General features: G+C 45.6%; 3 protein-coding genes and 1 pseudogene across 4 annotated transcripts; all 4 read left to right on the top strand.

Moving 5' to 3' along the window:
- Nucleotides 1-23,295: 23,295 nt before the first annotated feature.
- On the top strand, nt 23,296-26,284 carry LOC127781643 (putative disease resistance protein RGA1). 2 transcript variants are annotated; one of them, XM_052308643.1, is made up of 2 exons: nt 23,296-23,570; nt 23,657-26,284. In XM_052308643.1, the coding sequence occupies exon 2, from the start codon at nt 23,673-23,675 to the stop codon at nt 26,259-26,261; it is 2,589 nt and encodes an 862-aa protein (XP_052164603.1). In that variant the 5' UTR covers nt 23,296-23,570; nt 23,657-23,672; the 3' UTR covers nt 26,262-26,284. The 2 variants fall into 2 exon arrangements, with proteins under 2 accessions (XP_052164603.1, XP_052164602.1); XM_052308642.1 differs by having other exon boundaries at nt 23,652-26,284.
- A 19,782-nt stretch (nt 26,285-46,066) lies between these two features.
- On the top strand, nt 46,067-50,540 carry LOC127783045 (F-box/LRR-repeat protein 13-like). The gene is made up of 2 exons (XM_052310324.1): nt 46,067-47,614; nt 50,517-50,540. The coding sequence occupies exons 1-2, from the start codon at nt 46,067-46,069 to the stop codon at nt 50,538-50,540; spliced, it is 1,572 nt and encodes a 523-aa protein (XP_052166284.1).
- A 3,306-nt stretch (nt 50,541-53,846) lies between these two features.
- LOC127783283 (uncharacterized) lies at nt 53,847-55,488 on the top strand. The gene is made up of 5 exons (XM_052310525.1): nt 53,847-54,342; nt 54,496-54,615; nt 54,704-54,760; nt 54,851-54,904; nt 55,245-55,488. Exons 1-4 carry the CDS (start codon nt 53,847-53,849, stop codon nt 54,892-54,894), a joined length of 717 nt encoding a protein of 238 aa, XP_052166485.1. The 3' UTR covers nt 54,895-54,904; nt 55,245-55,488.
- Nucleotides 55,489-62,939: 7,451 nt separating this feature from the next.
- Nucleotides 62,940-65,505, top strand: LOC127783044 (uncharacterized; annotated as a pseudogene).
- The last annotated feature ends 6,584 nt before the right edge of the window (nt 65,506-72,089 follow it).

The raw sequence follows: 72,089 nt of genomic DNA, 5'->3' as shown, positions 1-72,089 counted from the left end.
AAATCAGTCGTTGGACTTTTTGAACAAGACCATCTTCTTTGTGCTTAACAACCAGGACCGTGCTCACGACCTGAGAAAGTCGCCGATACGTATGACAACAGTGGCTCTTGTGGGTGCGGTGAAGCTAAGACCGGTGGAGTGGTGAGAAGTTTCTTGAAGTCGTCAAAAGCTTTTTGCGCTTCGAGTCCCCACTGGAAGTTGTCGGTTTTCTTCAATAGCTTGAAAAAGGGCATCCCCCGCTCGCCGAATCGTGAGACAAATCGACTGAGCGCTGCCATGCACCCAGTTAGCTTTTGGACGTCTTTCTGGAAACTCGGCGGTTTCATGTTGAGGATGGCATTGATCTTATCCGGGTTGGCTTGTATGCCCCTATGGAATACCATAAAGCCAAGCAGCTTCCTTGACGGTACTCCGAAGATGCATTTTTCAGGATTCAACTTCATCCTGAATGCGCGGATGCTTGCAAAGGTTTCTTCTAGATCCGTAATCAAATCATCCTTCTGCTTAGTTTTAACGACTACATCATCAACATAAACTTCAACGTTGCGACCAATTTGACTTGAAAAGCATCTCTGGATCATGTGTTGATAAGTCGCTCCTGCGTTCTTTAATCCGAAAGGCATGGTGATGTAGCAGTAGGCCCCAAAGGGTGTGATGAATGAAGTCTTCAGGCAGTCGGACTCCTTTAGTCGGATCTGATGATATCCCGAGTAGCAATCCAAAAAGCTGAGTAACTCGCAGCCAGCTGTTGAATCAACCACCTGGTCAATGCGAGGTAATCCGAAGGGGTCTTTGGGACATGATTTGTTGAGGTCGATATAATCAACACACATACGCCATTGTCCCGTCTTCTTCCGAACCAGGACATGGTTTGCCAACCAGTCGGGATGTAGGACTTCCTTGATGAAACCTGCTGCTAACAGCTTGGTCAATTCCTCCTTGATTGCATCCTTCCTATCTTGTGCGAAACAGCGGAGTCGTTGCTTAATGGGTTTAGCGTCTTCCTTAACATGCAAAGAGTGCTCAATCACCTCTCTGGGAATACCAGGCATATCAGATGGTTTCCACGCAAAGATATCTTTATTACTTTTAAGAAAGGTGATGAGCGCGCTTTCCTATTTACAATCTAACTCAGCGCCTATTACAGCAGTCTTAGTAGGATCAGAGGGATCTAGAGGAATCTTCTTGGTTTTGGCGTCGCTTTCTCTGGCATCTTGGTTGCAGGCACTTCTCCTTCGGTCACAGTTGACGTGGCCAGTCGGATTTCTTCTCGAGCAAGCGTGATCTCACGGCTCTGGGCCATCTCGCAACTTTCCTTGTCGTAGGTAACGGCTTGCTTGATATCGCTCCGCAGGGATATAACTCCTCGAGGACCTGGCATCTTCATCATCATGTAGGTGTAATGTGGGCCAACCATGAACTTGGCTAACGCGGGGCGTTCGAGTATGGTGTGGTACGCTGTCTCGAAATCTGTGACTTCAAAGCAAATGTTCTCTGTGCGATAGTTCTTCCAAGTGCCCAAGGTGACTGACAGAGTGATCTGACCGAATGGAGTAGCAGATAGCCCGGGGAAGACTCCGTGAAAGGGCGCACTACTCGGCTTCAGCTCCGTCCGAGGAATCTGAATGTCATCCAGAGTCTTGGCGAAAAGGATGTTGAGTGCGCTGCCGCCATCGATGAGAGATCGTCGGAGCTTGACGTTGCGAACCACTGGGTCTAGTACTAGGGGGTACCGCCCCGGGTGGACCACTCGGTCAGGGTGATCCGAGCGGTCAAACTTAATAGCTATCTCTGACCACCGAAGGTACTAGGGCGTATCAGGCTGAATGGCATTGATCTCTCGTTCGGTGAGTTTTTGCTTCCGCTTGGATTCGTAAGCTAGAGGTCCGCCAAGGATGTGGTTGAGTGTCATGCCCGGAAATTCACTAGTAATTTCCGAACTTATTTGTGCATTAAATCCTCGTCCAGGAATCAGCCGAGGTACACAAACTGACAATTTAATATACAGATTCATCATAATAATAACGTAAATACTTACAAAAAAAAAGAAAAAAAAAACAGCAGCAGAATAACGGTCTAGCGAAGCTCCGGCTCCACTCCCACAGGCAGCTCAACTGGGGTATAAGCCAAATGTCTTCTCCTTCTAGATCCCTTTTCTTTCACTGAGGTTTGATTGATTATTGCAAGGTGAGCATATGACATACTCAGCAAGCCACACAGCAAATATGCAAGTGCACAAGGATACCAAAGGATGACATAATATAGGGTTCATTTCCGAAAGCAGCATTTAGCAAACATTTAGGAATTGTAAAACAGTAGAGTAATTAATCATCAATATTAATCAACAATGAACAGCACACCCATGCTGCACAGGCCCAACCATCCTGAACAACCATACCCGGCTGTACAGATCTATCTCCAAACCAGGAATGTACCATTCCAAACCAGGAAATAATCAAATTATTACCAGTTATAGCATTATTTATTATGGTGAGAAGTGTGAGACTAATCACGAAAGACATTGTTAGACCCGCCCATGACCGCGGGCATGGCTATTCGAATAGTTTTACTCTAGCAAGAGGTGTACCACTGTACCCACAAGACACAGCTCCACAACATGTCACCATGCGCCTCGATACCACCACGGTACCTCGGAAAGGAACTATGACAGTACCCCTCGCACAACACAACTCAAAGTAGTGCACCGTTCCTGGATCATAATCACCCCCTTATAAACAAGGCATGGACTCCCCAGCGACCCCCGTGGGCTTATCTCTGCCACTTCTCAGTCTGGTACCCCGCAATGAACCATGCTATACAAAAGGTAAAGTCGTTGCCCATGCTGTCTTGTGGTTGGCACGATTAATGTTTCACAACCGAAACTCGTTAACCGGTCCTTAATTGTCATGAGCACGACCATCAAAACCATGTGCTCACAACCCACCATTATCAAGTTTTAATTGGCAAGTAATTAATTAACCAATCACGATTGACCATTGTGAGCTTCCATTAAATATCCATAAGTGATAGTGAAGCATGATTTGTCCCATTAGTGAGCTATTGTTTCTAAGCATGGCTAAGCATCTATTATAAGCATCTAGCTGAACCAAACCAATATATAAGGTTCCAGCTAATCAAATTATAACCCATAGGAAAATAAAGTCATCTTTGGCCATAATTAAATGGGAAAGGTTCACCACCAGGTGACATTCGAAAATAAATGCATAGTTGAAATAAATAGAGAATTTAAATATAGGATCAACATGCTCAAAGGAATTGTGTTTAGGATCTGTGTGACTTGCCTTACAATAATCGGTCTTCAATTAATCTTCTTGAATCCTTCGGTAAACTCTTCCCAAGTGATTGGTTGTCCTTCTGCTCTGTTCATCTGGAAGTGATCCAACCATTTTGAAGCAGGTCCATGCAACTGATGTGAAGCGAAAGCAACTTTCTCCTGACCTATGCACTGGAGCAATTCCAACCTCTTCTCAATAGTGTGCAGCCAATCACCTGCTTCCACTAGGTTGGTGGTGCCAGAAAAACTAGGCAGCCTCACACGAAGAAAATTAGCTAACTTGTTCTGTAGTGTTGGAGGATTGTCGTTCCCTTGGTTGAGCTGGTTCTGCATCTGCTACATCATCATGTTCATTAACTGAGTTTGTTGAGCTATAACTTGAGCAAGAGTTGGGTTCTCATCATTGTTATTGTTTCCACTTCCACTAGCGCAAGTGTTCACCATCTGCTACAGGTTTGGAGAAGATAGAAGGAGAGGGGTGACACTAAAAACAGACCTTAACTAGGTTACCACTGATATGGTGTGTGTAGACCATTATATTGTTCAAGTTGATTAAGCAAGCAACCTAGTATAGTTACACGCTCATCATTGAAACACACCAATGACGGAAATGCAACCATACCTACGCACAAGCAAGCAACACACGTTCTACCCTACTAACTATTCTTCAAAGACACTTTGGCGGCATAGGTTCTAAGGTAGGATCCAAACTTCACTCCATCTTGACAACTTATCACTTCAGTTCGACCATCGTCTTCTTATTCCTCGATCCACTTGACTTGGCCTCCATAAGTAGACCACATCGATGTCTTCGAGTTTCTCAAACAAGTTTAACAACTACTCAAGTTGAAAGAGGGAGGGGAAAGAACGACAAAACGATTTGCAAAGAATTCTGGAGAAGGAAGAAAGGAAAAATTTTCACAAATCATGTTTTCGGAAAATCAGTCCTTAAGGTTTTCCCATTTGGCTTATCCTACAGTCGAGATGGCTCTAATACCAACTTAACGAGTCAATTCTACGTGACACGGGATCACCCAAATGATCAACCGAAACCGGCGAACGGAACCGGCGGCTCTGAACAGCTCTAAACTAAAGGACGACTCCACACGGACGAACGAACGAAGCACGGGGAACACCTCGTTCGAACGAACGAGCGAACGACTCAACAACGGCTGCGGCTAAACCGGTGGGCTAGAAACAATTCACAGTAAAGCCCCGGTACGGCAAACGATAGGCCGGTAGCAATTAAGAGATGCACCTTAGGCTTTGCAACTCGGCTACCGGGCAACGGCAGCGAACAAACCACAACAACGACAACGCGGGATAGCGGCGGCTAGGTTTAAGCGACGCACGGCTACGACACGGTATAGCAGCAACGGCACGGCACGGCACAGCACGGCACGACGGCCAGTGGCTCGGTGGTTGCAGTAGTGGGACGGCAACAACTTGGCACACACGAACAGCGGCCAAACAGCAGCTAGCGGCAAGCGGTAACGCACAGCAGGAGCAACATGACTGTGGCAGGGAGGGGCACAACGGTGGCTAGGCGACTAGCGCAGCAGCGACGACAAGCAACAACGGCACAACCGGTAGCGACGGTGCACGGGCTAGGGCAGCAGCGCGGCGAACAACAACACAATAGGCATGGCTGCGGCTGCGACGAAGCGGCTTGGCAAGCGCGGCCGATGGGTTGAAATCTAAACCAAGGAGACACGGATAGACGTCTCACCGATCCAAAACGATCGGAGAGGGAGGGATGATGAATACGCTGGGGCCAAACAACGGATTAGATTAGATTGGATTAAGACCTTAGGAAAAAATCTACATCGGTGAACGGCAGGGGAGCGGTGGTTGCCGGCGAACCACGGCACAATAATGCAAACGGAGGGCACCGGGAGGAAGAGCACGAGACGACAGTACTTACCAACACTTACGCGACGACAGACGGCGACGGAAGATGGCCGACGACGAGCTTCGAAGGGCGATGAGGTACTGTCCATGGCGGCGACGGTGTTTCAGTGACGGAAGACGACAACCGAGGGGTGGATGGGGTTCTCCTCGCAGCTGCGATGCCGAGGGAGGATGCGGCGAAGCTTGGCGATGACGGGAGGAGCAGCAGGGCTTCGCCGGAGATCAAAACGTGACGGTGAGCTTCGGGTTGACGGCGACGATGGAGCTCCGGTAGATTTTGGTGGCGACGAAGGGGTAGACGGGGACGGCGACGACCTCGCGACGGCGCACGGCGGCTGGAGTGGCGGCCGGAGGTGGAGAGAGAAGGAGCTCGCGGAGAGAGCGATTCCGGCGACGACGGAAGACGGGACTTGAGGGGATAGGTAGAGGACGACTAGGGGGTCCTTTATATAGGCACGGGAGCTCAGGATCAAGCCCACATCAATGGGAAAAAGTAAGGAAAGTCTAGGGTTCTCGGCGGAGTAAGGAAAGATTGAACCGCGAAATTGGAAAGGATTTCCATAGAAACTTTTGGGGATTTATTGGGAAATTGTAGAGGAGATTGAGAGGATTCCATTCCCGCAACTAATTTGGGAAAAAGAGCAACGAGGAGGCCGGATTTGGAAGGAGGAGGCGGCGGCAACAGTGCACGGCTCGGCTGGCTCGGCTCTGCCTGAGCTGGACGATGAACAGTGGCACAGGGAGGTAACACAGACTTTCAGCCGGGTTGAGAGGAAGGGAGGGAATGGGCTTAATTTGGCCCAAGACTAGGAAGGATGATTTTATTGCTTTTCCAAATAAATTAACCTATGAGATGATCCTTCACGGAGTTTGCAGATGGGAAGTGTCATACTCGGACGAAACTGGGTCATCAATGTATCGTGTAGGGTCCGATGTCTCCGAGTTCTACTTGGAGACCGCCTAACCTACGATATAAAAGGGACCCCCTAGGAGGACCTGAGGCATCGAATCTCATAGTCTACGAAGTCGGAGCCTGCAGGAGCCAAATCGCCGGAGATCTAGTCGAACCAACTCGATTACGATCTCGCCGGTTTAATTGAGTTCCATCTTTCCCTTTGTAACCTGTGTTTTCCATCATATAATCCCATATCAACTAGATTAGGGCTATTACCTATCAATGGGCCTGAACCAGTATAATCTTCATTTTCTGTTTGCTTGATGTCGTATTACGTAGATCCTTGTACCAACGTACCCCAATACCCTCTATATCCGGTCTACAGGTGTCACCCGTCGACAGTGGCGTGCCAGGTAGGGGAACTTGGTGCTCAAGGTTCTACTATTATGTCATCCAGCTTCGTCGACAACAGCATCAACACCAACCTCGACCAGGGAGTTCCTGCTTCAACAATGCTGGCGTGGACTCAAGTCGGCGAAATCGTCTTCCCGGTTTACACCACGATGCCGATCTCAACCGGTCCATCAATGACCGGAAACGAGAACGCAGTGGCTACAACCCAGGACGACTCCATGTCGAAGGATCCTCCCGCCGAAGCGGAGAACAGAACATCGACGACGTCCGAGCTCGAGAAGGATTCTAATGCAGCTAAACCTTGTCGTTCTGACAACAACCACGAGCCGACGAGAATAACTTCCGAAGCGACAAGGTCCTGGTGTCCTATCCACAAAACCAGGAAACACACTTTGCAAGCCTGCTGGGTTCTTCTCAACGTCCGCGCCGAAATTCACGCCTGCAAAGAGCGTGGAATTCAGCGTAATTCTCCAACCCGTGATGTCTACTGTCCTATTCACAAGACAAAGAATCACGACCTCTCAAGCTACAGGGTCTTTCTCAGCGCTACGAAGATGTCATCTCCTAAGGTCCAACAGTCAGGCATATCCCTTAGAGATGAAGACAAGGAACAAGGAACGACACTGGTCTCAGATCGACTCATTGGTGTTATCGACATTGATTCCCACAAACCATTAGTTCTGCATCTACTCGAGGACTATGGCTCATCTCCAACGAGTACGCCACGCGAGGTATTAGCTATTGACGGGACCAGCACGTCAGCACATGCTAATGCGGAAGCGGAAAATCAAGTGGCTACACCGGCCCAGCACATCAGGACCCTCAACGCAATACTGAGGGAGACCCCTTACGATCCCGTTCTGAACGATGATCTCGCACAGTGGACAGAACGGCTACGGGAGTCACTAACCATCCTCAGCAATGCGTTCGAAGAGGCCGCTGCTGCATTGTACCCGGAACAGCCACCAACTGGCGGTGTCAATGGCAAAAATCCCGAACAGCGGGAGTCACCCCATCAAGCTACCCGTCCACCTCGCGGCACCGGCGATCTCCGCGACCACCTCAATGGCCGCCGAGAGGCACGACGCACACGAGACAACGGGAATCGCTCCCAGCATCGCATCTCTTCACGACATCGCGATAATGAAGAACGAGAGGGCCGCTCGAACGAAGACCGAGACCGTGCTAATCGCCACGATCATGATGATCGCGAGAGGCGAACGCAGAGCGATACTGGTCGAGGACACTGCCATAATGACGAGGACGACAGAGATCGGCGCCGGGACAACAACGGAGGGCAACGACAGGATTCTCGAGAACCCGGCCGGCGTCCTCGTAATCCTACACCGGAACCAAGCGACCCATCGTCATCGTCGTCTTCTTCTTCATCCTCATCGTCAAAAAGACATCCACGAAGGACACACGATCGTTGACAGCCCACCGCCCCAAGCGCTGCGTGTAGAGCTTTCAGTCGTTCCCTACGTGATGTCTGATGGCCTGAGAGATTCCGACCAGGAGCAATAGAGAAGTACGATGGGAGTACTGACCCCGAAGAATTTCTTCAAGTCTACTCCAGAGTACTCTACGTTGCCGGAGCGGACGACAACGCGTTAGCGAATTACTTACCAACCGCGTTGAAAGGCTCTGCACGTTCGTGGCTGATGCATCTCCCGCTCTACTCGATTTCCTCATGGGCAGACCTGTGGCAGCAGTTCATCGCCAGCTTCCAAGGAACTTACAAGCACCACGCAATCGAAGACGACCTACATGCGTTGACACAGAACTCGGGTGAATCCTTGAGGGAATATGTTTGGCGCTTTAACGAGTGCAGAAATACAATCCCCGAAATCACCGACGCTTCTGTAATTCGCGCCTTCAAGTCCAGTGTCAGAGATCGCTATACTACCCAAGAGTTGGCGACAAGACGCATCACAACTACTCGAAGGTTATTCGAGATTGTTGAGCGATGCGCCTGTCGCGTCCCAAATCGACCCTAAAATACATCCTCTAAATTATGCCTAGAATAATTAAAATGCTTGTGAAAGCCTTCAAAAATTAAAATGTGCAAAGTTAAAAGTCAAATAGGGCTTGGAGGATTTTTGTATATTTCCTAAAAGCCTAAAATGTGTAAATAAATTTTAGTGGAATTTTCAGAGCACAAATAATAATTATTAAGAAATAAACAAAGTTAAAAAGGTTTTATAAAAAGAAAACCCTAAAAATCACCCTCTCCCCTCTAATGGGCCGAATTCGGCCCATCTCCCTCCCCCTCTCTCCTCTCCCCGCGGCCCACTCGGCCCTCCCCGCGTGCGCGCCGCTGACGGGCGGGCCCGCCCGCCACCCTCGCTGACGGGTGGGGCCCACCCGTCATCCCCTTCCTCCCGCAGCTCCCACCGCCTCCCCCGCGCCCTAGCGCCGCCGCCGCCGCGAATCCCGCCGCCTCCCGCCGTCCCCGCATGCAATAAAGTGGGGGGAATCACTCCCCGTGATCCCCTCTCCCTTTCCCCCCATTTTTCCCTCTCTCTCTCGCGTTCAAACGGGCGGATTTGCCCCCGCAAATCTCGCCGGCGCCATTGATGGCGGCCGGACCTCCCGCGCCCGTTTCCCCCTCCTCCGGCCGCCCTCTCTCACTCCCAACCCTATATAAACCCTCCCCGAGCTCCCCACCACCGTTTCCGCCACTCACCGCCCTCTCTCCTCGCCGGAATCGAGCTCGCGCCGTCGCTCTCTCTCTCCGCCGTCGCCGCCGAGCTCCGGTCCGCCGCCGTCGTCGCCCCGGACCACCTCCCACCTCAGCGCCGCCTCCTTCGGCTTCGCCGCATCCTCGCCGACCTCGTCCACCCCTCCGTTTCGCTCGCCGACCGCCGGAGCGCCGTCGACCCCGTCCACCCGAGCCGCGCCGCCGCCTTCCTCCGCTCCGGTCGCCGTTTCCGTCGTCGCCGTCGACCCAGGGTGAGCCATGGACCGCCGCTTCGTTTCCCCCTTTCCCTCCCCTCTCCCGGCCGCCGCTCCGCCGTGCCTATGGCCGCCGCCGGCGACCATAGGGGCGTGGGCGCGCCGCCTCCCGCCGGCCGCGCCGACGTGGCCGCCTCCGGGCGCGCCTAGCGGCTGCCGCGTGGGGCCCAGCCGTCAGCCGCCCGCGCCCTCGGGTGCGGCTGACGCATGGGGCCCACGGCATCGGCCGGTGTGAGCCGGGTGCACCCGGTCCACCGTGGACCGTGAGGCTGCCGCGTGGGTCCCACTCCCGTGGACCCGGTCCGCGCGCCCTCTCTCCCGGCTGACGCAATAAATATATTTTTAAATTAAAATTTAAATGAAGAAATTCGTAAATATTCATTTAAAGAGCATATAAACTTCAAATGGCCATAACTTGGCCATTTGAACTCGGAATTGGACCGTTCAAGTCTCTAATTTTTCCTTAAGAAGTCAAGAACCCATTTTTGTACTTTGTTCCTGCTTGTTATATGGAGTTTATTAGAGTAAAAGCCCTTTTATTTTCCGTTGGTCGTGTAGACGCTGCAGCTTCGGAAGATCCGCTCTTCGTGGAGGTTGAAGCCGACGTTTGGGAAAGCGAGCAAGGCAAGTCACATCATCCTTGAACATATTGAATCCCAGTTTATAAAGTTATTTTGATTTAAATTATTGCATTACCGCTTTATTTAAAATTCCCGCGTTATCACTGTTTTATTTAGCCATGCCTATTTACCTTTGTTATGACCTTATTATTGTTGTTATTGTTATTATTACCTTGTTCACCCTAGAATAAACAAAACCCCAACTAGTGGGCACTCTATTCATGGTTCCACTAGTAAGAATTTAGGTAGATGCTTCGCTGATTAATTAGGCAACATTAGGTGGTTTTATAACTCTAGACTTTGGGAATATTCATATCACCTGGACATATTGGAATGGTTGGATTATTGTGGAATTGGATGCACACCTCCCCCTCTATTCAAAACCCCCAAAATGGTTTTAGGCTGGGCTCGGGGTGCATGGTTTTGATAGTAGCACCTCGGCCACATAAGGACCGGTCTTCGGGCCTCTGTTGCAAAGCACTACCGTACTTCCACATGTCTAATGGGTAAGGCTTAGTTTGTGGCTCAGTCTGGTTATAAACAAAAGTACACGGATGGAGATGGACGAAGTCGGGGGTCGATGGACATCTCTAGGACAAATGAAGGCTACACGGGCTGCGGCCCGGTAGTCGAGATGTCATAGCACAGGGCTGGTGTCCTGCTGCTAGGGGCTCAATTCTGCCTGCCTGTCCGGGGGTTCCGGCCGTAGGTGGGTTGGGTCGGTACTCTTGTCTATGGCTAGGATGGGTTGGAAACTATGTCATGTCTTCCGTCCATATGCCGTGGTGGTATGTGGCACGTGGTTGCACGTGAGGAAGACGTGTCTTGTGGGTAAAGATGTACACCTCTGATCAGAGTATAATCTATTCGAATAGCCGCGCCCTCGGTTATGGGCAAGCCTAGCAATGTACCCAAGTTAGTGTTTTTAATTCTTAAAACTTGCTTAACAACTAAAATGTGGAATGGTTGGCCTGGGTTGGCTTGGGACGAGCTGGGACCCAGGGTCGGGTTGCCAGTTCGGTCTGAATCATCGTAGGCCTTGGTTTAAGGCAGGTTCGTGTGGGTTCACGGCCTTGTTTAATAATATTAAATAGTTCTAGGATCGTGTTTTAAATTTAGCTTTGAGCAACTAAGGGTCTTTTAAATGCTGTTTATTGCAAAACCTAACCCCTATACTATAACTCCATTGTACTCCTTTGCACTTATGCTGCACTTGTGGGTGTGTCTTGTTGAGTACGGTGGTTGTACTCAGTCTTGCTCAATTTTTCCCAAACCCAGAAGAGGAGCCCCTGGATGATGAAGGCTTTGGTGTCTAGCTCGTGCCTGCCGTCAAGCGCTTGTGGTCGTCGCATTAGTCTTCCGCTGTTTTTCGTTGTCTTTGAGTGTGCTGGGCCGTCGCTGCCCATGTAATAATTAACTATTTACGCTTCCGCTTATTAAACTCTGAATTGTATCAACTTCTGGTGTACCTTGCCTCCTGGGACAAGGAATAATACACGCACATAAGGAACGCCGGTTGGGTTATTCCCGATCGTGACAGCGCCCACGTAGACGAAGCGCTGAGACGCAAAAACGACAAGCCGAAGACCAGGCGAGAGAAGAAACCAGCCACGGACGCACCTGAGTCAAGCAAGAAGAAAAATCGCAAGAGTAGGAAATGGAAAGCTCAAGCGGAAGTTCTCGCAGCAGAATACGCGAACCCACCGAAGCGCCCAGACCCACAAGGTAGCGACGCGAAGAAAGAATGGTGCCCTATACACAAGACGGACAGACATTCTTTAGAAGATTGCCTTGTTTTCAAAAAGTCGCTCGAGAAGCACATGGCATTGGAAAAAGGCAAACGAGTACGCGTGATCGAGAAGGATGCGGAGGCGGCTGCTCAGGAATCGGACTCAGCGTATCCAGACTCTGACCTCCACATTTCATACATTTTCGGAGGCTCCACAGCGTACTCCTCAAAGCGAGAATACAAGAAAGTGGAACGTGAAGTCTGTTCGACATGGCAAGGGGCTGCACCCAAGATGAAGTGGTCTGAACAGAAGATAGAATTTTCGGAAGAAGACCATCCCAAGACTGCCGTCATCCCAGGACGCTATCCGATCGTGGTCGAACCCACTATTTGGAACATCAAGGTCGCGCGGGTTCTCATCGACGGTGGCAGCTCAATCAACCTTCTTTTCGCCAGCACCTTGGACGCAATGGGAATCCCACGAAGCGAGTTGACACCCACCAATCAACCCTTCCATGGAATTACTCCCCAGTCCTCGTCCAAACCATTGGGCAAAATTACGTTGCCTGTGACTTTCGGCCAAGCAAACAACTTCCGAACGGAGCAGATCACCTTTGATGTCGCTGAATTCGATACAGTGTATAACGCCATCATCGGGGGAACTGCACTTGCGAAGTTCATGGCCGTATCTCACTACGCGTATCAAGTGCTCAAGATGCCGGGGCCGAAGGGAACAATCACTATTCAAGGGAACGCCAAGCTAGCGGTACAATACGACAAGCGGAGCCTCGTCATGGTCGAGCAAACGCCCAGCCCACCCGCCACAACTGAGCCTCCCAAGAAAGTGAGCAAGACAAACAAGACGCCGAAACCGGATGACGCGATCAAGATCGTTCCACTCTCTAGTGCCAACCCCGACAAGACCGTCAAGATCAGGGCATCACTAAGCAAGAAATAGGAACTCGCGCTCATCACCTTCCTCCGCGACAATGCTGACGTGTTCGCTTGGCAGCCGTCCGACATGCCGGGGGTCCCCAGGGAGGTGATTGAGCACAAACTCATGGTGCGACCCGATGCCAAGCCAGTAAAACAAAAACTGTGGAGATTTGCACCAGACCGAAAACAAGTCATACGAGAAGAGCTCGACAAACTTCTCAAAGCTGGCTTTATCAGAGAGGTACTTCATCCAGAGTGGCTAGCCAATCCAGTCATGATGCGGAAGGCCAACGGGGAATGGAGAATGTGCGTCGATTTCACCGACCTCAACAAGGCGTGTCCTAAGGATCACTTCCCTCTTCCTCGAATAGATCAACTGGTGGACTCAACAGCCGGCTATGAGCTGTTGAGCTTCCTCGACGCTTACTCTGGCTACCACCAAATCAGCATGGCGAAAGAGGACGAAGAGAAGACAGCATTCATCATGCCGTTCGGGGTACAGAGTACACGAGTACAGAAGTATTCCGACGAGGATCAGGAGGATCAGCGAAACGGCGATGTGAATCTACTCGAGGAACATCGCGAACGAGTTGCCGTCCGAGCAGCCAGTTACCAACAGGCCCTCCGCCGTTACCACGAGAAGCGCATTCGATGCCTCCTGCGCGACACCCTCTTTCAGCGAGGCCGCCGCCTGGTGGTCCACGAGCGGTCCGATGACGTCGGCCAGAGGGAGAACCTGCACCGCATGAAGTCACTATCTGATCCCAGAGCAAAAATAAAGGGGTCACCGAATACACTCACGTTGATCGCGGCTTCGCGCTCGGTTGTTTCCTTCTCACAGAGGCGAACGGGGATGTCACCTACCGTTGTCGGGCCACTGATCATCAGTTGGCCGACGCGGCGCTCCACCGTTTCGCTGTTCAAGCCTGCAAGTCAAGAACCGGAATTCGGTAAGCCAGGAGGAGCACGCACATAAGGAGGTCAAATCAAATACAAGAAAAATACCCTGAGGAGAAACCCGGGTCATGTCCTCCGGCCCAGAATAGTCAAAGGCTGGATGGGCTCGAGCCTGGAGCGGCTGGATTCGCTTACCAACGAAGTCCGCAGCGACTTCATACCCCGACAAACCTCGTACTCGGAGGTCGTCGATGGCCTTGACGAAGGACCGAAGGGCAGGGGTCAAGGTAGGCTTTGCGGTCCAAGACGAAATCTTGTCTGGTTGTTCCTCGGGAACAATGAAGACAGGATCCGAATTCTCTATCTGAAGATAGAACCACCTCGCCCGCCATTTGCTACGAGAAGAAGGGCACTGGAAGGGGATATAGCGTGACTTCAGGCCATCCCGAAGTCGGAATCCGACGCATCCAGACACCCTGTTGGATTCCATCCAACGCAACTCATAGTAAAAGTGGAAGAGATCAAGAAAAGGCTCTACCCCAATGTAGGCCTCACAAAGGTGTGCAAAAATACTGAGGAAGGCAATGGAATTGGGGTTCAAATGGAGCAAAGAAAGGCCGTAGAAGTTCAAAACCAAAAGAAGAAACTCAAAAGGTGGAGGGAGAAAACCACAAAGAATGTAGTCCTCGACCGCAACCATGCGACCCAGGAAAGGCTGGGGTTCAGTACCTCCTACTTCTCTCTCCATGGCTCGACGACCGGGAAGGGCACCATCTTCCTGGAGCTGCTTCAGTGACGCGTTGGTGGAGGTAGATTGGCCGAGATCCATCGCCTACTGGAGATCGCCGGAGGAAGGACGGAGATTAACAAGCTAGGGTTTCTTGCGGGAGCGGAGAAGATGAGAGGTGCTTGGAGGTTGGAAAGTTTTTTTTCTAAACAGGCGGACTTCAAAATGAATCCCCAAAACTCCCTTAAATAGACACATTTCCAACGGTGCGAATTCCAAGGAAAGGAGAGAGATGGCCACTGGAAATTTTTGGGTCCGTTACGCGCGGCAGTTTTTCGGACTTCAGTTTAAATTCACTCATGACCGTTGAGCTTCACATGGTATTCTCGACTACGTCTCGTCTCTGCGGTTCTCACACCGAGAACGACGACAGCCTCAACACCAGAAGTCGCGAATTGGTTGCACGAGTTCATTTAACCAGAAGTCGGGGGCTACTATCAGGGTTACGGGTTAGGTATGCCCTTTACCTTTCGATATACGTCACATATCGATATGGCATGCCTACACGTGTGGATGATTCTCTACACATATTGAGGAAATCCTTCACAGCGTTTGCAGATGGGAAGAGTCCTACTCGGACGAGACTGGGTCGTCAATGTATCGTGTAGGGTCCGATGTCTCCGAGTTCTACTTGGAGACCGCCTGACCTACGATATAAAAGGGACCCCCTGGAAGGACCTGAGGCATCGAATCTCATGGCCAACACGACCACCACAGTCTACGAAGTCGGAGCCTGCAGGAGCCAAATCGCCGGAGATCTAGTCGAACCAACTCGATTACGATCTCGCCGGTTTAATTAAGTTCCATCTTTCCCTTTGTAACCTGTGTTTTCCATCATATAATCCCACATCAACTTGATTAGGGCTATTACCTATCAATGGGCCTGAACCAGTATAATCTTCGTTTTCTGTCTGCTTGATGTCGTATTACGTAGATCCTTGTACCAACATACCCCAATACCCTCTATATCCGGTCTACGGGTATCACCCGTCGACACTTGGACACTCAAAGTATTTAACAAAATTGAAACCAGCTCATTTCATGATTAATTTAATATGTGAATAATTACTGAAATATTCTTTGTATTATTGAATTTAGGAATTGAGCTCTGAAAAATCCGAGAAAATTTCAGAGACTATGATTAATCATGGAGAATTTAATAAAAATTAAATCCAACCATGCTTTATATTTAGGAAATTTTATTTCCCACATTTAAATTCACTTGTAAATTAATGAACATTTAATATAAATTCTATTAATAATTTATTAAATAATTTATAAATCCTGAAACGGAAATCAGGCTGTGACAAATCTTCCCCCCTTACAAAGAATCTCGTCCCGAGATTCAGAACGGCTAGCAAGAAAATGGCATATGTAAACTGCAGTCTATCTTATTCCATAACTCCGATAATTATTCTAAGGCTTTAAAGAAAACTACTGCTGCTTTGAATCTGATGGCTGAGCTGTATCACTTGAAGATGCAACTGGCACTGCATTGGCTCCTGTGACGACAATGTTGTTGACCTGACCTTGCGGCTGCTGATGCTTCGGCTTCGGACACTCTCTTACGAAGTGACCTAGGTCGTAACAGTTGAAACATACCCGCTGCTCCCTTCCACTACTGTTACCTTCTTGAGATTGATCCTTTCAACTGGCTCCGATTGAGTAGCTTGCTTGATGTTAACTTCATTGCTTGCATTAGTCTCTGAATTGATCTCACCACCGATGTTCAACTGTTGTGACTGTCCTTGACCTGTAGAAGAAGATTCACCAATTTGGAGTGGCTTGACACGCTGCCTTTGGCTACTACCCTGTGCCGCCTGGAAAACAGTCATTCTTCTCTTACGGTTGTCCATCCTGTTCTTCTTGTCTTCAAGTCGAATTGCTTTGTCAACTAACTGCTGAAAATCAACATAGTCATGAGAGATCAACGTAACTGACATTTCATCCATCAGGCCTTCCAAGAACTTCTCCTGCCTTTCCTCGTCAGTACGCACATCTTCTGGAGCATAACGTGCTAGACGGTTGAACTCATGAAGATACTCTGTCACGGTATGATCCTTTTGCTTCAACGTCCTGAACTCATGCTTCTTCAAAGCAACAACTCCCCTGCCGTTCACCGGTGTAGATTTTTTCCTAAGGTCTTAATCCAATCTAATCTAATCCGTTGTTTGGCCCTAGCGTTGTCATCATCCCTCCCTCTCCAATCATTTTGGACTGGTGAGACGTCTATCCGTGTCTCCTTGGTTTAGATTTCAACCCATCGGCCATGCTTGCCAAGCCGCTTCGTCGCAGCCGCAGCCGTGCCTGTTGCGTTGTTGTTCGCCACGCTGCTACCCTAGCCCGTGCATCGTCGCTACCGGTTGTGCCGTTGTTGCTTGCCGTCGCCGCTGCGCTAGTCGCCTAGCCATTGTGCCCCTCCCTGCCACAGTCGTGTTGCTCCTGTTGTGCGTTACCGCTTGCCGCTAGCTGCTGTTTGGCCGTTGCTCGTGTGTGCCAAGTTCTTGCCGTCCCGCTATTGCAACATCGAGCCACTGGCCGCCGTGCCGTGCTGTGCTGTGCCGTGCCGTTGCTGCTATACCATGTCGTAGCCGTGCGTCGCTTCAACCTAGCCGCCGCTATCCCGCGTTGTCGTTGTTGTGGTTTGTTCGCTGCCGTTGCCCGGTAGCCGAGTTGCAAAGCCTAAGGTGCATCTCTTAATTCCTACCGGCCTATCGTTTGCCATACCGGGGCTTTACCGTGAATTGTTTCTAGCCCACCGGTTTAGCCGCAGCCGTTGTTAAGTCGTTCGCTCGTTCGTTCGAACGAGGTGTTCCCCGTGCTTCATTCGTTCGTCCGTGTGGAGTCGTCCTTTAGTTTAGAGCTGTTCAGAGCCGCCGGTTTCAGTTGATCATTTGGGTGATCCCTTGTCACGTAGAATTGACTCGTTAAGTTGGTATCAGAGCCATCTCGACTGTAGGATAAGCCAAATGGGAAAATCTTAAGGACTGATTTTCCGAAAATATCATTTGTTGTGTGGCTTGCTGAGTATGTCATATGCTCACCTTGCAATAATCAATCAAACCTCAGTGGAAGAAAAAGGATCCAGAAGGAGAAGACGTTTGGCTTATACCCCAATTGAGCTGCCTGTGAGAGTGGAGCCGGAGCTTCGCTAGACCGTTATTCCGCTGCTGTTTTTTTTTCTTTTCTTTTGTAAGTATTTATGTTATTATTATGATGAATCTGTATATTAAATTGTCAGTTTGTGTACCTCAGCTGATTCCTGGACGAGGATTTAATGCACAAATTAGTTCGGAAATTACTAGTGAATTTCTGGGCGTGACATTGAGCTCCTTGCGGGAGTCCTGAAAACCAGTCGGGGCATCATCTCCATCGTCCTTCTTTTTCGACGTGCCTTGGTCTCTGTCAGTCGGCTTGCGTGTGCTCTTGGCATATTGCTCTGCGAACTGTTTGTAGACGAAGCAATCTTTGGCCACGTGATTGGAATTTGGGTGATGCGGACATTGGGAGTTCATGATCTTGTCGAAAGTGTTGATGCGCGAACGTTGTCGGGAGGATGGTGTGGTAGTTGCTACAAGTTCCTCGGGCTTACACTTGCGATGCTTGTGATTGGTACTTCCACTGCCCCCTGTAGTCGGCGCATCTTTCTTTGGCTTCTAGGTGCTGCCCGACTGCTTAGATGCGGTGACCGCGTCTTCGGTCTTGGCATAGTCATTAGCTTTCTCAAACATCTGCTTGACCGTCCTAGGAGGTTTGCGGCCGAATTTGCCGACTAAGAGCTTGTGACGAATGCCCTTGGTGAAGGCGGCGATGATGACGTCGTCGGTGATGTTGGAGATCTTGTTGCGTTGCTCAGGAAAACGACAGATTTAATCTCGAAGGGATTCTTCGGGCTTCTGGATAACGTGATAATGATTAAACTGGGTGCCAGGGCGTTCAAAGGTGCCCTGGAAGTTGGCGATGAAGTGGTCGCGAAGCTCCGCCCAAGATCTGATCGTGCCACGGGGTAGCCCGTGGAGCCAGGACCGGGCAGAATCTGCTAGAGCCACAGGCAAATAGTTTGCCACGGCTTTGCTGTCTCCTCCTGCTGCGCGGATTGCGAGACCGTAGACGGTGAGCTAAGACTGAGGGTTAGTGGTGCCGTCATACTTCTCAATTCCAGTCAGCTTGAAGCCAGCCGGCCAATCCACTCAACGCAGGTCGCATGTGAAGGCAACAACTCCATCCACATCGTCGTCGTAACGATCTGGTGAATGGTGGAGGTTGTGGCCTCTTGTCGCGCGACGCTTGTTGATGGTCTCGCGAAGATCGATGGAACGCCTGCGGTGTGGGGAGCGGGGACGTTCAGCTCGACGCTCCCTATGCCGGTCAAGAGGCGAGTGGACAGACCGTTCGCCGTGATCCCTGCTCCTGCGATTGGATCCCTCGCCGACAACATTGAGGCTTGGTTGGTGATAGTCTTGAGATCGAAGAAGTGAAACTCGACTGCCAGTCAGAGTGCGGACGCTCGTGGAGTTAACTGGGACCGAGGCGGCAATCATGGTCTTGGTCTGGTTCAAGATGTTGACGACGTGAACGGCCTGATTGAGTGTGTCTTCCTTGAGGAGGGTGTCGAGGAGGGTGATCGCTGCAACTGCGTTCTGCTGGGGGTGCGAAAAACCATTGTCCCCTCGACGTCTTGTTGCCCGATGAGTTCTCATGCTCGTCGCCCAGATTCTAGGGCGCGCTGTCGTCGATCCTCAGCCTCCTTCGCAGCCCGCTCGCGATCTTATTGTTCAGGCTGCAGTCGTTCTCGCTCTTGTCGTTGTCGTTCTTCCTCCAGTCGGCGACGTTCAACCTCTTGTCGTGTACGTTCTTCTTCCGCTTCTCGGGCTCGGCGCTGGTCTGCCGTCTCGTTGTCGACCGTGAATACGCCAAAGAAGAGAGGCGTGTAGTCGTCCTTGTAGCTGTCATCGAAGTCGTCGAAGTTGCCATAGTCATAGTGATAGCCGAAGTCGTCGTACTCGAGGATCTCCGTTGGTCGAGAGCTGACACCGGGAGAGCTGAGGTACCCGTCCAGTTCTTCCGTCGAGACCGTCCCGAGAGGTTGGAGTATAACGCCGACCTTCCTAGAGTTAGGTTGGATTGGAGCCGAAGCTGGATCCCGTCTAGGCCTTCGGGGAGAAGACGCTTTGGTGGTGAAGACAGCGGCCAGATCATCGGAAAGTCTAATCAGGATTGGGCAATAGGGCCCATCGTCTTGATCAGGTCGTTCTGAAGTAGATTGGATCTCGTCTGAGTGGTTTTGGGCTGACTCGATCGAGATGATCTTGGGGTAGATCTCGGCCGAGTTCAGAATACCGAACAGGGCGGGGACCTGGCCTCTCCCCGACTGGTTCGGATCCGAGTTGAGGAGAGAAATCTTGCTGAAGTCGTTGGTGATGAAGTCAAGGCTGTCGAACCGGAACGCCTGCCCTGGAGGGAAGACGAAGTCGTCGATGCCGGAGACGAAACCCATCGCACTAGTCGGCGAAAAAAACTTGACGCTACCCCTACCTGGCGCGCCAACTGTCGAAACAAGATTTCGGCAATACTAAAAGGGGGTGGCTATCAAGCTAGAAAAGAGGATGCGTTCGAAGGCAAGGAAGTTTATACAGGTTCAGGCCTTCTTAACAAGAAGTAATACCCTACTCCTGTCCGGGGATTGATCCGCCGAGTGTGTTATTGATCGTATGATCCGAGAATAGAAAATCGTACCCCAAGAGGCACCCGGACCCCTCCTTATATAGGGGAAGGAGTCCGTATTACAAACTACAACCCATATCCCTAACGGAGTAGGTAGTTACAGATATGACCTAATCGTAACCGACTAGAATCCCGGGTATTTCCTTAACACACAAGTTTGGAACTTAACCCGGGTCTCATTAAAGATATTCTATCTATACATGGCACCCTATACCCAGTCGGATTATACATGCCGTGTAGGTATGGGGTATCCATAATCTCCACACCCAGCACTACAGATACTCTGGTGTCTGTTTGCTGTTTTATTTACCATATCGTAGTGCTGAAATTTTCAGTGGTATGTGTGTATAATGTGAAAGTCGTCACAAGATCATGAAGCAACATTATTTATTTCAGTCCCACTCTTCGAGGTGTTCAATTGTTCATGCCTACTCCCTCCGTCCCAAAAAAAAAGACAAACTCTTTGTATGAATCTGGACATGCTGTCCAGATTCATACAAAGAGTTTGTCTTTTTTTTTGGGACGGAGGGAGTACTCGATCAAATAAATGATATAGTACTTCAGCAAGCTATTATATATTGGCTCTTCTTTTCAATCTCGGTCAGACTGAACCATCCAAGGTGTTACCCTAATATTTTGCACGCCATTTCAAAATCCATCCGAGTCAACCTCAACTACTGAAGTAGTCCACATATGTTAGGAAAACGGTGTTGCATCAGGGGGGCCTAATGGGCGATCGATCGCCAGGCGATCGCCCAAGTGATCACATCGCCCCCCCCCCCCGTCCCCTATACTCCATACACTCCTCCCTCCTCTCCCCCCTTCCTCCTCTCCTTCTTCTCTTCCTACTGCAGTACACCACATAAATTTTCTTAAAAAAACAAAAAGTTAGAAAAATTTATGTATAGAAATACTATGTATAAAAAATTTGAATTCAAATTCAAACTTGAATTGGGTATGTAAACTTTTGACTTATAAACTTTAGGTCTATAAACTTTAGGTGTGTAAACTTTGGGTCTCTAAACTTTAGATGGGTAAACTTGAGGTGTATAAACTTTAGGTGCATAAATTTACTAAAATAGAAAAGTAATGCGGTACCAAAAAAGAAAACCAGGTGGAGGGAGGGAGGGAGGGGGAGGGGGATTGATCGCTAGGGTCCCCAGGCGATCGATCGCCGATTAGGATTTCCGGTTGCATCACCTTCATTCAGGCCAATAAGCCTTGTATCCGGTAGAGTCTTTAGGTCCCGGCATTCCTTTTCTCCTCAAAACCTCATCCTAAGATTCCTTTTCTCCTCAAAACCTCATCCTAAGTGTCTTGTACAAATCAGGTTTTATTTTCATGTTGACACATTGTTTCAGATCGTGCTCAGTCTCTATCTGAGATTTCAAATTGCAGTTACCATTCTTACTAGCCAACCAGTCTCTGAGTGCTAGCTTAACCTGTCAACATTAGTAGGCCATCCGTATTTATATACTATGTCATCCTATGCAGATACTCCCTCCATCCCATAATAAACGTAATTGTTGGTTGTAGTGTCCATCTTTAACTATCCGTCTCATTTAAAAAAAATTTATGATTAGTACTTTTATTGTTATTAGATGATACAATGTAAATAGTATTTTATGCGTGACTTAACTTTTAATTTTTTTATAATTTTTTTAAATAGACGAATGGTTAAACATTGGGGATAAAAACTCATTTCTGCACTTATAATAGGACGGAGTAGGAAATACGAAATTGCACATATGTTGTCTCCGTTGTGTATTACGTCTTCTCGGGAGAATATGAGAGAATCTCGGAGGTCTTTTTATCATCTCCTTTTATTGTTCTGTTACCTTCCTGATGCCTTTTTTTTATTGTTTCTTTGACTAGACTTGCTTTGACTACCGTACGAAACTATCTGCATATGCACCAATGCACGGGACCTATGTATTCATCTGGAACTCTCCTGAAGACCTGATGTGTGATTGGTATACACACAAATGGATCCAACGGTCCAAATTTATTCCTACTGTCATCCTAAGGCTATAATTATTCAGATGACGCGGCTTATTATTTTTTGAGAAACCTTGATGCTTTCACATATGTAGATTTGTTTCTTCAGTTGCAGGCCCTCATGGTAAGCTCAACCGCACATTACAGCTGATAACATCAAGGAGCAGGATGTAGTGAGTGTTCTGGCATCACCCATCGTTATGTTGGTAGTCTGCCTCGCAAACTTTGTGCTTTACCAAAACCTTGGCTGCACCTCATTTGAAAAATCAGGCCACTGTCACATCGGCAAGCATGCCACATCAAATACCTACAACAATGATAGCAAATGTAGATTAGTTAACTGCCACATTAAGAATGACTTCGTTACAATAAATCTTAGCAAGCAAGCTGCTTTAATAAATTATGTATACTTGGATTGCTAGCTTTAACAAGCTATTTTAACTACATGTTCATTACACAACGATTCATATTCGAGAGTAACAACATCATTTTGATAAGGTTTTGCATGATTTGTTGCCAGTGGTAGAAACCATGTGTACTAATTACGGACTACCAAAGTTCTGGAGAGAAAGGAACCAGACGGCAACAGTGCAAACAGTCAAAATGATCTGAAAAGAAAGTCAATGATGTACTGTTGTTAGCACTAATCAACAATAGAAAAATGATCTCCATGTTGGTGACTTGTCCAAATCAACAATAGCTCCTAGCCTTTCTTTATTACTCCCTACGTACCATAATACAAGGGATTTTGAGTTTTTGCTTGTAACGTTTGACCGCTCGTCTTATTCAAATTTTTTTTAAATTATTATTTATTTTATTTGTGACTTACTTTATTATCCACAGTACTTTAAGCACAACTTTTCGTTTTTTATATTTGCAAAAAAATTGAATAAGACGAGTGGTCAAACGTTGCAAAGAAAAACTCAAAATCTCTTATATCGTAGTACAGAGGAAGTAACTAGGAGTATCTTATTTACTACTGATGTTGATAACTAATCAATTGCAATAAGTAACGTGTTAGGTTAGTGTGGACATAGAAAAAAATACTTAGTTTTAAAACACATATCACAATTTTTTTATAGCATTGCATGTGGACACACTCTGCTAATATGCTTCTTGCTCCATTTACTTTAACAAGTAGTCATTGTGCCCTGCAGCCTGTCTTATTTCAAAATATAATATTGGCAAGGGAGACAAACCAGGCTGTCAGGGTTCTCAGGCCTTATCAGGAATCATAGTTGCCACACACACACACAGACATACAGAAAGTGTTGCAGCATGTGCCTCAACAATTTCCTTGTTCCAGCAATCCAGGGTCGCTTTACCTCCCCTGCCTGAACACTCTATGCTGCAGGTCAACGCAAGCTCAATCGAAGTGCTTCAACACCTCCAGCCATCTCCATTTTCAGGTACTGGCGTTCGATCTAAATGTGTTTCCAGGACTTGCATTGGTATCTGCAATTTATAAGACCTCTAAATTTGTTCTGTAGATCAGGCCACAAGCATAGACGATGGGGACAATTTTAGTGTGTTTGTCATCCAAATGTTTAGAAAAGCTGGTTGGGATACTGCGGGAGGAATTTGTGAAGACATTATTTGTGAGAAGAGATATCAGGAAGCTCCGTGAATCTCTGAAGTACTTTGATTCTGTTTGTGAAGATGCCGATGCTTTGGCCTTGGAAAACAGAGTGACAGGAACATGGTGGAGTGATGTGAAGGATGTTATGTATGATGTTGACGACATTGTAGATTTTTTGAGAGCTCACTCGTACAAGCAGCGAAGTTGTGATTGTGTCCTGTTCTCTAGGCTGGCACAACTTCCACTTGATTACAGGATTGCCAGAAGAATCAAATATGTAAATGAAAGGCTTGTGCAAATCACAATGAACAGCAAGATGTTTGTTCCACTGGCAGTGAGGAGTCCTCAAATTCTCCAAAGAAACGGTGTTTGTAGGTATGTGGCTGCTTCGGTTGATGAACTTGATGTTGTCGGAAGAGAAATCAAGGAAACTACTGATGATATGGTTCAAATGATCATTGGATGTGGCCATCAGAGCACCATATCAGTTTACGGGATCCTAGGGATGGGAGGAATTGGCAAGACAACTTTAGCTCAGAAGATATACAATGATGGAAGGATAAGGGAGAGATTTCACCATGTCCTTATATGGCTGTCAATTTCTGAGAGCATCTCAGAGACTGACTTGCTGAAGGAGGCCATTGAAAAGGCAGGAGGACAGTCTTATCAGGGCAAGAGTAAGGACCAACTTTTACAAGCTCTACTAAATTGTATCACTGAACAAAGTATCTTCCTTGTGTTGGATAATATGACAAGTTCACATATCTGGATTGATCTTCTTCGGTCTCCAATAGAGAGATGTGCGGATGCCCATGTACTTGTTACCACAAGGAGCCGTGACGTTTTGTCACAGATGAACGCGATACATGTTCACAAAGTGCACAAGCTAAAGGAACATGATGGCCTGGAACTTCTTATGAAGAGATCATTCCGAACCGAAGACGAAATAAATGTATTCGGTGATGTTGGATCACAGATTGTCAAGAAATGTGATGGGCTTCCCCTTGCCATCAAGGCCGTTGCAGGTGTCCTGTCCTCGAAGGCAACAAAGGAAGAATGGGCAAGAGTCCTGGAGAGCAGATGGTGTTATGAAGGACTTCCAGAAGAAATACAAGGCCCCTTGTATTTAAGTTACAGTGACTTATCCCCACAACTTAAGACCTGTTTTCTCTGGTGTGCCTTGCTGCCTCAAAATTTCCATATTCACCGTGATGTCACTTACTACTGGATTGCTGAAGGCTTTGTGAAGAAAGAGGGCAGCAGGCCGATACATGAGGTAGCTGAAGATTACTACCACGAGCTAATCATGAGGAATCTACTGCAGGCAAGACCAGAGTACATAGACAAGGGAATTTCTACCATGCATGATCTACTAAGGTTGCTTGGCCAATACTTGACAGGGGACGAAGCCATGTTCATGGATGAGGAAAATGACGAAACCCCTCCAAATGTTTGGCGTTTAGCGGTTGGCAACGCCGTTGAGGAAATACCTGGTATACAAGACCAGAAAAAACTACGGTGCGTCCTAGTTTATTACCACGACGCATGCAGATCAGTCAAGAGGGACATTTACAGGAAGCTGGAGCATCTTCGCATCTTAATTCTAGTTGGAGCATGCCTCCAGAGCATACCGGAGTCAGTTGGGCACCTGGTGCTGTTGAGGCTGCTGGATGTCAGCTATAATGAAGAAATCAAGCAACTTCCGGAATCCATCGGAAACCTTACCTTCCTTGAATACCTTTCAGTGTCTGGTTGCCTAAAATTGGCATCGCTGCCGGCGAGTCTGATGACACTGTCCACAATAAGCTTCCTCAGTATAGGTGGCACAAGACTGACCCAAGTTCCCAAAGGGATCGGTAATTTCCGACGCATGGATAATCTTCGATCAGTTTTCCAAGTTGGTACTAGAGGGTTTCGATTGGATGAACTAGATAGTCTCTCCAAGATACGGCGCCTCTTGCTGATCAAGCTGGAGAAAGCCTCACCGCCAGCTTCACCCGTGTTGTGCAACAAGCGTCACCTCAAAGAGCTCGGCATTAGCTGTACAATGGGTGAAGAAGCTGATTGTCGAACAAGCTATGAGGACAATGAGGTGAAGAACATCGAGGAGATCTACAACAAGCTCTGTCCATCACAAAACCTGCAGTACATCTTTATAGATGGGTTCCCTGGTGGCGTGTTTCCAGAATGGTTATCTTCAGAGCCGCAGGACACACTACCGAACCTAGCTCATTTGCACTTCAACCACTGCATATCTTGCCCAGAGCTTCCGCCCGCAGGCCAGCTACCAATATTGCAGGTTCTTCATGTCAAAGGAGCTGATGCAGTTGTGAGCATTGGCCATGAACTCTTTGGTAAAGGGGTAGTGTCTCCAACACATACCATTATATTTCCAAAGCTTGAGCTGCTTGAGATCGTTGACATATACAACTGGCAGAGTTGGTCGGTTAGCACAGAAAGCTTGTCTGATGGCATGTCACACCCTAAAAATCCCAAATATATAAATTGTTGTCTAAATTAGAATTATTAGAATTTATTTTAAAAGCCTAGAAGAGAAGATCTAATTTTAAATAATAAATTCCAATTTAAAATGGGGCCAGATAAAATTTCATTAAATACTTTGCTTAATTCTATAATTCCTAGATTTTTCGGGGATTTATTTGAGCTAAGGAAGTATTTTTAATAAATGGAATTGCATTTCATGAATAATTTAAATTGAAAAAGGTTTTTAAAAGTCTCTTTTGGCTTTGGGCCGAAAGACTCTCTCTCTCTCCCTCGGCCCAAGCCGGCCGCAGCCGCCCGCTCGTGCGCGCGCGTCCGCTCGCTGACAGGTGGGGCCCACCTGTCGGACTCGTCGTCCTCCTCGCGCCGCCGCCGCGCCCGAACCCTAGCGCCGCGCCGCCGCCGTCTCCTTCCAAATCCGGCCGCGCCTTTCCTTCTCCGGTGAAATCTATAGAGGGGAAATGATCTTCGGGACCTCCTCTACCTTTTCCCTTTTGGAAACTTCATCTAAATCGCTTTGGAAATTCGTGGATTCGATCTCGAATCGGATTCATCTCTTTTCCCGAACCCTAGAACTTTCCTTCGCGTCGCCGGTTGCCGTGGGCCTTCGCCGCCGCCTCCTTGCCCCTATAAAAGGATCACCAGGTCCTCCGCTACCCGTCGCCACCCTCGCCTTCGTCCGCCGCCGCCCGTAGCGCCCTAGCCCCGTGAAGCTTCGCGCCGCTGTCATCGCCGCCGCTCCAGCTGTGCATCACCGTCGCTCCAGTCGTCGCCGTCGCTCGGGGAGGCCGCCGTCGTGTTCACCGTCTCATTGCTGTCCTCGTCCGCCCCTCCGTCATCGCCGTAGACCGCCGGAGCACCGCCGTCGTCGTCAAGCCGAAGGTCGCCGCCGCTTCTTCCTCGTCGCCGTCGCCGTCCGTTGATCTTCCGCCGCCGTTTTGGTCACCGGTGAGTTCGCCGTGCCGTCCGCTACCCGTAGGTGCTCTCCGTTCGCGCCGCCGCACCGTCGTTCGCCGGCGAGCTTGCGCGCCCGAGCCGCTGTCACGCCCGGAATTTCTATCCAAAATTCCAAACGCTTAAATGTGTGTGAACCCTCGTCCAGGAATCAGCCGAGGCACACAATAACAAATTGATAATAGAGTACAATTATTACTCTAATTAATAAGCGAATAAAATGTCATTGCAGAGGTAGATAGTTCCTCTCAATCAATAAAGATCTAAGCAGCGGAAAAAAAGAAAAAGAAAAACGGCGCAGACGACTCCACCCCACAAGCAGCTTGACCAGGGCTACACCTAATCCTCCACACCATCAGCATCACTGTAGAACTCCTCCTCTGATGAATGATTGCAAGGTGAGTATATGACATACTCAGCAAGCCACGCAGCAAATATGCAAATGCACAGGATAACAAAGGATGGCATAGTAGGGTTTCATTTGCATAAACAGCATTTAATAAACATTTCAGAATTTAATAAAACAGTTAAGTAATAAGTAAACAATATTAATCCAACGCTATACAACATACCCTGTTGCATAGGCCCAACCATTCTGAACAACCAATCCCGGCTGCACAGTTCTATCTCCAAGCTAGGAATATACCATTCCAAACCAGGAGCTAATCAAATTATTACCACTTATAGCATCTTTCATTATGATGAGAGGTGTGAAAACTAATCACGAAAGACATTGTTAGACCCGCCCATAACCGCGGGCACGGCTATTCGAATAGTTTTACTCTGATCAGAGATGTACCACTGTACCCACAAGACACAGCCCCACAACATGTCACCATGCACCTCAATACCACCACGGTACCTCGGAAAGGAGCTGTGACAGTACCCCTCGCACAACACAATCCACCACAGCGCACCGTTCCTGGATCATAATCACCCCCTTATAAACAAGGCATGGACTCCCCAGCGACCCCCGTGGGCTTATCTCCGCCACTTCTCAGTCTGGTACCCCGCAATGAACCATGCTATACAAAAGGTAAAGCCATTGCCCACGCTGGCTTGTGGTTGGCACGGTTAATGTTTCACAACCGAAACTCATGAACCGGTCCTTAATTGTCATGAGCACGACCATCAGAACCATGTGCTCACAACCCACCATTATCAGGTTTTAGTTGGCAAATTAATTAATTAACCAATCATGAATAACCATCATGAGCTATCATTAAGCCATCATTAAATAATAGTGAGTCATAAGTTATCCCAATAGTGTGCTAAAGTTTCTAAGCATGGCTAAGCAATCATATCTAATATCTAGCTGAACCAATATATAAAGCCCAACTAGTCAAGTTATAATAACCCAAGGTATCAAGGAATAAAGTAAACAAGAAAAAAAGGCTATAACAAACAATAGGTTAATTCCACCCAATGACATTCGAAAATAAATGCAATAGTTGAATAGAAACAATAGCTTTAAACGGGATCAACATGCTCAAAGGGTTGTTTGGGATCTGTGTGACTTGCCTTGCTGGCCTTGGAACTCCTCAAATTCTTCTCCTGCGAAAACGAACTCTCCGGAAACGTCGGAATCTAAAGAGAAAAGAGCAAAAACACCAAAACAGCACATAAACAAGCATGAACAGTACATGTGGATATTTTTAACATGTAGATCTCAATTTTAGAAAAATTTAGAGACTTGAAACCAACTAAATCCGAGCTAAGATGAATTAGTTATGAATTTTCAAAGATTAAATCGGTTTAAAACACTTATATGGATTTTAATTGAATTATGACGCAATAATGAATTATTTTTGAAAAGGAAAAGAGGATTTATTGCGTCAGCGGCTAGGGTTTGCGGTGGACTGGGCGCACGATGACGTCATCTCCGGCGGCGGCTCGGGCACGCAAGCTCGCCGGCGAACGACGGCGCGACGACGCGAACGGACAGCACGGCGAACTCACCGGTGACCAAAGAAGCGGCGGAGGAGCAACGGACAGCGACGGCGGCGAAGAAGAAGCGGCGGCGACCTTCGGCTTGATGACGGCGACGATGTTCCGGCGGTCGACAGCGACGACGGAGGGGCGGACGAGGACGGCGACGCGACGGCGACCACGACGGCGGCCTTCCCGAGCGACGGCGACGACTGGAGCGACGGCGGTGCCCGGCTGGAGCGGCGGTGACGACGGCGGCGCGAGGCTACACGGTGCTAGAGCTCTACCGGCGACGAGAGGCAAAGGCGAGGGTGGCGGCAGGTAGCGGAGACACCGAGGGTCCTTTTATAGGGGTTGGAGGGCGGCGGCGAAGGCCCACGGTGACCGGCGACGTGATGGAAGGTTTAGGGTTCGGAGGAGAGAGATCGATCCAAATTGAACTCGAATCCACGAATTTCCAAACCGAATTGGCGATCGATTCCAAAAGGAAAAAGGTAGAGGAGATCCTGGAGATCCTTTCCCCTCAATTGATTTCACCGGAAACGGAAAGGGGCGGCCGGATTTGGAAGGAGACGGCGGCGGCGCGGCACTAGGGTTTGGGCGGCGGCGGTGGCCCGAGGAAGACGACGAGTCCGACAGGTGGGCCCCACCTGTCAGCGAGCGGACGCGCGCGCGAGCGGCGGCTTGGCTGCGGACTGGGCCAGCTTGGGCCGAGGTGGAGAGAGAGGGTTTTGGGCCGACTTTCGTCCCAAAGCCAAAAGAGACTTTTTAAAACCTTTTTCCAATTTAAGTTATTCATGAAATGCAATTCCATTTATTAAAAATACTTCCTTAGCTCAAATAAATCCCAGAAAAATCTAGGAATTATAGAATTAAGCAAAGTATTTAATGAAATTTTATCTAGCCTCATTTTATATTGGAGTTTATTATTTAAAATTAGATCTTCTCTTCAAGGCTTTTAAAATCAATTCTAATAATTCCAATTAAACAACAATTTACATATTTAGGATTTTTAGGGTGTGACAAACCTACCCGCCTTAAACAGAATCTCGTCCTCGAGATTCAGAAGAACTGGCGAACAGATGCGGATGAGCTGACTTCAATTCATCTTCTCGTTCCCAAGTTGATTCTTCTTCCAAGTGATTACTCCATTGAACTTTACAAAAACGGATAACTCGATTTCTGGTTTTTCTCTCATCTGTTTCCAAGATACGGATTGGTTTCTCAACATATGTCAGATCCTCTTGGACTTCTATCTGTTCAAGATTAGCTTCTTCAGTAGGTACTCTTAAACACTTTTTCAATTGCGACACATGGAACACATTATGGACTCCTGCCAAAGATTGAGGTAACTCCAACTGATAAGCGACCTCTCCTCTTCTACTGACAATCTTATAAGGTCCCACAAAACGCGGTGCCAATTTTCCCTTGGTGTGGAAGCAATGAACCCCTCGAAGAGGCGTGACATGAAGGTACACATAATCTCCTTCGTCAAAACTTAGATCTCTACGACGATTGTCGGCATAACTCTTATGTCGAGACTGAGCCACACGCAATCTTTCTTGAATGATCTTTACCTTCTCTTCTGCTTCCCTTAGGATATCAGTCCCGAAAACCTGACGTTCTCCCGTTTGATCCCACAAAAGCGGAGTGCGACACTTCTGACCATACAGTGCTTCGTAAGGAGCCATTTGGAGACTAGCTTGATAACTGTTGTTGTACGAGAATTCCGCATAAGGTAGATTCTTATCCCAACTTCCACCGAAGTCTAAAGCACAAGCTCTCAACATGTCTTCCAAAATCTGATTTACCCTTTCGGTTTGTCCGTCTGTCTGCGGATGATAAGCAGTACTGAAGTTTAGCTTAGAACCCATCTCTTCTTGAAGTTTCTTCCAAAATTTTGAAGTGAACTGACTTCCCCGATCAGACACTATTTTCTTAGGGACGCCATGCAAACACACAATCCTTGCCATATACAATTCCGCCAACCGACTTCCGGAATATGTTGTCTTTACTGGAATGAAATGAGCCACTTTGGTGAGTCTGTCGACTATCACCCAAATAGAGTCGTGTCCTGATGACGTTCTGGGTAGGCCAGAGATGAAATCCATACTGATTTCCTCCCACTTCCATTCTGGTATCTTCAAAGGCTGCAGCAAACCTGCAGGTTTCTGATGTTCTGCCTTGACTCGCTGACAAACATCACATACTGCTACGTATTCTGCGATTTCACGCTTCATACTTGCCCACCAAAATCTTTCCTTGAGATCCTGGTACATCTTGGTACTACCAGGGTGAATGGAGTATAAAGTATCATGAGCTTCTTTTAGAATTGCATCTTTTAAATCTTTGTTGTCTGGGACGCAGATTCTCTCGCCCAACCATACAGTTCCTTGCTCATCTTCCAAGAAACCGATAGCTTTTCCTCTTCTTATATTCTTCTTAATTTCTTGAATATCGGGGTCATTAATTTGGGCTTCTCTAACCTGATCGATTAGCGTGGGCTTTGCTTCTAAGGCTGCAACAAAACCTCTACTGACAATTCCCAAATTTAATCTTTCAAATTCCTTGGATAACTCCAATGGCAACTGTCGTCCTTCCGTAGCATTGCAATAGCCTTTCCTGCTAAGAGCGTCTGCTACAACATTAGCCTTTCCCGGGTGATAATGAATTCCCATGTCATAATCCTTAATTAATTCCAACCATCTCCGTTGCCTTATGTTCAGATCTGGCTGAGTAAAGATATACTTTAAACTTTTGTGATCGGTGTACACCTCTGTACGAGTACCGAAAAGATAATGACGCCAAATTTTCAACGCATGAACCACTGCAGCTAACTCAAGATCATGAGTAGGGTAGTTCTTCTCATGCGGATGTAACTGACGAGATGCATAGGCAACCACCTTCCCATCTTGCATCAGAACACAACCTAAGCCAAGCTTAGATGCATCGCAATACACTTGGAAACCCTTCTTTGGATCAGGTAAAATCAAAATAGGAGCTGATATTAAGCGATTCTTCAACTCTTGAAAACTCTGCTCACATTCTTCTGACCACTTGTACTTTACATCCTTTTGAAGTACTTGTGTCATGGGCTTAGCAATCTTGGAAAAATTCTCTATAAACCTCCGATAATAACCGGCAAGACCCAGGAAACTGCGAATCTCTGAAACTGTCTTTGGTTGTTTCCAGTTGGTTACGGATTCCACATTACTAGGATCAACGGCAACTCCTCCGGCTGAGATGACATGACCAAGGAACTTCACTTCAGACAACCAAAATTCACACTTGCTAAACTTGGCATACAGTTGATGTTCTCGTAGTTTCTCTAATGCAAGGCGAAGATGTTCTTCATGCTCTTCTTTTGTTCGGGAATATATGAGAATGTCGTCAATAAAGACCACCACGAACTTGTCTAGGTATTCCATAAACACCTTATTCATTAAGTTCATGAAGAAAGCGTGGCATTGGTAAGTCCAAAAGACATAACAGTACATTCGAACAATCCATACCTAGTGGTAAAAGCCGTCTTAGGTATATCTTCTTCTTTAATCCTCAACTGGTGATACCCTGATCGAAGATCTATCTAGGAGAAAACGGTGGCACCTTTAAGCTGATCAAACAAATCATCAATTCTGGGCAGCAGGTACTTATTCTTGATAGTCACATTATTTAGTGCACGATAGTCCACACACATCCTCTGGGTATGGTCTTTCTTTTCCACAAAAATAACTGGAGCTCCCCATGGAGATGAACTTGGTCTGATGTATCCCTTTTGAAGCAAATCATCGACTTGCCTTTTGACTTCTGCCAACTCATTAGCCGCCATTCTATATGGTCGCTTATGGATCGGAGTGGTTCCTGGTACCAAATCTATTCGGAACTCTATATCCCTTTTAGGCGGCATACCAGGTAAATCGTCTGGGAACACATCGGGGTATTCCTGTACTATGGGAATCTCTTCCAAAGCTATTTGGTTCAGACTTGACCTTAAAGACTCAGAAGACAATGCGTGAATAGTTACAACTCGACCATCATTGCTGGTGAGAGTTACTTTTCTGTTGGCACAGTCTATCACACCTTTATATCTGGCTAACCAGTCCATCCCTAGGATGACATCAAGGTCTTTGGATTCTAACAGGATAAGATTGGCCAGAAATGGTACTCCTTGAATTTCTATTCTGACAGAGGGGCTACGTTGCAAAGAGAGTGCTTGATTACTCGGGGTACTAACCATCAAAGGACGTCTAAGATCTTCTACTTCCAGCCTATGATTTTCCGCAAAACTCATAGATAAAAATGAATGTGTAGCACCAGAATCGAAAAGCATTGTTGCAGGAATTGAGTTAACAAGGAACGTACCCAAAATCACATCTGGAGCACCTTGAGCTTCTGCAGCAGCAACATGATTGACACAAGCCTTTGATGCTGGTGCGGTGCAGTTGCTCTGGGTAGGGACAATCTTCACGCGTCGGGGCTTCGGACACTTGTCAGAGTAATGTCCTGGTTTACCACAGTTGAAGCATACTCCGGGCTTGCTGCCTTGCTCCTTCTTGGCAGGCTGTTATTGTGTCGAAGCTGCAACAGGGCGTGGAGCTTGATTGCGAATGTTGTTGCCTGCGTTGTTGTTGAAGAACTGACGCTGCGGGCGAACAACAGACGAAGAACCTCCCTGTGGCATGGACTGAGGTCCTAAAGTAAGACACGGCCTCTGACTATTCCCCTGTTGTGCCTTGAAGTGAGCAATCCGACGTTTCTTCTGCTCCATGCGGTTGTACTTGTCCTCCTGACGAATAGCCTTATCCACTAACTTCTGGAAATCATGATAATCCCCAGTCATGAGTGGGTAAGAAAGCTCATCATTAAGTCCTTCCAAGAACCTCTCCTGGCGCTCTTCATCAGTGCGCACATCTTCCGGAGCATAACGAGCCAGACGATTAAACTCGTGCAGATACTCGGTGACCGTGCGAGATCCCTGGGTGAGCGACCTGATGCGAGATCCCTGGGTGAGCGACCTGAATTCCTTCTTCTTGAGAGACACCACTCCCGATGGTATATGCGTCTTCCGAAAAGTAACGGTAAATTCAAGCCAAGTGATAGGTTCAGCAGTAGTCCTGTTAAGGCGGAAGTGATCCCACCACTCAGAGGCAGGGCCATGGAGTTGGTGTGATGCAAATGAAACCTTCTCCTGATCAGTGCACTGAAGCAAATCCAACTTCTTCTCTATGGCGTGCAGCCAATCACCAGCTTCAACAGGATTAGTGGTGCTAGAGAAAGTGGGCGGCCTCACACGAAGAAATTCTGCTAACTTGTTCTGGGGAGGTGCATGTTTATTTCCCTGATTCTGCTGGTTCTGGAGTTGCTGCATCATCATGTTCATAAGCTGTGCCTGTTGAGCCAGGACTTGGGCAAGTGTGGGATTCTCTCCATTGTTGTTGTTGTTGTTGGGGCCATTCCCGTTGCTGCGAGTGAGCACCATCTGGCATGGGCAAGAGCACAAGAAGAGAAACCGGGAAAAACTACTTAGGACAGAGAATTAATTTTTCCACTAACTTAACTTTTATTGATCTTAACTGAGTTTCATTATTACAAAACTGAAGACTCTCACACCACTAAACTCACCAACTACCTAACACACGAAAGCAAACAAACGCATGCAGTTACATCCCACCACTGATGTAAACCACATGCAGGACCCACACACACAGCCAAACTTAAAACAAGCAAACTAACACAACGACCTAGGACAACGGCTTGACAAGGCATTCTTGGTCTTCCGGGCATCAGAGTTGATTGAAGGCTCGTTCGGCTCGTCTCCATCATCTTGAGTGGCTCCCCACTCGACCTTTGAATGGGTGCGCTTCGATTCTTCTCCTTCATCATCACTTACATTGACGACCGGAGGATCCGCTAGGGCCGAGGTTACTTCTTTCTCCACCACACGGACCTTTGGCGCCAATTGGTAGCGAGGGACGAATAGAGCTCTCTTCCTTGCGGTAAGATGAACCCTGGCCTTCTGCGGCGGTGCTTCTTCCTTCAACGCGGCTAGTTCCTTCTCCAAACGATCCACCTTTTCTTCTAGCTTACAAATCTTTCCATGATTCCGGTCTTCACGATCTTGAGCTGCTAACACAGTCTCCGCGCGGGTCTCATCCATAGCCCACAGCATCTCAACCAAATGCCTTGTGGTAGCATCATTCTCAATCCCCTCAGTCTCAAGGTAGCTGCCATGGTCACTTCCCTGGGGTTGGCGAGGATGGTAACGATACTCAGTGTCGGCCAACTGATCACTGTAGCGATCGCGGAGCTCTCCTATGGCGATCCTTGCCACCTCCTGACATGCATGAATGTAGTTTCCTCCTCTAGCTTCGAACATCACTGATGGGATATCTTCACTATTACTGTTCAAGGTGACTTTGACTCGGCACTTCTCTTCATCCCGATCATGAGGAATCTGGGCATACATAGGGGCAGTCCCAAATCCTATGGCAAAGGACATCGTACGCAACTCCTGGACAAATCCCTCAACACCAAACAAGTACTCAGGCTTGTAGCGCGGCATCTAAAGACAAGTGAAAGGAGGGAGTTAAGACATTTATCCAATTAATAGCACATGTTTTTTGGATTAATTTGAATAAAGTTAGAAAATCCAAATAAAAGGAAAGTAAATAAATAAAGTAAACCAAGCTTGCAAGATAAGTTGAAACAGTTAGAAACAGGATCACAAATTTTGCACTTTTGAACAACAGGTTTCAGAAGAAATAAAATAAAAGAAAGTTATAAAATCAACATGCTAAATTTATTTCATTGCAGCAAGATTAAATAAAACAGTGTTGTAAAACTTTTGCTGGTAAATGGGCCATTAGTACAGTAATAGATGTACGGTACTAATAACACAGGAATAATAAATAAATTTTTAAATGAGAACAATTAAAGGAATTATAAACTGCATGTGCCATTAGTTTGGTTTAATTAAAAGAGAAAGAGAGGAGAACAGTCCAACTTTTCCAATATTTTTAGAGGGCTTCTATGGGTAACCATTTGGCATAACCTAGGGTCAAGGAGGCTCTGATACCAACTTGTCAAGCCCGGAATTTCTATCCAAAATTCCAAACGCTTACATGTGTGTGAACCCTCGTCCAGGAATCAGCCGAGGCACACAATAACAAATTGATAATAGAGTACAATTATTACTCTAATTAATAAGCGAATAAAATGTCATTACAGAGGTAGATAGTTCCTCTCAATCAATAAAGATCTAAGCAGCGGAAAAAAAGAAAAAGAAAAACGGCGCAGACGACTCCACCCCACAAGCAGCTTGACCAGGGCTACACCTAATCCTCCACACCATCAGCATCACTGTAGAGCTCCTCCTCTGATGAATGATTGCAAGGTGAGTATATGACATACTCAGCAAGCCACGCAGCAAATATGCAAATGCACAGGATAACAAAGGATGGCATAGTAGGGTTTCATTTGCATAAACAGCATTTAATAAACATTACAGAATTTAATAAAACAGTTAAGTAATAACTAAACAATATTAATCCAATGCTATACAACATACCCTGTTGCATAGGCCCAACCATTCTGAACAACCAATCCCGGCTGCATAGTTCTATCTCCAAGCCAGGAATATACCATTCCAAACCAGGAGCTAATCAAATTATTACCAGTTATAGCATCTTTCATTATGATGAGAGGTGTGAAAACTAATCACGAAAGACATTGTTAGACCCGCCCATAACCACGGGCACGGCTATTCGAATAGTTTTACTCTGATCAGAGATGTACCACTGTACCCACAAGACACAGCCCCACAACATGTCACCATGCGCCTCAATACCACCACGGTACCTCGGAAAGGAGCTGTGACAGTACCCCTCGCACAACACAATCCACCACAGCGCACCGTTCCTGGAACATAATCACCCCCTTATAAACAAGGCATGGACTCCCCAGCGACCCTCGTGGGCTTATCTCCGCCACTTCTCAGTCTGGTACCCTGCAATGAACCATGCTATACAAAAGGTAAAGCCGTTGCCCACGCTGGCTTGTGGTTGGCACGGTTAATGTTTCACAACCGAAACTCATGAACCGGTCCTTAATTGTCATGAGCACGACCATCAAAACCATGTGCTCACAACCCACCATTATCAGGTTTTAGTTGGCAAATTAATTAATTAACCAATCATGAATAACCATCATGAGCTATCATTAAGCCATCATTAAATAATAGTGAGTCATAAGTTATCCCAATAGTGTGCTAAAGTTTCTAAGCATGGCTAAGCAATCATATCTAATATCTAGCTGAACCAATATATAAAGCCCAACTAGTCAAGTTATAATAACCCAAGGTATCAAGGAATAAAGTAAACAAGAACAAAAGGCTATAACAAACAATAGGTTAATTCCACCCAATGACATTCGAAAATAAATGCAATAGTTGAATAGAAACAATAGCTTTAAACGGGATCAACATGCTCAAAGGGTTGTTTGGGATCTGTGTGACTTGCCTTGCTGGCCTTGGAACTCCTCAAATTCTTCTCCTGCGAAAACGAACTCTCCGGAAACGTCGGAATCTAAAGAGAAAAGAGCAAAAACACCAAAACAGCACATAAACAAGCATGAACAGTACATGTGGATATTTTTAACATGTAGATCTCAATTTTAGAAAAATTTAGAGACTTGAACCAACTAAATCCGAGCTAAGATGAATTAGTTATGAATTTTCAAAGATTAAATCGGTTTAAAACACTTATATGGATTTTAATTGAATTATGACGCAATAATGAATTATTTTTGAAAAGGAAAAGAGGATTTATTGCGTCAGCGGCTAGGGTTTGCGGTGGACCGGGCGCACGGCGACGGTTCACAGGAACAGACGGCCGAGATAGATCCATCCAAAACGAACGGCCGAGATCGACCGGTCCACGGCCAGACCACGGCGGACAGCATCGATGACGTCGACGATGACGTCATCTCCTGCGGCGGCTCGGGCATGCAAGCTCGCCGGCGAACGACGGCGCGACGACACGAACGGAGGGCACCTACGGGTAGCGGACGGCACGGCGAACTCACCGGTGACCAAAGAAGCGGCGGAGGAGCAACGGACGGCGACGGCGGCGAAGAAGAAGCGGCGGCAACCTTCGGCTTGACGACGGCGACGGTGTTCCGGCGGTGCCCGGCTGGAGCGGCGGCGACGACGGCGGCGCGAGGCTACACGGTGCTAGAGCTCTACCGGCAACGAGAGGCAAAGGCGAGGGTGGCGGCGGGTAGCGGAGACACCGAGGGTCCTATTATAGGGGTTGGAGGGCGGCGGCGAAGGCCCACGGCGACCGGCGACGTGATGGAAGGTTTAGCGTTCGGAGGAGAGAGATCGATCCGAATCGAACTCGAATCCACGAATTTCCAAACCGAATTGGCGATCGATTCCAAAAGGAAAAAGGTAGAGGAGATCCCGGAGATCCTTTCCTCTCAATTGATTTCACCGGAAACGGAAAGGGGCGGCCGGATTTGGAAGGAGACGGCGGCGGCGCGGCGCTAGGGTTTGGGCGGCGGCGGCGGCGCGAGGAAGACGACGAGTCCGACAGGTAGGCCCCACCTGTCAGTGAGCGGACGCGCGCGCGAGCGGCGGCTTGGCTGCGGACTGGGCCGGCTTGGGCCGAGGAGGAGAGAGAGGGTTTTGGGCCGACTTTCGACCCAAAGCCAAAAGAGACTTTTTAAAACCTTTTTCCAATTTAAGTTATTCATGAAATGCAATTCCATTTATTAAAAATACTTCCTTAGCTCAAATAAATCCCAGAAAAATCTAGGAATTATAGAATTAAGCAAAGTATTTAATGAAATTTTATCTAGCCTCATTTTATATTGGAGTTTATTATTTAAAATTAGATCTTCTCTTCAAGGCTTTTAAAATCAATTCTAATAATTCCAATTAAACAACAATTTACATATTTAGGATTTTTAGGGTGTGACAGCCGCCGCCGGTGGTGACGTCACCGCTGACGTCATCGATGCCGTCCGCCGTGGTCTGGCTGTGGACCGATCGATCTCGGCCGTTCGTTTTGGTTGGATCAATCTCGGCCGTCCGTTCCCGTGAACCGTCACTGTGCACCCAGTCCACCGCGAACCCTAGCCGCTGACGCAATAATTCCCTTTTTCTTTTCAAAAATAATTCATTATTGCATCATAATTCAATTAAAATCTAAATAAATGATTTAATCCGATTTAATCTTTGAAAATTCATAACTAATTCATCTTAGCTCGAATTTAGTTGGTTCAAGTCTCTAATTTTTTCTAAAATTGTGATCTACATGTTAAAAATATCCACTTGTACTGTTCATGCTTGTTTATGTGCTGTTTTGGTGTTTTTGCTCTTTTCTGTTTAGATTCCGACGTTCCCGGAGAGTCTGAGTTTGCAGGAGAAGATTTTGAAGAGTTCCAAGGCCAGCAAGGCAAGTCACACAGATCTCAAACAACCCTTTGAGCATGTTGATCCCGTTTAAAGCTATTGTTTCTATTCAACTATTGCATTTATTTTCGAATGTCATTGGGTGGAATTAACCTATTGTTTGTTATAGCCCTTTTGTTCTTGATTACTTTATTCCTTGATACCTTGGGTTATTATAAATTGACTAGTTGAGCTTTATATATTGGTTCAGCTAGATATTAGATGTGGTTGCTTAGCCATGCTTAGAAACTTTAGCACACTTCTGGGATAACTTATGATTCACTATTATTTAATGATGGCTTAATGATAGCTCGTGATGGTTAATCATGATTGGTTAATTAATTGATTTGCCAACTAAAACCTGATATTGGTGGGTTGTGAGCACATGGTTTTGATGGTCATGCTCATGACAATTAAGAACCGGTTCACGAGTTTCGGTTGTGAAACATTAACCGTGCCAACCACAAGCCAGCGTGGGCAACGGCTTTACCTTTTGTATAGCATGGTTCATTGCGGGGCACCAGACTGAGAAGTGGCGGAGATAAGCCCACGGGGGTCGCTGGGGAGTCCATGCCTTGTTTATAAGGGGGTGATTATGATCCAGGAACGGTGCGCTGTGGTGGATTGTGTTGTGCGAGGGGTACTGTCACGGCTCCTTTCCGAGGTACCATGGTGGTATCGAGGCGCATGGTGACATGTCGTGGGGCTGTGTCTTGTGGGTACAGTGGTACACCTCTGGCTAGAGTAAAACTATTCGAATAGCCGTGCCCGCGGTTATGGGCGGGTCTAACAATGTCTTTCGTGATTAGTCTCACACCTCTCATCATAATAAAAGATGCTATAACTGGTAATAATTTGATTAGCTCCTGGTTTGGAATGGTATATTTCTGGTTTTGAGATAAAACTGTGCAGCCGGGATGGTTGTTCTGAATGGTTGGGCCTATGCAACAGGGAATGTTGTATAGCGTTGGATTAATATTGTTTAATTATTACTTAACTGTTTTATTAAATTTTGAAATATTTATTAAATGCTGTTTATGCAAATGAAACCCTACTATGCCATCCTTTGTTATCCTGTGCACTTGCATAATTGCTGCGTGGCTTGCTGAGTATGTCATATACTCACCTTGCAATCATTCATCAGAGGAGGAGTTCTACAGTGATGCTGATGGTGTGGAGGATTAGGTGTAGCCCTGGTCAAGATGCCTGTGGAGTGGAGTCGTCTGTGCCGTTTATCTTCTTTTCCGCTGCTTAGATCTTTATTGATTGAGAGGAACTATTTACCTCTGTAATGACATTTTATTCGCTTATTAATTAAGAGTAATAATTGTACTCTATTATCAATTTGTTATTGTGTGCCTCGGCTGATTCCTGGACGAGGGTTCACACACATGTAAGCGTTTGGAATTTTGGATAGAAATTCCGGGCGTGACATGGCACATCGGAAACCATCTCACGATCAGTCTTTCTTATGCCATGCATCAGGTACCTGTAGCTGATAAATTGCCCAAAACTGAGAGCTCTCCCCGAAGATCTGCACAGAATTGTTAACCTACGAAGGGTTCTTATAGAAGGTGTGCACAGCCTGCAGGAAATCGTCTACCATCCCGGAATTGTCTGGCTCAAGGTCAAGAACAATAAAAGCTTGAGGAGGATATCCAATCTTTCTAAGTTGCAACTCTTACTTGCGCAGGACTGCTCGGAATTGCAGCAGGCTGAGGAGCTTAGCTCACTGAAAACCTTGTACATGGTCGACTGTCCAATGGAGCAAATGTTCTGGGATTGTTTCTCCAAGGAGCAACAGAGCATGCTGACCCATGCAGTTGTTGGGATACGCGTAGGCTACGATAGCATAAATTAAAATTTTCTATCGCGTAAACCAGGAACCATGCAAGCATTAGATCATAGATCGTTACCACTCGATGCGCTGCGCAGCAGAAGAAGACGCTGAGAAGTCGAAGGAACTCTCGCGAAGTAGCGCGCGTCGATGTAGAGGAAGTAGTCGATCGCACCGGCTCGACCTTCTCCTCCTCGTGCGTTCTCCTCGCCGTACTCCCACGCCGATCAGCACTGCAAACCAGCGGCGTCTCTACCGGTATCCACACGTACAAGGACGGAACGCCACACGCAGATGTGCTAGCACCCGCGCGCGGCTAGGGTTTTGCTCGAGGAGGGAAGTGACGACTAGGGTTTCTCACATGATGCAATGCCTCCGCCAGTCACGCCCCTCACGAATATATAGAATCCATCACTCGGGCCTCCAAGGCCCGTAGGACTCCTATTCGGATCCCTATCCGAATTAAGCTCATATTGGATCTCTATCCAATCCTTTATTCTGGCCCATTAAGCGTGCGACCCTGTAAGTTCATATATACTCGGCTGTAACCCAAAAACTCCTTTTCGGTCCACGCGTCAACAGCGGCCCCTAGCAGAACGTATTGACCCACCGGGCATACATAAAGATCATATCGGCTGAACCTCTAGTGTATACTTGTATGAACCCCTTTGCCTCACGATATCGATTAAGCTCAAGGCTAGATATGTGCCATCCTCTAATAACTCAATCATTTACTCGAACCTGTTGATAGATTATATAACTTGTGATTGACTCCTCAATCACATTTGGCATGGCCATGCACTTCCATAATCTACAACATCGAGGGGCCCAGAGATATCTCTCCATAGGAGGGGCAAATTCCATCTTGATTATCCCACTACATGTTTCATAGCATACCTGAAAACTACTTTTATAGCTACCCATTTACGGAGTAGCGTTTAGCAGTCCCTAAGTAAGCTGCTACATATGTTGAGAACCATGATAATCTCAGGTCTAAGGATTCAACACCAACACTAAATGAGATCACTGATGACACAACACATATGGCTCTTGCAGTGTCTCATGTTGGGTCTATCCAACAACATGTTCACCAACATGTGTCCACATTATTAATTTGGTATCTCTATACCATGATCCATGAGACATGATCATCAATTAATACATGTGCTGATCATATAAACATATTTGTTTCACATATGATATTTGATCAGGGATCCTTTAGAAATAGTAACAAACAACGTAAAGAGTCTCATGAAAGAATCACATATTCATTAACCAATAAGGAGTTATCTATTTCAAGGAACAATGTCGGATAAATATGTAAACATATTATGTGATACAATCATCTCTATGATTGCCTCTAGGGCATATCAATAACAGTAGTCACCACTGAGGCATAATGTCAGGATATTTATCCCCTTGAATCAGTCTTTTCTTAAAAGGGACTGTACCATGAGCTATCTTCGGGAGAAAAAACATGCTAACACGTTCATGTCCCAATTCAATTTTTTTATTCTTAAACTTACAGTTTCTGCATAACCTGATTTGGCAAATACATTTGAAAAACTGCAGACACTCAAACCTGCTTTCTCCATCTTCCAACAAAAGTATGACCAAAGCTTGCCATTTTAACACCTTGATATTGTTGATTACCAAAACTTGTCACTCCCGTTATTCGTTAATGTATAAATTATAAAATGGTAGGAGTAAAATATTGTCGTTATAATTGCTCACTTTATACTATCGTTTCTCACCAATTATACATTCATTCTGTGCCTTGATTTATACTCCTTATTTGTTTGTACTGTTTGTTTATTATCCTTTGAAGTTTGAATTGCTAATAGGTGTTCTATATCCTCGGTACAGTTGAGAATATATCTGTTGGGTGAATTTCAGTATTGTGTCGATATTTGGATTGTTGATCCTGTTTTAAAGATATTTATGAAATACAATTTCATTGTCATTGTTATGAAACATACCCATACCATTTTATTAGAGGAAATCATTCAGCGGTAAAGTGCCCTAGAAACCAACACTTTTAGTTTATTTTGTTGATAAATGTACCTCTGAAATTCATGGTGGTATGAGTTATAAAACCTTAGTGGTGGTGCATTGGGTTTTAAACTCTAGCATTCTCACGAGTACCTTTCTTTCTCCTTATTAAAGAAAGGATACGCAGATCTCCTGCGTGTTAAAAAAAAGGAATTACTTGTGCAAATATGATAAACCTTGTAGCCTAGTGGTTAGAAGAGTCTCAGTAGCACCTGAGGTCCTGGGTTCGACTCCCCAAGGGAGTGAATTTTCTAGGATTTAACGGCGTTGTGCTTTCAGTGGTAGGCGACGTACCCGTCGACAGCGAGACGCCTGTGGTGACGCCTGTGGTGACTTCGTCAATATCTCTAGGATTTGCTGGCCCAGTCTTCGAAGATGCTCATAGGGGGGCCAGCTTCGAAGATGCTCATAGGGGTAGGGTTTGCGTGCATGTGTTCATAGGGATGAGTGCGCGTGCGTTGTGAGTGTCTGCGTTGTACTGTGTAATTCTTAAAAAAAACATTCTGAATTATTTTATTGGTTTGCAGTTTCATTTGAGTTCTTGTATTTGCCCTGTTACTGTTACTGAATTTTCTCATCTTGACTCCCATAATATTTTTTTTTATTTTAAGAGACCGTAATTGCTAGGTAGAGTCTGCAAGTAGGGGAATAAGTTCATTATGATTCTCTTATTCGTATCCCTGAACCATGATACCGGATATTTCGACCCGCCCCCCAAACTATTAAACCGGTAGAATTTGACTCCCTCGATGGTTTTGGAGGTCGGTTTCACTGATATGGCGTCTACTTAGCGGTGTTGGCTCGGTCTTCGTTCCATGTGGAGTCAACGTGACGCTTAGTGCATTAGAATTAAAAAACTACGTCAACTCCATGTGGAATGAAGATCGAGTCAACACTGCCACTAGGCGTCATGTCAGCGAAACCGTCCTTCAAAACCACTTAGGATAGTTGGGGGGCGTCGAAATACCCGGTATTGTGGTATTGTGGTCCTGGGATACAAATCAACTTCAGTCACTGGTTAAGGGATTCAAAATGAACTTATTCCGCAAGTAGGAGAAATGAAGGGTCAAGAAGGGCCAGGTTGGGCCCAAAGTGAAAATATGGGCCCTTATCTTTTACCATCCCATCTAATCTAACTGTAATTCACGTATAATCCACTTTGAGCGTATATATCTATATCTATAACTAATATAAATATTCGTATTTTTTCGATCGTCACATCTAATTTTCGTCCATCTTTTGTCCATGCACAATCCGATTCGGTTAGCAATAGCCATGGAAAAAATTGCAAAAAAAAAATCGGCGGCCGCCGATGCCACCACTGCCGTTGGAGGGAGCCGCTGCCACCGGATCCGCCCGCGGTCGCCGCTGCCGCTGTCGGATTCGCACGCGGATGAAGCTGACGCCATCGCAGCCGTTGGGAGGGCGCCGTCGCCGTCGAGGCCGACGGGGAGAGAGAGAGGGGGAGGGACGACCGTCGCGGCCGTCTCCGCCGCACCCCGCCGTCGCTGCGCCAAGCCGGTGAGATGGGAAGGAGAGGGGGAGAGAGAGCGAGGCCGCCGCGGACGTCGTCGCCGCTGCCGTTGGGACGGCGCCGTCTCCGCCGAACCCCGCCGTTGCCGCACCGAGTCGGTGAGAAAGGAGGGAGATGGGAAGGGAAGCGGCGCCGGTGGCGGGGGAAGCCGCCGGCTAGGGGGAGGGGGAGAGGGGGCGGCTCCGCCGGAGGGGAGGGGGAGGGGAAGCGGCGGCCCTCTAGCCTCCCTCCCGCGGTAGATCCGCCGTCGCGCCGCTTCCCCTCCCCCTCCCTCCGGCGGCGCCACCCCCTCCCCTGCCACCAGTTGCTGCCCACGGTAGGGCAGGTATGCCGCCGCCTCGCCTCGGCCGCGAGATCGCCGGTCGCCGCCGCCGCCGTCGCCACTCGCCGACTCGCGGTGGGAGAGGGAGGAGAATGAGTTTAGGGGGGGCGGGGGGGATGTGTGGGAAGGGTTAGGGTTAGGGTTAGGGTTTTGATAAGGCCGTGGGCCGATCGGAACGGAATAAGTCTATTTTAGGTCCCTCGGGCCAGAAATAAGTCTGTATTAGGTCCCTCGGGTCGAAAAAAAAAGAGAAGTTCATTTTTAGTGCTTCATTTCTTCATAAGCATTTACAATTATATTATTGAATGTGTTTATTTCTAAGCAAACCTAACAGGAAGGATTTTCTTTCTTTTTCAATTAAATAATTATTAAATGATGTTTGTATTATTGAAATTAGCAATTAAGTTCTGAAAATTCCAATAAAATTCCAAAGAGCGTAACTAATCATGGAGAATTTAATAAAATTAAATTTAACAATGTCATTTTATTTCTCACACTTGCTTTACTTGTAAATATATTTAATTATACACATACCTACTTAAAAATACCAAATATTTCAGCGAATTTGTATTTTAATTAATTGCATATTTTTTCTGATCTGTGCGCTTCCCGGTGCAACGCACGGGCACTTTTGCGTGTGTGTGTGTATATATATATATATATGATATTCCTCTTCGTTTCCTCGAAGAAACCCTAACGGATCGATCTATCCTCTCGCTGTTGCCCAGCCGAGAACATCATCCATGGCCGCCGTGGATCGCATCTCCGAACTCTCCGACGACCTACTCCTGCACATCCTCTCCTCCCTGCACACCAAGGACGCCGCAGCCACCACCGTCCTCTCACGCAGGTGGCGTCCCCTGTGGCGCCGGACCTGCGTCCTCAACCTCTACTCCGAACCCTTTCTCCCCACACACGATGCCTTCTTCCGCTTCGCCGACGGCGCCCTCGCCGCCGTCCTCCGCCGTGCCGACGACCCAGCCCTCAAGAAGCTCTCGCTCGCCGTGGACTCGGCTGCGGCACGCCCTGTTCTCTCCAACTTCGACAGCAGGATCGGCGCAATCCTCTCCCACCGCGCCGCGGCCGGGCTGCAGGACCTCCGCGTCGATTGTCTACCGGTCGCCGGCGCCGGCGACGCCGGCGACACCATCGGCATGTACAAGCTGCGGCTAGCGTCGCTGCCGTGCGCCGCCACGCTGCGGGTGCTGCACCTCGCGTGCTGCTGCTGCTACTCGTCGCCGCCGTCCGTCGTGGCGGCGTTCCCGTCCCTGACGGATCTAGCGATGACCATATGCATGCTGTCGCTGTCCAAGGGTGGTCACCTCCTCCAGACCATCGTCGACGCCGCGCCGAGGCTCGCCATGCTCAGACTGGACCGTGTCCATCTCCTGATCTCGGCGGCGAAGACGAAGGAGGAGACCGCCGTCCTCCGCCTCCGCTGCCCGACGGTGACGACGCTCGTGCTCGTCGCCGTGACGTCAAGGATCGAAGCACTCCAGCTCGACGCGCCGAGCCTGGTCTCCTTCTCGTACGGCGGGCACCCGATGGCGATCTCGCTGGCACCACCGCCGGCGAACCTCGCGCTCGTCGACGTGGACATCAGCCGACCTTCCTTCTTCACCGGGAAGTACGAGCCGGTGTGCCGCGTCCTCCGCAGCCTCGGCGGCGGCGACACCACGACGATGAGGACCATGACGCTGCGCGTGCACTGCGTCGACGACATTCTCGACGACGGCGGCGGCGGCGCCCTCCCCGTCTTCCCCAACCTCGCGTTCCTCCACCTGGAAGCACAGTACCTGCACAGCCGCTATCAGACGCCCATATCGTTGTCAGCAATGGCGAAGCTGCTCCAATCCTGCCCAGCTGTTTCTGAACTCCGGCTCAGGCTAACAACGAAGGATGACAGCCACAGCCACCCCGTGTCCGAAGAACAGCGCTTCAACCGAAGGATATCCGGGAACTCCATTGGGAGGAGGATCGAGTCAAGCTCAAGTTCTTCTTCCAAGGACGAAGGTGATCATGAGCTTAAGTGTCAGCGCGTAAGCGAGCCGGCAATCGAATGTTTGGAGAAAACCGTCAGGAAGGTGACCATGGAATTCACGGCCAAGGAGATGGACAGTTTTCCGGTCCATCTCACCAAGTTCCTGGTGGAGAACGCCATGGTTCTCGAGGAGTTGCGCGTTGATGACACAGCACAGTTCTTCCTGGACCAGAAGGTTGAAAAGTGGAGAGCTGATTCATTTCAGCGGAGGAACTTACCAATCGTTGGCCGCTTCGAGGACAAAGCCTATGTAAAATTTAGGGGAAGTCTATCGCGCGAACTTGCGGGAGACGCGAACGGATTGGTAGGTCTAGTATACGAGCTAGGAATCTCGCGAATTTTGCGATCACCGTTTCATCTTTTATTCCTCATAGCTAATTACATGCCTAATTACGTGTTTAAATCATGATTTGTTTAATGGCTAATGTCCCGGTAGTTTGTTTCTTCGGTTAAAATAAGTCTTTATGTTTTCTTGTCACGACTTACGAGGTTTGCTTGGATTGGAGTACTGTAGCTATTTATTTTTTAAAAAATATCCTGTGATGATCAACATTTATATTTCTATTAAAATTAATACACTAAACTTTATAATTGCAGAGATATAAATTCTACTAGCAAAATGCCCATGCGTTGCACCGGGAATTGGCGGGGTGACTAGAGTTCGATATTAATGATTTACCAAAACACCATAGTATGATTATAAACATCGGCTATATGTAGAGTGATAAACAAATCATATTTGTTTTTGACAATTAATCTACTTTACATTTGCGTGTTGTGGATGACGCTTCTGACGCATGGGCCCAATGATTATAGCAAGAGAGGAACAAATGATGAACAACAAAAGTGATTGCTTTTGCGTAGAAAGTGATTGATGAAAAATTTAAGTGATGAATTGAAAAATCAAATATTTTTAAAGTACATAATCCTAATGAAAAATGAATGGAATTGACCAAAGGACACGTCTGAATACACGTCATGCGGAAATTATATTTTCTTGTAATCTATATAATGTAATTGTGAGAATATACTCGATTTTCTATGCATTGTACTTGTGAGAGCTGAATTTTGTTTTAGGTTAAATATAGTGTGCGATAGAAATCTTTAAAATCATGTTAGTGGAAACGCTAAAAATAGCAAAAAGAAAAGCGGGGCAGACCCACACTCCTGGACGAAAAGGGAAAGAAAAGCTAATTGAACTCCTGTACTACAAACTTTTTTTTTGTGTATTTTGGTTTTCATTTTGTATTTTGGACTAAAACATTATGAATTATAAAATAAATAATATTGGAAGAGAGTAATATTCTCCGAAAGAGGCTATAGTCCATACAAAAATTAATTAATATTATTTATTTTTAGTCCAAATTTAAATTCTATTATTTATTTTTAATTGATATACAATTACATTCCTTGTTGACTCCATTTAGATATAAATAATTTAACATGAAGAAAGAAAAACTAAACATAGGAAAATATTAAATTTGATAAGGGAGAAATAGTTTAAATCAACTCAGAATAGATAAAACTCAATTAGGCCCATAAGGATGGGCCGAATGTCTTTCGCAACTTGGCCTGTTAAGTGCATATGGCACATGTGGCCCAAGTCAGCTTAGATGCGCTAAGAGGCGTCGGATTCAATCGATCGTTAAGATCGCTTGATATATATATATATATATATATATATATATATATATATATATATATATATATATATATATATATATATATATATATATATATATATATATATATATATATATATATATATATATATATATATATATATATATATATATATATATATATAATATATATATATACCCCTCCCCTAGAATAACTATTCTACACCCCCTCCCACCTCCCTCCCTCCCATCGCTCCTCCCCTCCCATCGCTCCTCTCTCCCTCCCGCGCCCCCTCCGTCCCCACCTCTCTCCCTCCCCGTCGCTCCTCTCTCCCGTCGCTCCTCCCTCCGATTCCCCCTTCTTCCGATTTCTCATCCTCCCCCACAATCTCAACTTTTCTTTTTTTTTTCTCTCCCTCCTCCTTCTCTCTTCTCCTCCCTCCTCTCTTCTCCTCCCGATTTCTCATCATCCCCCCAATCTCAACTTTTCTTCTTTTTTTTTCTCTCCCTCTTCTTCTCTCTTCCTCCCGATTTCTCATCCTCCCCCAATATCAATTTTTCTTCTTTGTTTTTTATCTCCCTCCTTATTCTCTCTTTTTTTAGAAAAATTAAAAATACCCCCTCTCTCTCGTCGCTCCCGATTTCTCATCCTCCCCCCAATCTCAACTTTTCTTCTTTTTTTTCTCTCCCTCTTCTTCTCTTTTCCTCCCGATTTCTCATCCTCCCCCAATATCAACTTTTCTTCTTTTTTTTATCTCCCTCCTTATTCTCTCTTTTTTAGAAAAATTAAAAATACCCCCTCTCTCCCGTCGCTACTCCCTCCTCCTGATCCTCCCCCAATCTCAACTTCAAGACTTGAACCCATGATCTCATGGTTCATGGTGAGCACTTCTTACCAAATCACCATATGATGATTTGTGAACAAATCAGTTATGTACATGTAACAATCATACCTTGTTACTATGATTTGGTAGTAACATTATCTCAAAAGGGTAGTAACATCATATGTTACTGTAAAAATGTATAAATTGTTACTGTAAACTTTATAGGTTGTTACTACACTTTTGGCAGTAACAATATGACGAAATTTACAATAACAGAGAACATGCATGGTAACAGTGGCCTTATAGTAGTAATGTTTTTTAGATTTAGAGTATTTTAAATCTCAATCTTTAAAGAGTACTAACGTACACGTCATGTCTTATTTTTCTAACCCATTTGCATCATGGCGTTCGTAAAAAAAAAGTGCTTAACGAAACTAGAACCATCATAACTATTTTTTAACGTTGTTACTGCGAAAAGTAGACATGTTACTACATATTGGCCATCGTGTTACTACGCTGTTCCAGTGAGACGAGAACTAAATAAGAGATAAATCACAATCTTTAAAGAGCAATATCTCTCATATCATATCTTGTATTTCCAATCCGTTTGCACCATGAAGTTCATAAAAAAACGCTTAACGAAACTAGATCCATCATGGCTACTTTTTGACGTTGTTACTGCGATAATGCTATCTTGTTACTGCAGGATGACCGTCTTGTTACTGCATGATTCCTGCAAGACGAGAGCAGCAAAGTGGTGGGCGGGGGAGGGAGTGGTGGGCGGGTTTGACCGGCGGGAGGACGCTTTGACCGAGGTGGGAGGGGGGTTTTGGGCCCTACGGAGGGTGGGGAGGTGGGTTTGACCCATGGGAGAGGGGTGTAGAATAGTTATTATAGGGGAGGGGTGTAGAATAGATTCAATATATATATATATATAGGAAAATAGTTCTATACACCTGGGAATATGTACACCTGCTCTCATCCACCGTCGATCTGTGATTAGCTTCGATGGATCTTGATATCGGATTAACGAGCGGACCCATTTAACTTTTTAACTAGAAAAAAATTACGTACCCCTTAATCACAGAAACTGGAATGACCTGAGCTCGCATAATTCCTCGGTCCCACTAGTGCATCGGATCCGAAAATCAGGTCACTGGGAGAGACCGCGATATACCAGAACTCGGAGAAGGCGGCGGCGATTCATCGTCGATTCCGCGACAGCAGCGAGATTCATCGTCGATCCATGGCTGCGTTGCAGGTGACGGCGTGATCCATCGGCGTGGCGACCTGCACGCGCGGCGCGGCGGCGGTGTCGACCGATCGGCAACATCGTGCGGCGGAATTGCAGGTCATCGTCCTCCAAGGCAACGGCGCGACGGGACGGGACTAGTCGACGGTGCGATGCAGCAATAGTTGAACTAACCCAGGCGGCATCAATCACTCGTCGATCTCCCGCAAAGCCTTTTCGAAAGCGACAATGCATGTGGTTAGTACTACTTAATTATTTCTTATGTCGTGTATATCATATCAATCTTATCTTCTTCTTTGCCCAGGCAGTCGTATGGTGCATATGCACACCTCGAAGAGGCTAGTGATGCTAGTCGTCGCTAGAGTCCGCAATATGGTGTGCTTGCACTTGCTCCGATCGAACAATCGGGATCCCAGACGATGGCTGTGCCGATCTCCTGAAATCCATGACGATTGGTTCTTGCTTTTTAGTACATATATATGTTTTTGATGCGAACGGCCGACTGAGGAAATGATGCTGAAATCCTGACAGTAATGAAACCATCTTCGTTTTCTTTCGTTTTTGAAACATTCAGTTCATCCTCTTTATTGGCAGAATAGATCGATCGAGGATATTTGCAGTATATGCAATGCAATGACCATATCGTGCATGTATGTAGCTCCATAATAATTAATTATGCACCCACGCATTTCAGGTTTAGATATATACTACTGGTCTATTTCAGTATATAGCTTATGAAAAAAAAAAGAATCGGTATTCGGAAGATCAGTGCCTACTAATTATAGTTCAATGTGATATGTGTGTTTTGCTGCCATGACAAGTACATACTGCTAGTAAATAAAAAAAAGACACTCCTATATACTACTACTACTATACTAAACAGTATATACCTACTGACTAAATAAAAAACGGTATAATACTCCCTAGCCGATCAATTTATTATATATTGGATACTTGGAAAAACAGTTCATAATCCTTAACCGATCGATTTAATACAATAATAGATACTTGAAAAATATAGTATATACTGGATAAAAAAATCAGTATATACAGATAAAAACAGTACATACTGCTAGTAAATTAAAAAACAGTTCATACCTAGTAAATAAAAAGAGGTATATACTACTGTTACTATACTAAACAGTATATACCTACTGACTAAATAAAAAACGGTACATACTTCCTAACCTATCAATATATTATATATTAGATACTTGAAAAAACAGTACATAATCCTTAACTAATTGATTTAATATAATATTGGATACTTGAAAATTTTAGTATATACTGGATTAAAAAATCAGTATATACTGGAAAAACAATCAGTACATGCATACTCCTTATACCAGTATATATACCATTCTTAAGAAAAAGTAGTACATACTTCTACAAGAAAGTATATACTTCTAAAAAAAGAAAAATAATAAAAGTAGTATAAACTTCTACAAGAAAAAGTATATCATTCCCTAGCTAAAGATATTATACATATAGTGGTTACAAAGCAGTATTTATACGTACTACTACTATGTAAACACTACTACTGGAGTACGTAGTATACAATGCTACTGCTATTCAAAAATTAGTACGTATACACTAGTACTAATCCACGTGTTTGGATCAGTTCTGTGCATTTAAAATTTGTAATGCATGCACTCGATCAGTTAGTCGTGCATTAAAACTAAAAGAAAAGAAAATGCATTGTTTTAAAACAGATCCGATTCACCATGCCCTATTAGATGCTATTGGATCATCCATTAACAAAGGGGAGTACATACACCTGGGTGTACAGAAGAGTCGTCCTCTATATATATATATATATATATATATATATATTCCATGTTGAAACCCTAACCCTAAACTCATTCTCCTCCCTCTCCCACCGCCAGCGGCAGCGGCGGCGACCGGCGATCTCGCAGCGGAGGTGGGGCGGCGGCTACTTGCCCTACCGCGAGCTGCAACGGCTATGGCGGCGACTACCTCCCTACCGCGATTCCCATCTTCCTCAGCGGCAGTCGGAGATCTCGCGACCGACGTGGGGCAGCGGCTACCTCCCCCATCACGAGCAACGGCGGCGACGGCGACGCCCTCCCCCATCGTGAGTGGCTGCGGCGGTGCCCTCTCCCACTGCTAGCGGCGGCGACGGCAGCCTTCTCCACCACGACGCCCTCCCTCCCACCTCACTCTCTCCACTTCTCCCCCGCTCTCTCTGTGCGGCGGTGGCGGGAGGGCCGGTGACACCCTCGCCTTCGCGAGATCAGGGGGAGGAGAGGTGCGGCGGCGGTGGTGGTGGACGACATGGAGGCGGTTGCGGCCCGGCGAGGCAGGAAGGGTGGCGGCCCAAACGGCGGGCGGTGGTGGCGTCGGCGGCCGCCGATTTTTTTTTTTTGCAATGTTTGCAATTTTTTTACATCAATATTGCTAACCTAATCGGATTGTTTATGGACGAAAACTCGGACGAAATTAGATGTGACGACCGGAAAAATACGAATATTTATATTAGTTATAGATATAAATTTTATATAAATAAAGTCTACACATAGAAAGTTTATATACATAAAATCTACATATACAATCTTTACATATATAAAATGTACACATAGAAACTATACGTGTATAAAGGAAATAATTCATATAAAAAAGTTTCCGTTAAAAAAAACAATGAAAAAGGACTAATGAATAAATGAAATCTGAAAAAAATAAGGACGTGGAAAAATAACGCCTATATTTATTGCGTTGCCAGATGCTATATCTATCTATTCTATCTACCCTATAATTCACCAACTGATGTTTACATCCTTCGTACTTCATTCATCAAATCCAGCGGATGAAAATCATCCAACGTATCACATCCGTCTCCCTTCCTTCCTCCACCTCCGGATCGCTCCCTGCACTGCCACACCTCACCCACACGGCCACACCTCTCTCCCCTACGCCCTAATCCCCTTCCCTCTTGCACGCCGCGCCAATCTCCGCCGCCAGAGCGTCGTCGACCTGCGCAACAAACATCCACGGCGGCACCGGCAACTGCTCCCTGCGCCACCTCCTGATCGACGGGATCGCTCCCTGCGCTACCGCCTCCGCCGATCACTCCTTGCGCCGCCGCACCTCACCCACAACTCTCTCCCCCACGCCCTAATCCCCTTTCCGTTCGCACACCGCGCCGATCTCCGCCACCAGAGCATCGTCGACCCGCACAACCAACGTCCACGGTGGCAGTCCGCAATCGACCCCTGCCACCACGCAGTTTCTGCACACTGCTACAGTTATCAGCAACTTAATTGTATGTTCACTGTATGCCCATTGAACAACAAAGCATGGCCATCTTTCATTATATTGATATAAACACAAATTTCTACTATCATATGTTCTGCAAAAAATGAGATTTCGAGGTTATATAGTTTTGTGTTGAAAAGTTAATGGTGCTATTGTTCAGGTGCTTGCAATGATTTTGCGTGGACAGACGCTGGTGTTGAGTCCAGCGCTTTCCATGATGGTGGACCAATTGAGGAAGCTCCATGCATTTCTTCCAGACGGCCTTCTTGCAAGCAGTCAGGTAAAAGTAAAATGTTCGTAGTTGCTGCATGTGCTATTCATTCTCATTTCATTCAGACATCTGATTAGTTTTATCATATGCTACAAAGGACGTGTTCAGGGAAATAAAGGTACATTCTTCTTAAGCCCATCCCTATGCAATCAAGGTAAATTTACGGTTTCGACAGTTGAAGTGAAGAACATGACACTGAATTGTTGCATTATACTCATGTTCAGCATCATGTATTATTGTGCAGGCCTATGCTTCAGAGTTCTGCAGGAAGGAGCACCAAGCTCTTGAAATTTCCCTTGTAAGAATGAGTTCCACTCTTGTTTTGCCTTTCAAGCTTCTTGTTTATCTCTATAAGAAAATAATTTAGTACTTTTTATATTTAGTTCTGCACTGAATTTTGATATATTTCAAGCCCATGTTCAGACAATAATCTGGATTTCAGACAATAATCCTGCAGTCGTACCTGTTGCATTGTCCTCGAGCTCACGCAAGCCCCTGCACTGTAAACTGAAACTGATGCACACCGGCTAGAAATAGCCCATTGAGTCAGCTATTTCGCACACAAATCAGCTATTTTTAGCATTCCCGAGGGATACAAAGAATGCTAGAAATAGCTGACTCATTTCGATGGCTTGCAGATATACGTCAAGGAAAATAAAGGGGCTGCAACTGTAGCTAGCACCGAGGCCTGGTCGGATACCAAAATTGAAGGGGAAAGACTTATATCAGTAGTACATTTCTAATTTCTGTGGAGCAGATTTGCTGTGTAGTCAAATTGAAGGGGAAAGACTTATATCAAATCACTGCCGGCATATCAAATTTAGTGACATGCATTGATGTCGTCATATCAAATTTTGACATTTATTAATATTCATGCTTGAATTCTTGCAGTCATTTTGAAATTAGATTGCATGTGGAACTTCATGGTACCGCTCTTTTGATAATCTGAAAATCTGTTTTGATATTTTTTCTAATTATCGTTGTCCAATTCTGGTTCTTCATTGAATTTTGGGAGAAAGGTACTACTGATATGCATATGACCATGCATATCTCCTGTACATTGTACATGACAACATTTTGTCAAAAATAAAACCATGTCTAAATTTATTCCTAAGCAAAATTCCTTTATATTCCTATACAAGTACATGTGCTTGCATTTTTAAGATCACATAGTAATGTGTGCAATAAAATTGCTATATAGTCAAATTGAAGGGGGGAAGCCTTTATATTTCTGTGCTGAAATGGAAATAGATAAATGGCACAGTTGTTTTTAATAAACATTGGGTGGTCTGAAGTTTAGAACACTGAAATGTATATGTATTTGGATAATTCATGCATTTATATATTTGGGGCCAATATTATTTTCTTAAGGTCATACATTTAGACTGTATACATGTGAAATGGTAGTGACTATTGAATAAAAATCAGTCATGGAAAATGGTAGCAACTATTGAATAAAAATGTGTCTTGGTTCTAGTAACTGGATAAGAATAACATTGTAGGTAACTTGTCTCAGCCAATGGTTAAATAACTCATGAACCACCTTTGTTTTTTTCAGAATCCTTCTTTGTGAATAAATATGACTGTCTTATTATATGGTAGTGCCCAAGTTGTGTATTTAATGATGAAACATCCAAACTGAATTTGGTTGCTGCATTTAGGATGTCATTGGACCATGTTATATATAATTTGCAGGGTAGATATATTTGGATTATTCATGCATTTATATATGCGGGGCCAATATTATTTTCTTAAGGTCATAGATTTAGACTGTATACATGTGAAATGGTAGCGACTATTGAATAAAATTGTGTCTTGGTTCCAATAACTTGATAAGAATAACATTGTAGGTAACTTGTCTAAGCAACCAATGGTCAAATAACTCATGAACCCCCCCTCCCCCCCCGGGTTTTTTTTTCAAAATCCTTCCCGAATCATTATGGTAGTGCCCGAGTTGTACAAATTACAAATTCAAATCCTGCTGACAACTACCATTTGATTGATTTTGTACAACACGCCAGAAGAAACTTGTGCGGTATTGCGTGATTGTAACTGGCATAACTCTTTATGTAACTTTTTGCTTGAACCTTAATAGCATCCATTCTATGCGGAAAAGAAATGCCTTTAAAATGTCAAACGTCATTGTGCCGTTATATCTTTTCCAGTTTGAGTTATCAAACGCCACCCCGTAGCATTTGTACGGGCATATTACTAGTACACAATAATAACTGACAGGTGCTAATTACACACTAATTAGGTGGCGGGATGCATGCTAATTCGATGATGCCAGATCTGTGTTGGTGCGAACTAAGTCGACGAACACAACAGCCTGGGAGATCTGCTTAGCTCTAGTGCAAGTCCAAAACTTGATGAGATGCGGGCGTACCAGCCAGTTTGATCTTGCAACTGATAAGATAGATAAATATGTTGATCACCGAAGAGTCGATCGGCTGATAAGTTATCAGCTATATGTCCAATGTAGATAATGTATAAAGACAATCGGCTATATGGTTTTAACCAATCAACTATATGTTCAATGTAGATAATGATATAAAGACAATCGGCTGATAATAATGTAATATAACAATAATATAATCCAGTAGAAACCAATCGACTAATTATAATATGATAGAATAAGTGATATGATGGTTAAAGCATACATCAGCTGAAGGTCCGATGTTATTAAATCCAAATGATTAGATAAACAATGAAACCTTTGTTGCGATATGCTAAATCCAACTTGTATGTAATCCTTGTGAACCGATGCAACATCAGATAACTCATCAGCTGAAACCACGATGAAACCCTTATTAGCAATCAAAAAGCAGGGTAGAGATTATAGTTCTAAACACGACTAGGGCTGATGTTTCGCAAAGTATGAAAATAAACATAATATCTAAACAATCAAGCCCTTGACTGATTTTTAATAGTGGTGGATACCTTAGCTAATCCAATATGGCAAAGCAATTTAGTCGATACCGGCAAAAACCCTAAAGCAGATCCCAGCCGATACAAGTAAATTGAGCTGTCAAACTAGAGTAACTAAAATATGTGATAGGTAGGTAGGCAAATATATCAACCGAACCAGAGCGATCCAAGAGGTTGAAGCGATGCAGCCTTGAACAACACCAATGTAGCGGATACAATTGCCAAGGCTGGTGGAACGTAGGACTTACCTCTTCACCGGAGATCGAAAGCTGATGCAACCCCGCATCAGGTGCCAAGTTTCGCTGGTGATAAGTAAAAACCTCGGAAAAGAGGGTGGCGATGCGCCAAGAGTATTTTTATTGATCGAGAGATAAATTACAATGACCCTGGGTGTACATATTTATACACATGGGTAGATACTAGTTCTTATTGGACAAGAGAATTTTTTTCCTAATGTTAAAAGGAAAACACTAAACACACTTTCCTAAAGATAAAAGGAAACTAACAGACTCTTCCTAATTAATAGATAAACTTCCAAGCCACATCCTCCTTGAACTCGGTCTCTTCTAGATAAACTTCCCTTAATTGATTAATTTCCTCAACTGAACCCATCAAGAATCCGACTACTGGCGACTGATAGTGCCCATTGGCTGATTCCAGGACTCTGAAACCGATACTGACTCTAGGCCGATGATGACTTTGGGGCTTACCAAATTTTGGTGTTAACACCTTTGCTCTCCTCCACGCCACCTCCCTGCTCTCTCTGCTCTTTGACCCCTCAACAGTCGGCACGAGTAGAGAGAAGGGGTGGCAAGTTGGGGATTTTGTCCAATGGTTGGCTGGATCAACTGTGTGGGGAGGCTGCTATAGTGCTGATTGTGAGGAGGTTGCTACCGTGTTGATTGCTGTGGTACTGCTGTCGCATATACTTTTTTTTTCTCCCGATCAGAGACCGGGTTTGTGTCACCCACCGCCTCATCGATATCTACGCGTCTCCGACATCGGCATCGGCTCTGGCTTCCTCTATGTCGTCCTGCCCCGCGCATCTTTGGCTTGATCACCTATTCAAGCGCTCGGCTACAATGACTTCTGCAACCGATTGTCATCAAGCATGCATCTACGCTATCAAGCTTCAGGTTGCCGCTGCATCCCACCCCCCCTCCCTCAGGCTGCAGTGCCATCGCCCGTGGTCCACCTCCATTGGCTATTGGAATGCTGAGAGGCGCCCTCCTCAGCATGGCCTCACCGCCAGTGGAGTTCATGCTGCTGCATCGACATAAGAGCTGCAACTGTGTTGTCCCTTTGGACCACAGCTTCGCTGCTTTCGTCGTATTCATCACCGTTCGCGCATTGACAATCTCGTTGTCCGCACTGGTCATCATCAGCCGCTCAGGGTCTTCTTCATTTACTTCGAGCCTCGCCGCCGCATCTCCAGGCTGCTACCGTTGCCACTCTAGGCCGGTGGTTCAGTCGCCCCTACTTCGGCTACCGAGGTTGTCATTCCATACTGTTGGTCCTGCTACTTCGCCTTCTTCTTCGTCTAGCATATCTCATCGCCAACGTTGCCGTATCTTCCTCGACTACACTTCACTCTTCTCTGACAACTGCATGTTGCTCCGGCAATTCTCCCTCTACACCATTCTCGTGCTGCAACCGTCTTGGAGGCCTTCTCTGCTAGTCTCCTCTGACATTGTCGTAGATTGATGGTGGTCTCCTACCATCGCCCACGCGATATTGGCAACACCGTTGCACACATTCAACTCGAGTTGTCCTCAGGTCTGGCAAACCCGGCGTAATGTCTTGTCCTTCACGGTTCGACGACATCGACTCTTCAGCGTCATCTTCCCCAACGACTGCCGCGATTGTGTCACCGTCTTCGTCTCCAGCGTGTTCTCATGCACCTTGGTCCACGACGCCCTCCTGTGCGTCTATGACTACTCCTTAGCACCCCTTGCGGGCGATGCGGCTCGGCTACCTCAACATCAGCACACCCGATTTCGACAACATCAACCATGGCTACTCTACGCACGGATTCATCGACCACAGCTCCCTCGCACCCTTCGCTTTGGCTACATCGACTATGGCACAAAGGGATATCATCCGTATTGAGCACTCTTGCAGGTTTCTTCTCCAGTCCAAGTGTCCGCATTGCTCACGCTTGGACTACGGGGGGATGTTAGAGTATATGGTAGTTAGAGTCATATTAGGACAGGATTTATTTGTGTGGATTCCATCCATATCTGTAATCCTTCCTTATCTCCTTCCCATGTACTCCTATATATACCAGCCCCTTGAGGCTCAATACAGCGTATCCACGTTACGCAGTGTACTCTCCTCCTATACTATTCAACCACATGTTTTCTCATTGGATGCTACAGACGCACGGCCTAGGGCTAATTAGATGTAAAGTGTTTAGTGCCAGATGGAGAACATGAATGATTGATCTGGATGTTCTTGCTACGTACCAATGTTGATGCATAAAACAACATTGTTATGCTAACGTCTAATGATTATTGTTAGGAATGAAGTTAATTGGGTGCTTGTTTTGTTAATTCTGTTACTTTGGAATCTCCCCATCTCCTTTCTTTCTGCATATTTTCTGTTCAAGTCATGTGCATGAATGAATCGGTTGTGTGCTGTTGGGCTCTACATGCACGATTCATTTGCACGGGAAGAGCATCACGCAGACATGATTCTCTAACGCCTGGGATGGCATGCATATTCATCGCTACAAGATGGTGTCCATAGATGTAAGGCCATATGGTGCAAGTTATACGCAGCACCAAAAACCTTTGTGTACTCTCTCACTTTGCAATTTCGTTCTCGCATGTGTTTCTTGCTCAATAGTTTTGGTTACAGCTAACAAGTATTCTTGCAAATTAAAATCCTAAAGCAAATCATGGCCAATTAATTATCCTTTTTCAATGTCATCGCTAGATTCCAGAAGGTGCGTATTGAGTCTGCCTTCGATCGCTTGGCAGAAGACGTACAATCAGTGCATCGATACAGCGGATATGGGTTTTTATCCCTAAATAGTCACCTAACTAGTAATCTCGACATCCCTCATTTCTTTGTCACTAATATTTATCCTCCTCTGCAGGTTGGTTTACATGTTGATCACGCTGATGCAAAGATGGAGAATCCTTTTCAAAGAAGAAAAGACAATCTTCATTTGAATTTGCTCTATAATAAATTGATGCAGAAGGCCAAGCAACTTCGTAAGGTGGGAAGGCTGCCTGATGATTTGGGACTGTTGTAGTGGTCGTGCTGTATGTTTCATGTTTTGTTGGCGTTGTTGGTGACCAGCTGTTTGTCGTTCAGGAGTTTTCAGCTGTCATCCCGGCTAGGGAGCAATCTAGCTTTTGGGTGCGCTCTAAAGTGGCGAGTTGGATGGGCTGACATGGGCTAGGGGAGTCGTTACTGTAGCAGAATTTTGTGTTGGGCTTAAAGTATACAATAAAAAGTCCACGTGGGTTATAACGCCGTTGTGAGCATGACGTTTACGTCAGACCTTCGTCACGCGTCATCTTCTCCTTCTAGCGCTCTCTCGTGATCCCATCGCAAGGAGCAGCTCACCCCATTGTCCACCGATTTTTCCCCTTTCCACACGTCGCGTAAGAGTGCATGCTACCGACCGGCGATCGTCGAGGCGGAGGAGGAGAGCGTCAGCGTGCCGTGCGGAGCTGAATTCGTTGCTCGTTGTCATCAGTGGCGTGCAGCCGGGCGATGACGCGGGTGACATCAATGACTCGTGAGCAGCCCCTTGGAGACCACATCCTGTGGAAAGGGGCATGGTGTGCGCAGTTGCCAGCAGCGATTCCAACATCCATTGCTGCAGCCTGGCAGCGATTCCTGCTGCATTTTTGCAGCCTTGTGAGCTGATTTGATCGATCTCTGCACTGATCTCGTGAAGTACAGTAGGTAGAAGGCAAATTTTGCTACAGGACACTGCTAATGTGTGGTTTTAGCCCCAAACTCACTTTTGGGGGAAAACACTCCATAAATGTGGTAATTTGCTAGTGGACACCGTGCCGATTAAAATAATAATTTCCGGTTGAAGCGGAGAGAGAAATCGCGTGAAATGACAAAAATGCCCTTGGACCCACATGTCAGCTCTCTTATCTCCACTCTCTATCCCCTTTCCAGCGTCTGCAGAGCGCCAGCCCGACGCCGAGACGCTGCAGCTGCGATAGACCGCGGCGGTCACTGGTGACGCGCGCGCGAGCAACATTAGCACGGCATCGTAGGTGGGCAGGCGAGGTCCGATGGCGGCGGCGGCGGCGGCGGAAGGGCGAGGGGGGAGCGGCCACGACGGGCCGGCGAGTCCGACGGCTGCGGCGGTGACGGCTGGTGTGGGTGTAGGGTGGCCGCGCGGTGCGGCGCCGACGGCAACGAGATGATGCAGTTCCAGTGCCGCACGGCCACGGGGCCCGATGGGGTGTTCGGCGCGGGCGTCACCACTTTCCGCCTCAACATGAACTACTCCTCTTCGCTTGGCTTGCAGTGGAATTAGAATGGGCTTGAATGGTTTTAAGAAGTGGATTGAATCTACAAGGGGGAAATGGTTTGGTTTGGTTTGGAACATTGGATAGAACCTCGTCGGCGGACGAAGAGCACTATCAGCATCGCGCCCAGCAGCGACCCGGCCGTCCTCCCGATCGGTAGGAAGAAGAAGGGATAGGAGAAAGAAAAAGAAAGAGAGAGAAGATAGCTGACATGTGGGCCCAAGGGCATTTTTGACATTTCACGCGATTTCTCTCTCCTCTTCAACCGGAAATTATTATTTTAATCGGTGCGGTGTCCATTATTAAATTACCACGTTTATGAAGTGTTTTCCCCTAAAAGTAAGTTTAGGCAGTATCCTAGGGCTAAAACCACACATTGGCAGTGTCCTAGGGCTAAAACCACACATTGGCAGTGTCTTGTAGCAAAATTTGCCTAGGTAGAATCGTCGACGCGCGGCTTCAATATCTGTGTGTGCCATTGAAGAGCCGCCGACCCCTATTTTAGACCCCTCGTAGTCGATCATGGCAGCAAGAGGAATCAAGAGAAAATGTCCATCCCCTCAACCTCTCCTCTGCACCTCCCCCTCTTTAGTGTCGCCCATTGACGCCGGCAAGTTGGGAGAGGTTTCAGCCGACCTGGAATCGAGCCAAGATTCTAGCAAGTTGTACATCTCCGACGTTGTGTCTGGAGCCACTGCATAAGACGATGTGGAGCTCATCGCTCGTGCGCTCTCATCCGTAGCTGCCAAGCCCCCTGAAGCAGTCTGTTAGTTCATCCGCTGCCTCACACCGGAGAAGGTTGTGCGCTCGTTGGATTGGGACCTCCTCAAATCCGACAAACTAAGAAAGGTAACTACTACCTAGATTTGAGTTTTCTGTTTGCTCAACTTGTGTGGTTAGATGGCTGGCGGAGGGCACACTCACTGGACTAAGGATGAACTGCAAGCGTTCCTAGAGAGCTACATGGAGGAAATTGCAGCTCGCAACATCACATCGTCTTGCCCCAAAGCTCAGGGGTATGCCAACTCGCAAGCTAAGATGCTGGCCAAGGTAGGAAAGCAGGTCACTAGGCAGCAGGCAGCAGGTGAAGAATTTCTGGGATGGTTGCCGCTGCCGATTCTAGACATGGACATGGCTGGAATCTATGGCAACTGGGCTAGGAAGGAACCCCTACACCGGCAGCATTGGCGCCAGCCCAGAGTGGTGGGAATCAATGGAAGGGGTAAGTCCTCACAGTACTCCTTTTTGCTGTAATGACAACTCATTTTCACATAAGGGTAGAAAAAACCATCATATTTGGATCTCTCAACCTAGGATTAAATGTAGCTGTTAACTAATTTTTGGCCGTGGCAGAGTAGAATACATAGTTTAATTAGATGTACTCAAATTTTAAGTTAGGTATGTGTGATCGAGAAATGTAGAATTCATTGGAGGAAGTACATATGGATTTTGCAATGAATAAAGTCATCGTAGATCATGGTAATTATATTGATGGAAACATCACATTGTGTTTCCAAGGTTAGTACATGATGATCTCATAGGTTTCCTTATGTTGTCTCATACAAAAATGTAGATGCTTATGATAAATGAAAGTAGCATTATTTGAGAATCTACAAGGACATAAAACTAAAACATTTATATGAGTTCAAAACCTAAAGCCATCATAGATGATAAATTTGCTTTTTTTTTAATGAAAGATGATATAGTACTTCCAACTAGAGTACAATTGGTCTTCATAACTTAGCAAATCCAAATTTGCTTTTGAATAATACATAGCACTACTTTCAATTAATTATTATGCAATAGAGTACATGCAAGAGCTCAATTAATTTATACAAGGTCATGAACACATGTACAACACCTGCTGCTCACTGCATGGTCTATTTTAACTATCACCTTCTTTGCCTATAATAGTGGTTGCTCCCATATTTAGCTATAGTTATATTTTATTGTCATTGACTACTAGAGCATTTTGTGATTGGCTAAAAAAACCTCATATCTTTAGTTTACATCTCCATCTTGTGATGTATTTAATACAAACAAACCATATTACATATTACTGATGCAAGGTACATGCACTTTAAAATATTGAAATGCATTACCACTGAACAATACTTGTTGTCTGCTGTTGTTGTTATGCATAGTACACCTAAAGAATTTTTGCATGCCTTGGTCGTTTTTCTTCTACTGTCATTTAGAAATGCCATGAAGTGTGCTTGCTTGCTGTTTGCTGCTGCTTGCATTTTATCTTTGCAAACTTTATTCTTAAGTTAGCTGCTGCTGTAACTAGCTGTATGCTATGCATTGTTGAATGCTTTTCACAATGTTTAGATCTTGTTTCACTCCTCATTATGGGGTGGTTTTGCAAATGCAACATAGGTCAATGGATTACCTCCCTATTTAATTACACTTTAAGACTTTGTGGCATATATACATTCTTGTGGCATATGTGTATGGTCTGCACACTGCATATGTGTGTGGTCTGCACATGCTGCTACTGTGAGCTTGTTGCTTCAACAATATGGATTCTATGGTTTATTTACACATATTTGCTTGCTGCTGTTGGGTGATTCATGTTTGTGCCTTCAGTTTTGTTCTGGTTATGCAAAAGAAACATGCACAACTGCTGTGTAGTTGATGTTTTTTTCAACTTTGGTATGTTTACCTTTTCCTTGCTTGCTGCAACACAATTTTGCTCCATTATGCTATTGGATATGCAAATGTCGGCGGCAGTCATTTATGCAATACATTTGCAATTGTGCTTCATATTCAACCTCTTATATATCTCTTTTTCTCACATGCAGATGAGGAGAGGGGCAAGATCATTTATGCGTGGTCATATCAGATTCATTTCTGAACACCATGCTGTTTTCAGAGGGAGGACTGTTGTCGGCAACCGTTCAAGTGTTCCTGTAGCTGAACCTGAATAGTAGCTGCTGCCAGCCAACCCTGGTGTCATTGATGTTCAGCACCTTGTCAACTTGTCGGAGTCGCCACCATCATCTGAGCCACCATCAAGGCTTATCAGGCGTAGGGGCAAAAGTGTGGCAACACCGAGTAGTGGATCTAGGGGTTCCAAAAAGACCCACAGTGACTCCACAGGTGAGGCTTTGTAGAGGCTCGCGAATCTTAGGGTTAAGTCCAGTGAGAGCAAAGCGCAAAAGCAGCGGGAGTGAGAGGTGTGGAGTGCTAGGGCTTGCATTGTGCTGATCAAGTGTGACCCCTACTTTTACGAGTTATTCCTTGGTGATGCCATTACTCAGGAGATGCGTGAGTATTACATTCGCTTCCACTATGCCATGAAGTTTCCTAATGGTGGAGGTTTTCCCTCTACCATCATGCTCAGGAGGTTGGTTTCCACCTGGTGGTGGAGGGTTTGATGGGGGCGATGGGGGTGACCCTGGGGATGATGGTGCTGGGGGAGCTGATGGTGCAACACTATGCTGATGGGGGATGGAGCTGGTAGTGTTGCTGCTGCTGGGAGCGTTGTGTGCTATGTGTTGTATGTCGAAGCTGCTAGGAGTGTGCTGCTATGTGCTGTGTGTGATGCTGTGAGGTGTGTGCTGTTGTTGTGAGCTGCAGTTTGCAGCTGAGTGCTAGCTGCTATTAAGTGGAAAAGCTGATGTTTGCTGCTGCAGGAGGCTGAAGCTCAAGTGTGCTCAAGCAACCTTTTTATTCCATCGTGATGATAGTTGAATAATGCGTTCGATTTTAAAATCAACACTTGTGATAAACGTTGTATGCATGTTTATTTGTATGTATGTATGAACAATGTGGCACACATTGCATTTGATATTTGAGTCGCTTGGTTTAATGGAGTAATTTGTTTAGTTCTGTATTTGTGCTACAATTTATTTGTTGTGCTTATGGTAATATAAATTTAATATTTTGTAATTTATTAACGTTTGAGCTGAACTTGTGCAGACACGAACTAACCAAATTTCCTGTCTTCATTACTATTCTAACCTAAATTTATTGTTTGCTTCAGTTTAATTATTTACGTGTTTCTAATTAACTTTTTGTAGAGCAAATGAACTAATTTTATATGACACTGATCATAACATGCATAACAACCTCTATTTGCTTATTTGATGAATTAGGAGGATGAGCATCAGTTCAAAGAACACCTCAGAGTCTCAAGACGGATACACTGGTGAAGAGGATGAAACAATTATTGAGTTGTTGGCTGCTGCTTTTCAAAGGAATGTGCATATAAGAGCTCCAAGACGTGTCCCTCAGTAGTACGGAACAGAATGGATTGTGGAGATGGGCAAACCCATAGCAGTGCCACAACATGTTTCGCATGAGAGCGGACTAGATTCATGCTCTCTACAATCTACTCACCAACAGGTACCATCTGCATGGTACCTATGAGGTATGCCCTATGGAAGGAATTGGAATGTTTCTGTACTCTATGGCAGGTGGCTATTTCGTGAGGGCTATCAACAATAGGATGGTTCGTTGCAATGCCACGGTAAGTAGATATTTTCACAAGGTATTGAATGTTGTGCATGCAATGGCAGCCGGCATCATCAAATGTGTTGATCCAAACAACTTCGCTCAACATTATCGTCTAGGGCAAGAGCCTGCCTGCCTTCCTTTCTGTGATGCAGTTGGTGCAGTTGATGAGATGCACATACCTCTTCTCGTGCGGTCCTCAACTTCAACTGTACACAGGAACCGTCACAACGAGACTTCAAGGAATGTGCTCACCGTTATTGGTTGGGATGAACGAGTTACGTTTGTAGCTGCTGGATGGCCTGGTTCAGTCCATGACTAGAGAGAGCTATCAGAGGCTGTGCGATGTTATCCCTTCGCGTTTCCAAGGTTGTCATGAGGTTAGTAATCTTTTCAAACTTTGACATTTGCATTTTAATTTAAGTTCAAATATGCACTTGTGCCCAATGCGTACACTTGTATTTCTTCAATTTCCAGGGAATATCTGCTCGTTGACTATGGTTATCCCAGTAGGTACGGTTTCCTACCACCGTATCCACATGTGCTATACCACTTGGATGATTTCGATAATGACAAAGCTCCACCCCCAGTTGGAAAGGAAGAGACTTTTAACTACATGCACTCAACTTGCGTAATACAGTTGAAAAAGTTTTTGGGATGATCAAGAGTCAGTGGAGAGTCTTACGGGAATTCCTTTATTTGGAGAGGCTGATGCTCAGACAAAGATTATAGTTGCTACTTTTCCTCATTGATAGTAACGGCCTCCACTTCATGACACATCACCCATTGTACAACGGGTACCCCCATGTGCCACAGGCGCCACCCCTACGCACATGGTACGACTCACCCAACAGCGAGGCAGCTATGTCGGCTTACCGTGAAGCTATTGCAAACCAGGTGTACGACGGGTAGACGTGTGTACTTTAATTTGCATTTAACGGTGCCCTTTCAATAATTGCTTTAAAATCCATCGTTGAAATGGATATGTATCGTACTCCATCCGTTTCAGGTTATAAGATGTTTTGACTTTGGTCAAAGTCAAACTACTTTGAGTTTGACTAACTCTATAGAAAAAAATAGTAATATTTACAACACTAGCATAGTTTCATTAAATCTATAATTGAATAAATTTTATAATATATTAGTCTTGGTTTAAAAATATTATCACCACTACAACAACTATATGAACCATGCATATTATACACTAATTATCATAGTCAATGTCAGCATCATCGTAGAGTCCTTCCTAGTTGTCATCCATAACGTGAGTTCCTTCACTTCCAGCCATATATTCTTGTTCAACAGATTCTAATGATTCAACATCTATATACAAGGAATTAACATAGGGGATGAGTACAAATGGTACTCAACAAGCCCATCAATAGCAAGAAATGTGTGAATGCAACTATCTCTAGAATCGAAGATTCTTCAAAGAATTCATAATGTTTTTGACAAATATTTGTTGCAAAAATTCAAATTAAAATCTGTGGATCTGTGGATCAGTTCTTTGGCGATCTTAATAATTGGCAGTCTGAACTTTGTTGTTGTGTGGTTCAGCTGTATATGCTTAACATCATAAGGTTAATTAACAACTGCTATAAGGTATGCAAGTGCTATAGCGATCGTGTCGACCATATGACCTGGAATGGGACAGGCTGGTTTAGTAGTTCTTTCTTAATGGCTTTATCCTGCGGGCTTAAGGACTTCCGCGAATGCCGTGAGTGTGGGCTAGCGATGAGGGTTGCCGTTGTTGCGGAATCCGATTAGATGATGTGGATCGCCGTTGTTGCGGGATCCGATGATTCGCTGTTGTTGCGGTAAACACTGATCCTCTATCTGACACTATTCTTTTTGGAACTCCATGTTGGCTGACTATTCGATCTAAGTAGAGTTTTGCTAACTTGTCAATATCCATATTCTGTCGTATTGGTATGAAATGTGCTGATTTGGTAAGTCTATCAACAATTACCCATATGGCATCATTATGCTTCTTTGTTCTCGGTAAACCCGTGATAAAATCAATACCAATTTCTTCCCACTTCCACTCAGGAATAGGTAATGGTTGTAATAATCCTGTCGAGTTTTGATGCTCTGCTTTAACCCTCCTGCACACATCACATTCAGATACAAATTTTGCAATTTCTCTCTTCATATTTCTCCACCAAAATCTTTCCTTTAAATCCATATACATCTTAGGACTTCCAGGATGCATAGTGTATTGGTTTGATGAGCTTCTCTAAGAATTAATTCCTTAATCTTTGGAATATTAGGCACACAGATTCTACCCTTGTACCATAACAGTTCCTTATCATCAAGTTTGAATTCAGAAAATTTTCCAGCTTTAATTCTTCGAATTTCTTCTCGAATATATGCATCATCTTGTTGTTTATCTTGAATCTGACTACTCAATTCACATTCCAGTATCATATTGTTTATTACTGCTGTAGCTGGACCTTGAATTACCTCAACATTTATCCGGTTTAAACTAGCAAAAATTTCTTTAGGCATGTTTTCCTCTCTTACAATCTGTGTAACTTGTGCTTTACGACTTAAAGCATCAGCTACAACATTTGCTTTCCCAGGATGATAATTAATCTCTAGATCATAATCCTTTATAAGTTCTAACCACCGTCGCTGTCTCATATTCAGATCCTTTTGAGTAAAAATATATTTCAAACTTGCTCCATATAAATAATGTTGCCATATCTTGAGAGCAAATACCACAGCTGCTAATTCCAAATCATGAGTAGGATAATTCACTTCATGAGGTCGAAGCTGTCTTGAAGCATAAGCAATTACTTTCTGGTTTTGCATCAATACACAACCTAATCCTGTTTTGGATGCATCACAGTATACAGTGAATTTCATACCCATCCTCGGTAAAGTCAACACTGGTGCATTTGTGAGTCTCCTCTTAAGTTCTTGGAAACTCTCTTCACAGTCCTCTGTCCATAGAAATTTAACATCCTTTCTAAGTAACTGAGTTAAAGGTTTAGCAATCTTGGAAAAATCTTTAATAAACCACCTATAATATCCAGCCATTCCCAAAAGTCAGTCCCTCTAATTCCTACACTACCACATTACTGAGACTCTCTAGCTTGCAGTCGAGCACTACGACAAGCTGGTGCTGTAGTATCAGTCAAACGTCGCTCTCTCATGGAAGGAAAATAATCCTTGTCAAAAGTATTTCCAGAACTCTCCTCACTATTGTAACCATGAAACTCACGCAGTTAAAATCCATGCATAGGAGCTAAAGTTAGATGTGCTTCATAAAACAGCAATCCAGGCCCCTCATAAAACACGCAAATCTCCAATTGAGTTCTCTCAGTTTGTCCAATGGAGTTTTGAACCTCTGCAAGGTATCTAACCCATGTACTATGAAAGTCGTCGACCTGTCTAGTTTGAGTCAGTGTGGTCCTTGGCAATTCAACATCCTGAACCTCCATTTCCCAGTCCAACAAACTAGTTAGCACTTATAGTTAATCAAGGGAATCTATATTTTTTTAAAAAAACAGTATACAAGTAAGGATAAGAGAATAAGAAAATTTTGCAACATAATTTTAGTAATCTATGTTTTTTTACAAGGCAATCTCAACCAATCCTAGAGTTCTCAAGTCTCTAACTAACTTACGGCCTAAGGTCGAACAATGCTCTGATACCACCTGAAACGACCCACATATTCCACAACAAGAGTAGAATATAAGTCTATAGCTTATATCTTCATAGACATCGTTTACTCAGATATGCACATTAGAGTAGCATAGCAGAAACATCGCATTGGTTCCGGTTATTACAGTACCATAGATACAGCTCAAGACAAGCCTTGAGCGATAACAACAAAATAATATACAAACCCCAAAAGCTCAGAAAATATACAGCACACTAGAAAATTCACAAGTGCTGCTACAGATATTACTACTACTCATATTAACGTTATTGCTACTACTACAAATACTAACGCTGCCACTGCTACTACCATCACCACTACAGCAACTATATGAACCATGCATATTATACACTAATTATCATAGTAAATCTCAGCATCATCGTAGAGTCCTTCCTGGTTGTCATCCATAACGTGAGTTCCTTCACTTCCAGCCATATATTCTTGTTCAACAGATTCTAATGATTCAACATCTATATACAAGGAATTAACATAGGGGATGAGTACAAATGGTACTCAACAAGCCCATCAATAGCAAGAAATGTGTGAATGCAACTATCTCTAGAATCCAAGATTCTTCAAACAATTCATAATGTTTTTGACAAATATTTGTTGCAAAAATTCAAATTTTAATTATAAAACACTACTGCATATAAAGTACCACAGGGTAGAATCTCTGATAGATCCCTTTCCTGCCGCGTTCGCAGTTTCTACCCGAAATAGGGAGTGACATATCACAATTCATACACTCTGCAGAGGTGTGTCGCTATACCCATAGACGCCTTAAACCTTTTAACGCCCGCGCTACACCGCCACCACACCAGCGCCTAAGCACACTTCATGGTGTATGCCGGCAAGGCTAAGGTCACAAGCTTTTCATCAATCCCATCTGGCAATAATCTCTGCGGGTGATTCCCGCAACAACGGCGAATCATTGGATCCCGCAACAACGGCGATCCACATCATCTAATCGGATTCCGCAACAACGGCAACCCTCATCGCTAGCCCACGCTCACGGGATTCGCGGAAGTCCTTAAGCCCACAGGATAAAGCCATTAAGAAAGAACTACTAAACCAGCCTGTCCCATTCCAGGTCATATGGTCGACACGATCGCTACGACGCTTGCATACCTTACAGCAGTTGTTAATTAACCTTATGATGTTAAGCATATACAGCTGAACCACACAACAACCAAGTTCAGACTGCCAATTATTAAGATCACCAAAGAACTGATCCACAGATTCACATGTACAATATTAACATTCAAAAATAAATTTCTGGTTTTCTATGCAATGGGGAGAGATATATAGGTTGCAAATATTTGAAATAACTAAGCAATATAATGAAGAGATGGACTTGCCTGGATAGAAAACACCATGAATACCCTCAGATTCAGTCGAAATGAATGATTCCTCAGGAACTCGAACTTCTGAAAAAAATACGGAAGTCCGAATAAGGACATATTCTGAACGCATAATTTACCGCATGCAATGCATATGAATTGTGTATTATGAATGGCAAATATAATGATCAGGTGCTGTTATATAAATTTATTTTGCTCTGCTCAGATTTTATTTTAGCACTAATGTCAAAAATTTAGAATCATCAATTTGTATGCTATATAAACTTGCTCACATTCTATTCTAAATCTAAATCTAATTTCCTGGAGACTATATATGATCAATTTAGTCCAGCCCACAAAACCAAAGCCCAAAACCAGCCCACTTTCTTTCTTCTCATCTTCTTCTCTCGTTATCTCCTCTCCCTCACGCCTTCACTCCTGTGCTGCCATCCCCAAACAGCGCCGTCAACACCGACGCTCTCCCTCAGGTCGGCTGCCACTCCCCACTCCGGCGATCTCCCTAGCAGCTGCCCCTGCAGTGATTTGATCTCCCTAGTTCCCACGAGCTCGTATCCTGCTTTACCT

The sequence above is a fragment of the Oryza glaberrima genome, chromosome 8 (genome assembly GCF_000147395.1).
Source record: "Oryza glaberrima chromosome 8, OglaRS2, whole genome shotgun sequence".
Classification (NCBI taxonomy): Eukaryota; Viridiplantae; Streptophyta; class Magnoliopsida; order Poales; family Poaceae; genus Oryza; species Oryza glaberrima.
Note: the sequence above shows the minus strand (reverse complement) of the source record. Positions and strands in the feature narration are given on the sequence as shown.

Coding starts and splice junctions, on each gene's coding strand:
- LOC127781643 (XM_052308643.1), top strand. CDS start 23,673: ATGGGGACAATTTTAGTGTGTTTGTCATCCAAATGTTTAGAAAAGCTG.
- LOC127783045 (XM_052310324.1), top strand. CDS start 46,067: ATGGCCGCCGTGGATCGCATCTCCGAACTCTCCGACGACCTACTCCTG. Junction 47,615..50,516: donor GCTTCGAGGACAAAGCCTAT/GTAAAATTTAGG, acceptor TTGTTACTGCAG/GATGACCGTCTTGTTACTGC.
- LOC127783283 (XM_052310525.1), top strand. CDS start 53,847: ATGTTTACATCCTTCGTACTTCATTCATCAAATCCAGCGGATGAAAAT. Junction 54,343..54,495: donor CAGTTATCAGCAACTTAATT/GTATGTTCACTG, acceptor GCTATTGTTCAG/GTGCTTGCAATGATTTTGCG. Junction 54,616..54,703: donor GCCTTCTTGCAAGCAGTCAG/GTAAAAGTAAAA, acceptor TATGCTACAAAG/GACGTGTTCAGGGAAATAAA.